General features: G+C 41.9%; 1 long non-coding RNA gene across 2 annotated transcripts; it reads right to left on the reverse strand.

Moving 5' to 3' along the window:
- Positions 1-10,590: 10,590 nt before the first annotated feature.
- Positions 10,591-40,436, reverse strand: LOC103169458. Of its 2 annotated transcripts, XR_003758796.2 has the most exons (4): positions 40,296-40,436; positions 40,047-40,153; positions 14,073-14,177; positions 10,591-10,742 (listed from the first exon to the last, which is right to left on the reverse strand). It is a non-coding gene; the product is annotated as an uncharacterized LOC103169458 (long non-coding RNA). The 2 variants fall into 2 exon arrangements; XR_003758797.2 differs by lacking the exons at positions 10,591-10,742; positions 14,073-14,177 and adding an exon at positions 19,378-19,745 and having other exon boundaries at positions 40,296-40,431.
- Between the last annotated feature and the right edge of the window lie 31,653 nt (positions 40,437-72,089).

A 72,089-nucleotide genomic window follows, 5' to 3' on the forward strand; every position in this document is an offset into this window, starting at 1 on the left:
CTGTAAGAACTCCTCAACATCTCAGAGGTTTGTGTATGTCATTATATCAGTCAGGAAAGGATAATCCCACCTTAATATTTCTAAGCTCTATCTCTTTAAGGAAGACATTACTTGCCTATTGGACAATGAATTCCATCACTATATTGGGATTTTTTATGCTCTTGACTTATCAACTTCACTTTCTGCCGTACCATTTTCCTTTGATGCTTTTCCAACTAAGGAAGGAATGAATAAGATGCACTTTGTTTAGCTTGATGAGCCAAGGTCAATGAACTACACTGTCAATTGAAAAGGAGAGGTGATGGCAGGAAGAGAAGGAGGTGTGGAGGAAAGAGAAGATCAGACAGGTGGCATAGGAGAGCTTGAGGGAGGCGAAGCAGGCAGTTCATTGGTGACTGTCAGCTGGGAAAAGCCTGACTGTCAATGCCTCACTGATTTTCCAAGACCAGCATTCTTACTCCTCATCTTATCCTTCATGATGCTTTTCTAGAGTGACTCTTCATGACCCTGAGAGGCAGAAGGCTAAACTGGATAGGAAGCCCTGCAGAGGTACAATAATTTCTGAGAGTCTACCAACGTCCTTTCTGCACTGAGATGTAATGAATAAATTAGAGTATAGTTTTGTGCCATCATTTTTCAAATGACATTTGTTAAGTGCTTACTATGCTTATGAGAGCAGCGTGGCTCAGTGGAAAGAGCGCGGGCTTTGGAGTCAGGGTTCATGAGTTCGAATCCCAGCTCTGCCACTTGTCAGCTGTGTGACTGTGGGCAAGTCACTTAACTTCTCTGTGCCTCAGTTCCCTCATCTGTAAAATGGGGATTAAGACTGTGAGCCCCACGTGGGACAACCTGATTCCCCTATGTCTACCCCAGCGGCTTAGAACAGTGCTCGGCACATAGTAAGCGCTTAACAAATACCAACATTAACATTATGTGCCAAGCACTTTACTAAGTGCTGAGGTAGCTACAAGTTAATCAGTTTGGATACTGTGCATGTTCCACATGGGGCTCACAGTCTGAATCTCCATTTGACAGATGAGGTATCTGAGGCACAGAGAAGTGAAGTGACTTGCCATCTAGATCTTATTATTGAAATGTAGAATGTTATTAAACTGTATAAAGAGAAGAGACATAAGAAGGATGGGACACAATCTAGATGATTATAATCATCTTTTCTTTCTGGCCATTCATTCTCAGTCTCCTTCACAGGCTCCTTCTCCCCCTCCCATCACCTAACTGTAGAGGTTCGACAAGGGTCAGTTCTTGGTCCCCTTCTGTTCCCCATCTATACTCACTCCCTCAGTGAACTTATTCACTCCCACGGCTTCAACTATCATCTTTACGCAGATGATATCCAAATCTACATCTCCTCCCTTGTTCTCTCTCCCTCCCTCCAGGCTCGTATCTCCTCCTGCCTTCAGGACATCGCCACCTGGATGTTCGCCCGCCACCTAAAACTCAACATGTCTAAGACTGAGCTCATTATCTTCCTTCCCAAACCCTGTCCTGTCCCTGACTTTTCCATCACTGTTGATGGCACTACCATCCTTCCTGTCTTACAAGCCCACAACCTTGGTGTCATCCTTGACTCTGCTCACTCATTCACCCCACAATCCAATCCATCACCAAAACCTGCCTGTCTTACCTTGGCAACATCTCCAAGATCCACCCTTTCCTCTCCATCCAAACCGCTACTTTTTAGTACAATCACTCATCATATCCCAAATGGATTACTGCATCAGAATTTTTTCTGATCTCCCAACCTCCTGTCTCACCCCACTTCAGTCTATACTTCACTCTGCTGCGCAGATTATCTTTCTACAGAAATGCTCTAGGCATGCCATCCCCCTCCTCAAAAATCTCCAGTGGTTGCCTCTCAACCTTGGTATGAAGCAAAAACTCCTCCCTATTGGCTTCAAAGCTCTCCATCACCTTGCCCCCTTCTATCTCACATCCCTTCTCTCTTTCTACAACCCACCCCATACACTTCGCTCCTCTGCTACTAATCTTATTGTGCCTTGTTCTCACCTGTCCTGCCGTCGACTCCTGGCCCATGGCCTACCTATGGCCTGGAATGCCCCCCTCCTCACATCTGTCAAACTAGATCACTTCCCCTCTTCAATGCCCTACTGAAAGCTCACCTCCTCCAGGAGGCCTTCCCAGACTGAGCCCCCCTTTTCTTCTGCTCCTCCTCTCCTCCATTGCCCCTACACCTTCCGCCTACTCTACCCCTTTTTTCCTGCCCCACAACACTTGTGTGCATATAAGTTTATATTTATTATTCTATTTATTTTATTAATGATCTGTATATATCTATAATTCTATTTATTTTGATGCTATTGATGCCTGTCTACTTGTTTTGTTGTCTGTCTTTCCCCTTCTAGGCTGTGAGCCTGTTGTTGGTTAGGGATTGTCTCTATATGTTGCCGAATTGTAGTTTCCAAGCACTTGGTACAGTGCTCTGCACATAGTAAGCGCTCAGTAAATACGATTCAATGAATGAATAAGGAATCTAGATTCCTGGGAGGAATGATAATATAGGGGTGTGCTTTATCTGTAGAATAGTGAAAGAGATGGTTGAATAGCTAGCCTTAATATGTGTGTATTAGGCCTTAAACTGGAAGCCAAGAAATTATTTTTATATTTGTACAACTATGCAAATTAACAGAGTTCTATGAGCTCAGGTTTCCAAAGAAATCAGACCTAGTTTTGCCCTGTTGTAGTAAGGGTTCAACCATCATCTCTATGCAAATGACACACAGATCTACATCTCTGCCCTTCTCCTCTCCACCTCCCTTCAGGCTTGTATCTCCTCCTGCCTCCAACACATCTCTACCTGGATGTCTGCCCACCACCTAAAACTCAACATGACCAAAACTGAGCTCCTCATTTTACCTCCCAAGCCCTGTCCTCTCCCTGACTTCCCTATCAGCGTGGATGGTACCACCATCCTTCCAGACTCTCAGACCTGCAACCTCGGTGTCATCTTTGACTCAGCTCTCTCGTTCACCCCACACATCCAATCCGTCACCAAAACCTGCCGGTCTCACCTTTATAATATAGCCAAGATCCGCCCTTTCCTCTCCACCCAAACGGCTACTTTACTGCTACGGGCTCTCGTTATATCCCGGCTAGACTACTGTGTCAGCCTTTTCTCTGATCTCTCTTCCTCCTCTCTCTCCCCGCTCCAGTCTATTCTTCACTCCGCTGCTCGGCTCATCGTCCTGCAGAAACGCTCTGAGCATGTCACTCCCCTTCTTAAACAACTCCAGTGGTTGCCTATCAGCCTCCGAGCAAAACAAAATCTTCTCACTCTAGACTTCAAGGCTCTCCATCACCTTGCCCCCTCCTACCTCTCCTCCCTTCTCTCTTTCCACTGCCCACCCTGCATGCTCCGCTCCTCTGCTGCCCACCTCATCACCGTTCCCCGTTCTTGCCTATCCCGCTGTTGACCCCTGGGCCATGCCCTCCCACGGTCCTGGAATGCCCTCCCTCCTCACCTCTGCCAAGAGGCCTTCCCAGACTGAGCTCCCCTTCTCCCTCTACTTCCTCTACTGCCCTCCTTCACCTCTCCACAGCTAAACCCTCTTTTCCCCGGATTTCCCTCTGCTCCTCCCCCTCTCCCTTCCCATCCCCTCAGCACTGTTCTCGTCTGCTCAACTGCATATATTTTCATTACCCTATTAATTTTGTTAATGAAATGTACATCGCCTTGATTCTATTTATTTGCAATTCTTTTAATGAGATGTTCATCCCCTTGATTCTATTTATTGCTATTGTTCTTGTCTGTTCATCTACCACGATTAGACTGTAAGCCTGTCAAAGGGCAGGGACTGTCTCTATCTGTTACTGATTTGTACATTCCAAGCACTTAGTACAGTGCTCTGCACATAGTAAGTGCTCAATAAATACTATTGAATGAATGAATGAATGAATGAATAAAGGACAATTTTTTTAAAAGCAAACCCCCCCCCCCCCAAAATCCTTGAAATTTGTCCAAAGCACCAATACTTCTTCAAGTTATGGATGTTTTTCTGTGGACTGTAAACTACATAACCATTAATGACATTAGTATGAATGGAAAGGGATGGAGAAAATTTTTCAGGTGGATAAACATTTTTGTGAGTCTAGTGTAAATGTTTTCTAACTGCCAAATGTGGTTCATATTTTGTTCTGTTGGCAAAGGGAATACCATAAGTTTATGTTATTATACATAAATTATTATACATAAGTTGTGTTTCTGAAGAAACTAGTGCAAGAAAAACTAGCACTATGGTGCCCACACTTGGACCCATTCCATGCTCATATACAAAATATTCCTTCAGGTACGATATCATATTAGCTCCACACAGACTTGTGTTATGGGAAGAACTTTCTATAATTCTTCTATCCAGTATGTATGATAGAAACACACATCATGGAAGAAACTGATTGCATAAGACTTTATGCTTTTTGAAAAGTTCACAATAAAAAGATTTATTGAAAACTTACAGGATACACAACTTAGGTATCCGGTATAGCTTGTCTGAATGCTAAATAGCAACTCACAGCTAAGGCATTTAAATTTGACCAACAGTCATATCTGAGCTAAGCAGGAGTGTCACAATTGTCCACTAATCTTGTTTTTTGCTGTCGAGTTGTCTCTGATCCATAGCGACTCCATGGACACATCTCTCCCAGATTGCCGGATGTCCATAATAATAATTATTATATTTGTTAAGCACTTACGATGTGCCAGGCCAGTACTATGCTCTGGAATGGATATAAGCAAGTCTCTGCACCACAAGGACCTCACAATCTCAATTCCCATTTTACAGATGAGGTAACTGAGGCCCATGGAAGTGAAGTGACTTGCCCAAGATCACACAGATAGGTGGTGGCATCAGGATTAGAACCCATGAACTTCTGACTCCCAGGCCCTTGCTCTAACCACTAGTCCATGCTCCTTCCTGCTTCAATCGGCAATCATTCTGGTAGCATAACCATAGAGTTTTCTTGGTAAAAACACGGACATTGTTTACCACTGTGTTCTTTCTCATAGTACGCTTGAGTCTCCACCCCTGATTCTTCCCTATGCTGCTGCTGCCCAGCACAGGTGTGTTTTTACTTGTAGCAGATTGCCTTCTACTCGCTAGCCAATGACCAAGCTAGTAATGGGATGGGTATGCCTCAGCTTGACTCTCCCTCTAGTAGCTGAGACTGGTAGAGTACTAGAAACTCTCCAAGTGTAATCCTGAAAGGGGTGTCCACCAAAAAAAGGAAAATTTAATAGCAGGAAAATGCATTCAGGGAGTAACCTAGTTGTGGAGAATCCTACGTGCATTTAGGGATTTATAGGCTGTTAACTAATAATGTTTAGTCATTTATTTATTGATTCATTTGTATTTATTAGATGCTTTACTGTGTGCAGAACATTATACTAAGCGCTTGGTCTACAGTGCAGAACACAGAAGCAAGCAATTTGGAGACTCTTATAGAATTTAATCAATCAACCAATCAGCCAGTGGATTCTAATGTGTGTTTTCTGTGTGTAGAGAACTGTACTAAGCACTTGATCTATCAGTACAATAGAGTTGGTAGACACAATCCCTGCCCACAAAGATCTTATAGTTTAGAAAGGAATTGAAATATGTTACAGATAGGGGAAATGGCTGGGTAAAAGATATGTAAATAAGAAGTCCCTGGTGTCAAGGGATTTACAATCTTTGGGGGATTATAGCAAGATGGTTTACTAAACTAGGTCTCATATGTTCTGGCCTTATTCCCTGACAGAGAGCTAATTGCACTGAAGGAAGCACTGAATGGTCTTTCAGACCATTACATCAATTCAGAATGTAATGAGTTCTTAAAGAGTTAATGTGCCTCTGAAAATTTCAAATTATTATCAGGTACTAAAACATGGGCCAAGTGAAACTGACTGTTCCCTATTAACAAAGAAAATATTTCACATTCTTCCATCATATAATGATCAGTTCAGTTCCATTTTTCAAATATATCTGCCGACAGAGAGACAGAAATCTTCAATTTGAGCCGTGTTTGATTAGGACTTTAAGCATGCTCACTGCTGTTTGTCAGGAAACCTTATTCATTCTCTCGGTATAGCCTCCCAAATGTAGAATTTTAAGATTTGATGGAAAATTGCTTTAAGGAGATATAGGAGTTATCTTGAGCATATTTAAATCAGGCCACAAGATACAGAACAAATTAAGTTTTAAAAAAAAACCAACACAATTTACCTCAAATTGGATGTGAGATGGCAAAGCACCAGTAAATTCATTCTGGATAATTTAGGAGAAAGATGTTCCTAAACAAGTGCATGCCTAAAGATATTCCATATACGGGAAACTGTCAGAGGATTCCTTCAAAGTACGGAGCTCTAGAACATTTTGCAGGAAATGATCCAAAAAGAGGACACTAGATTATTATTCTGATCTTGCCCTGGCTGAACATGATCAAATTAAACTGACCATTTAAACAAAAATAGCTAAAGATGGATATAGACAGAAAGTAAAGAATACAAGCTTCTTAAATGTAAATAAGGTATTTCATAATTGATAGTCGACTCCTAATCTAAGGATAATTCAGAGCACTGCCCTACTTAAAATCTCTTCAACTTTTGTTTTCCATTTACAGCACAGTTTTTAGCCCATGACAACTTTCTCATCTATAAACATGGAGTGAAATAGTTCAACTGGAATTTTTCAATTATTTTCCTCTAGATAAAACATGATCCTTTGCATTTTTATGTCCTCTTGAATTTTCCAAAAAGTATAGATAGAAAGCTTAGCACAGATCAGACTTGATTCTTAGATATCTTGGCCTATCATTAATTCAAATGCATTAATAGAGCATCTTATATGTGCAGATAGCCTTCAGCTGCTGAACTACAAAAGACAAAATAAGATAAATAAAGTGTATGTTCTAATGGGGATGGGGGTAAACAGGATTTGCACAAATTGAAAGATAAATACAAACTGCAGATGCTGAATATAAAAGATATGCAAGTGCAAGGACAGATGTATAATACATTCAGTCCTCCCTAAAGTATACTTTTACTAAGTATTTTGGATAGAAAGCTGTTAAGAATTAGGGAACATTTGCTCTACTGATACATCTGTCTGGATAGAGTGTGATGTCAGAAATGTTTGAGACCATAGATTGTATGGCATTGCTGGGCATTTGCTTAACAGGAGTTTTCCTGAGAGTGAGGTTCATCGTGACCCTGCATGGCCTACTGGAAAGAGCACGAGCTTGGGAGTCAGAAGGAACTGGGTTCTAATCCCATCTCTGCCAGTTGTCTGCTGTGTGACTTTGGACAAGTCATTCAACTTCTAGGTACCTCAGTTACCCCATATGTAAGACTGTAAACCCCATATAAGATATTAACTGTATACAACCTGATTAGCGTGTATTCATTCATTCATTCAATTTGAGTGCTTACTGTGTTCAGAGCACTATACTAAAAGCTAGGGAGAGTACATTACAACAATAAACAGTCACATTCCCTGCCCACAACAAGCTTACAGTCTAGAGACGGGGAGACAGACATTGATACAAATAAAATAAAATTATAAACATGTACATAAGTGTGGGCCTGGGAGAGGGGAAGAGCAAAGAGAGCTAGTCAGGGTGATGCAGAAGGAAGTGGGAGATGAGATGTGGAGCTTAGTCTGGGATAGCCCTGTGCTTACTACAGTGCCAGGCACAAAGTAAGACCTTAACGAATACTATAAAAAATGCCAAGCACAAATGGTAACAAGAACAGGGGAAATTCAATGCAGTTGATAGACATGATCCCTGCACTTAAGAATCTTGCAGGCTCAAGATGCCTTGGTTAAGGACCTGGGGAGGTGGGGAAGGATGGCGATGTTTCACAGACTCCTTGGGGACTTCAATTACAACAGAGGGAGATCCTAGAATTCTGGACCAAACTAGACCTTCCTCCAGTGCTAAACATTAGCTCTAATTTGGTGTTCCTGAAACCCTGAAATTTTAGGGCCAGGCTATTCTATGATAAATTTCTCAGGATTGGGGAGGAAGCCAGAGCTCTGAGAGAGATACCAATGATATTACCACCACAGGAAAGTGGTAGGAGGGTTCGTGCTGCCGAGATCCATCTCCCCACTCAAAAGACTGGAGTGGGAAGGCAACAAAACACCTGGAAGAAGCCTCGGGTTTGTTTCCTTTTCATTTAAAAGTAAATAAAAAGTTAAATCCCTGGGATAACAGCAGTCCAAGCAGAGATCAGAAGTAGCATGAGATTAGCATGAGGAAAAGTATCTTAGCCTAGTGGAAAGAGAACAAGTTTGGAAGTTAGAGGACATGGGTCCTAATGCCAGCTCCACCACTTGTCTGCTGTGTGACCTTGGGCAAGCCACTTTACTTCTCTGGGTCTTAGTTATTTGTAAAATGGAGAGTAAGACTATGAGCTCCACATGGGACAACCTGATCAACTTGTATCTATCCCAATGCTTAGAATAGTGCTTGGCACAATCAAGCGGTTAACAAATACCATCATTATTATTAGATGATAGTCAAATCGGGAGTGCTGAGGCTATTGGACAGACTGGCCAGTCACCATGTTGGACTATGGTTCCACCCCTTCGATTTGAGATTGGTAGAACCTATAGGATGCTCAGACAAATTCTAAAGTGAACCAAGCCCCTCTTATGCAAATCGCACCCCTGTCACAGATCAAGACCAGATCAGTCTCAAGAGGTCTGGCCTTTGAGTGCCCAAAGCAGCGTGGCTTAGCGAAGCAGCGTGGCTCAGTGGAAAGAGCGTGGGCTTTGGAGTCAGGGCTCATGAGTTCGAATCCCAGCTCTGCCACTTGTCAGCTGTGTGATTGTGGGCAAGTCACTTAACTTCTCTGTGCCTCAGTTCTCTCATCTGAAAATGGGGATTAAGACTGTGAGCCCCACGTGGGACAACCTGATTCCCCTATGTCTACCCCAGCGCTTAGAACAGTGCTCGGCACAGAGTAAGCGCTTAACAAATACCAACGTTATCAAACATTGGGGAGGCATGCCAACCAGTCAATGGGGTTCATAGATATTCATCAGGATGAATGAGGCACAAGCAACATTTGGTCTAGTAGAAAGAGCTCAGGCCTGGGAGTCAGAAGACCCTGGATTCTAATCCTAGCTCTGTTACTTGTCTGTGTATGGCCTTGGACAAGTCACTTAACTTTTCTTTGTCTCAGTTTCCTCATTTGTAAAATGGGGATTAGGACTGGCCACCCCAGGTGGGACACGGACTGTGTCCAACCTGATTAGCTTGTATTTACCCTAGCACTTAGTAGAGTGCTTGGCACAAAAATAAGCACTTAACCAATAGCATAAAAAGGAGCAGTTAAAAAGATTAATGTTCTGAATGTATCTAAAGATTTTTTTGTCAGTTGGAAATAGTAAACACCCAAAGATGAAAAAGAAGCTGATCAATATCTGATCGTTTCCTAAATCCCAACATAGTCATATTCTCACTCCCTCTCATTATCTTATATTATACCATGTATCACTGTCTCTTTTGTTTTTTTGGGGGGAGGGGACATTTTTCTTCAGGACTAATGACATTGATATTTAAATTTTACTCCACTCATCACTGTATATATCATCAGGGAAGAGTAAGACCGAGGCAACATATGATGCTGTAAAACTATATAATCCAATTTTTTTATTTAAATAAATTAAATGAAGTAGTGTGCATAAAAAAAAATCCTTGGTAAGTTATATATCTTTGCAGTGAGAGAGACCTGGTTTATCAAGACCTTCAAAGTCTGTTTTTCTATACTAACTTTGTCAGCCTAAATCAGTGGTCATGACACTTCATTAAAAAAAAAAAAGGTGAAGCTCGGAAAAATCTCTACAATTCTCTATTTATAATCAGGAAAGCTGATTAACACAAGTTCAGTTTTCCATTTCAGAGTAATACAGTGATAAGATAAAGCTTCAATTTCAAGGTTGAAATAATACTGCTTAATTCTATCATGTCTTTTCACCTTGAATATTTTGTTTTTTAACCGACTAGTTATGTTACAAGTAATTAAGATGCCGCAGCTGTCTTTGAAGAACAGAGAATCTAATCATTTACACAAAAAGGTGTTATTCCCATACATTAAGTACTGGCAATTGCAGATGCTTTTGTTCAATCTTACATAGCTCTGCTACCCCTCCCAGTTAAAGAATGAAATGGACTTTACCTCTTTACTGTCTTTTATGATTCTAACAAAAAGGAACATTATCCCCTCCAGAAATTATTTATTTTCCATCCCGTTGCAATAGAGATACTTGAAAACACAGCTTTAGTATTTTAAATTCTACCTTTGTTTTCTTAAGAATCAAGATCTTAGCGGAAATATAATGTGCCTGAAACTTAAAAAATGTCATACTGTGAATCCACATAGCCTCCATTCCCAGCTGATGCTAACCTGGGCTCCTTCTATTTCTACAAGGGGCTCTTGGCCCTTGGAAGAGCACAAATCAGGGATATGTTTTTCCCCCCAATTTGTGCATCAATATCCAACTGGTTAAAGTAATTCAAACACAGCAGGATATTTCCTTTGATCATTTTCAACAAATTAGCCCAGACTTCTTCAATTTGAGTTCTTTAAACACAGTGCTGATATTCTACTGAAAAGGTAGCTTCTCACCCAAGGCAATCATGGGACCTGTTGGGCTGCTCCCTGTGTATGACAAAGATGCCATCATAGAACAAGGAAGGAAGATAGCAGACAAGATGCTTTCCTAAAAAAAGAACAAGCCAATTTTAGAGACTGTTTCAACTATATTTACCTTTGTAGCATCTCTTCCCAGAAATAATTCTAGAGTCTAACTCCAATAGGTTAAAAAAAAATCCCATATTTTAAGTAGTGTAGCCTAGTGAATAGAGAGTCAGCCTGGGAGTCAGAGGATCTGGGTTCTAATCACAATTCTGCCACTTATCTGCTATGTAACTTGGAGCAAGTCACTTAACTTCTCTGTTCCTCAATTCCCTCATCGACCAAATGGGGATTCAACACCTTTTCTCCCTCTTACTTTGACTGTGGCCGCATGTGTGATTCTAACCCAGTGCTTACTACAGTTTTTGACACCTAGTAAATGCTTAACAAAAACCTTGATTACTACTATTATTATCATTATTGTTATTGCCATGAAATCATAAGAGGTGTAAGACAAATGGGCAAGAAAGGAGGAGAGGTAAGTGACAACACTGCAAATCTGTGAGGGCTCTTAAGAAAGTCAGACGGGGGCAAACTTAGAGTTCTGAATAGGAGTTTCAGCAAGAAGTCATTTTTTTGCTGCACCTCCCATTCTGGTGATGCTCGATTTGTCATCCTTCGTACCCCTTTTGACTCCAGTGCTGAAAGGGAGTTGGGAAATGTAGAGACCTTGATGATGATGATGACGATGATGATGGTATTTGTTAAGCGCTTACTATGTGCAGAGCACTGTTCTAAGCACTGGGGTAGATACAGGGTAATCAGGTTGTCGCATGTGAGGCTCACAGTCTTAATTCCCATTTTACAGATGAAGTAACTGAGGCACAGAGAAGTTAAGTAACTTGCCCAAAGTCACACAGTTGACAAGTGGCAGATTTGGGATTCGAACCCATGACCTCTGACTCCCAAGCCCGGGCTCTTTCCACTGAGCCAAGATGCTTCTCTGCAAGCTCATGGAGGGCCTAGCACTTCAAGCATTAAGACAGACTAGAAATGGCACCATCTGTCCTGAAGCTATGGCCAGCCAAAGACAACACCATTGAAACTTGAGTTAGGTAGTTTTTGTTCCAAGTTTGCAGTTAGGAGGAAATATGCTGGCCCCAAGAATTGATGCACCTCACTCATGCTGTCATTTGATGGAGAAGAATTGGAAGAGAGATGACCCATTCAGAAATTGCTCTATCTTCCCTGAGAAAGTAATGGCTCAAGCTGTGAAACCAAAATTCTTCTATCTTGAGTAATCTTGGTCTATAGGGAATGTACCCTTGGCAAATGACAAGATATTGTCAGATGACATTTGGCACTGGAAAATCAATGATAACATCAGTGGCAAGATTTGAAAATCAGTGATCACCTCTCCTAGGAAAAAGACCTTTGAGTAGCCAGATGGTAGAAGATTAGGAGGTAGTGGCTAACTGCTGAAAGACACTAATATCTTAGGGAAAAGGTTTTTGACAGAACCACTTTTACAGAAGCAGAAGGATATCAATGCACTATAAAATGGTGCTATTTTCATGGGAATACAAGATCTTGTGATATAGTTTGGAGCTACCATCCTAAAGTTCCATTATTAGAACTGAACCAACTACAGCCTATACAAGTTTGAAGTACCTGTGTATTTTGTATAAAAAATACCTCAAAATTCTAAATTATCAATAATAAGGGTAATCATTTCCAGATAATGGCTATTACCTTGAAAATGAGCTGTCAATTAATTTTGGATTTGGTCTGGGTAAAAGTGGGCATTTTGTCTACCAGATACTGGGAAAGCAGCATGGCTTAGTGGAAAGAGTACGGGTTTGGGAGTAAGAGGTCATGAGTTCAAATCCCACCTCTGCCACTTGTCTGCTGTGTGACCTTAAGCAAGCCACTTAACTTCTCTGGGCCTCCATTACCAGCCCCATGTGGGACAGGGACTGTGTCTAACCTAATATGCTGTATCTACCCCAGCATTTAGTACAGTGTTTGGCACATAATAAGGGCTTAACAAATACTGTAATTATTATTAATTATTAAATGGATGGGTAGAATCATAAGCAAGTCCAGGATGGGCTCAAGCACTAGATAAAACAGATTTAGGCTTGCAACGATACTTTGCTTGATTAAGTGAATGATATATTAGCAACATGGAGACTAAAATAACAGTCTTTGGCTTACTCAGTAAACTGATAAAGAAAGGATCCAAAGAGGTCCAAGTCCCAGACTGGTCCTCCTTAGCTGGGTTCCTATAATTCACCTTCACCCTGAAATTGTGAAAGAGCCATTATCTTTTTATGAAATACTTGTAGTGCTCAGTTCATACTGGGAGAGGTACTGAGGGACAAAATGGTAAAAGTGTAAAGTTGGCACCACTCCAAGTCACAGATCAATCTCCAATCTCCTTCCCAAGGCTCAAGAGAGGAAGGGTGGAGGTTTGACAAATGGAAGCGCCAATACGTCTGGCTGTCTCTGCTCCTCGTCTGGGCTTTCTTATTCTAGCTCCCCAACTTCTGGGTCACAGAGGACCCATTGCGGGATTGACCCAGTCTGCAGCCTTCCTGAGAGTAAAAGATGCTGGAGCCAAAGGGACCAGAGGTCTGGGATGTGTCTTAGGCCTCTCTGTTGCCAGGTCTTTGGGCTACCCAGGTAAAGCACTCCCAATTAAAAAGGAACCATCTTTATGTGTAACTGCATATACCCAAATTCATTCAGCTAGCCATGGAATATGAAAGATAGATTCAGGTGATTAATTTAGGACACCAAATGGTCTCCATGGCTACTTCTTTCTGAATTCGCCTCTTCAGACTGCAGTAATATCAGATTGGTAGGGACTCATTATTTCACTTCTGTTGCAATGAACCCTGAATTGAAAGACCAATATAATTGATCAATAAGTAACAGTAGTCTATAGATAACTTAGTATGTAATATTGAATTTTCCATTTCTTGGCAATGACACTGATATTGTCAGATGACATTTGACACTGAAAAATCAATGATAACTTCCAGTGGTAATATTTAAAAATCAGTGGTCAACTCTTCCAGAGAAAATGACTTTTGACTGGCCAGGTGGCAGAAGATTAGGAGGTATTGACCAACTTCCAGCAGTTGGAAGACAACATCTTTAGAAAGAAGATTTCTGACAGAATCATTTTACAGAAGCACCATGATATCAGTGCACTTTGAAACAGTGCCATTATTCTCAAAACCTGAACACTAGTAACACAAAAACTGCAAAAACTACAACACGTAGGTCAAAAAGTCATCAAGGTTAGGAGAATTCCTGACAAAAGGATTCTACATAAGTAGCATTGGCCTATGCAAGTGCTAGAGGTTACTACCAATAGGAAACTTTGGAATAATTTAATATTACTCACCACACTGATGATCGTAACTGGCCATCCGGATTTTGTGATCGTCTGCGAGGAGCTTAAGCTAACATCTTTGCTGGGCTACAGTCCACTGGTGATAATGTCGGGAATCTACAAATGGAGCAAACTTTATCAATAAGACACAGCCTTACCAAGCAAACTGCACATTACCCTTAATATCTTCTTAGTTCTCACAGAGTGAAAAGTCTGAGAACAACCTGGCAAGGGTGGACAACTCATACTTAGGACTGTTGTTTGGATACAGTCAGGATCATTGTCAAACTGTGGAACGTCATAGGCATTGGTGCAGCAGACGACAGCGGATTGGCTGACTATGGCCCCACATTGGCACACAGGGAGTCATGTCCTAATAGAAGAGCAAAATGGGAACGGGAAGGTTTTAATGTTTTTGCAGCACCTTTCTTCCAAGGAGCTCAAAGTGCTTTACAGACGTTATGTCATTAATCCTCAAAACACCCCTGATCTGGCTCCAATGAGGTGCAGACAGGGAAGAGCCTCTCTCCCTCATTTATTATGTTTAAATTCTAATATCTCTGTCAGAGAGCCTAAATAACTATGGTCATAGGCGCCATAGAAATAATTAGATGGTTAGACGGAAAGATAGATTGATTCATGGGTTCACCAAGTTTCAAGTCTGTTATTGTTGAGGATCCATTAACCACTAGTTTTCTACTTAAGCTTTTTCATTGTGTTAAAAGCTTCCATATTTTTTAGTACATGGCATATCATCTTCCAGGCGCAAGACATCACTATTTCAACTGGAAGATAGTAAACCATTTCTGAACACTAGAAATAGTGGAGACTCCGATGTAATGGATCCCTATTTATTTTTAACGTAATCAATAGTTGTTTGCAAGTAATTGCACACTATAATCTGTAAGTAAAGTAAGCTTGAAAGCACAGAATTATGTGAGGAGAAAGACGAACCTGTTCTGCTTTTTGGACAGATTTCACGAGATCTTTGCATTCTTGAAGATTTTGTGGGTCATAATGGTGACCATTTCATATCTCCCTTTATTCTGCATATTATCTATGAATTTCTGCAGAACAGTGAACTTCCCTTGCTGAACCTCTTTACTGATTGAAGTTAAGTACTGCATTTTCTACAGAAATCAATGAAGCTAATCACACAAGCACAGTTCAATGTTTCCCATTCAGCAGTCTTGAAAATACTTGAATATCATAATTGGTCTGCAGCTGAGCACATTTCTGCCTTCAGATCTAAGGAGGATGAAGTATCTTATCCCACTCACCCGACAAGTGAATAATAAAATATCTAAGCCACAGGATTGTTGTTGTTGTTACTGTTATAGTTAAAGAGATCACTTACAAAATAGGGTCTTAGGCTTCAGGGTCTCTTATTCCCATTCCTCTTAAAGTAATCAGCATTAGGTGCAGTACAATCTGGTAATTATTTCTGAACAAACATGAAAGGTAAAACTCTTGCCTCATTTTTCTTAAAAAATATAATCTGCCTAAAGGTGAATCCATCCACAGTGGAGTTTTGTGATAATGGTTCAAGGGGGAGAAGAATCGAAGTACTACTCTACTATTCCACTAGATTGCAAACTACTAAAGGGAATAATCATAATAATTATTATTATGGTATTTGTTAATCACTTACTATGTGCCAAGCACTGTTCTAATCACTGGGGTAAATACAAGGTAATCAGGGTGTCCCACGTGTTGCTCAAAGTCTTAATTCCCATTTTACAAATGAGGTAACTGAGGCAAAGAGAAGTTAAGTGGTTTGCAAAAGGTCACACAGCAAACAAGTGGCAGAGCTGAGATTAGAACCCACAGCCTCTGACTCCTAAACCTGTGCTCTTTCCACTAAGCCATGCGGCTTCAGGAATCAGGTTCAGAGTTATATTATGGTTCCCTAAGGACTTAGTACAGTGCCCTGCACATAGCAAACACTCATCAAATACCACTAATTGATTTCTGCACCTCAATAGAAAATGCAAGATGTGCCATGCCGTGGGAAAAAGACTAAGAATGATTAGTACTTAATGTTAGATGTTAAATTTGGTTATTAGTTGCTCATAAAGATCTCACTTACTTGTACCCTATATGTAAGGTGGCCACGTATGTCTAGGAGATGCACATAGCATCAAATGTTTTAAGCTGGAGATTCAGTGTACCATAATGGTGTCATCATGTTGGAGGTATGTGGATTTTGCGGGGTTCTAGAGCTCTTCTCTAAAGTAAAATTTAGATGGCATTAGGTGGTACTCATTGTTTAATCTCTGCTATAGCTTGTTCAGGTTTAGGATGAGAACTTGCAGTCAGAGTGCTGTACCTGTGCTTGATCGCATAACCTTGGTATGATCCTTGACTCCTCTCTCTCATTCAACCCACATATTCAATCCATCACCAAATCCTGCCTATCCCACCTTCAGAACATCGCTAAAATCCACCCTGTTCTCTCCATCCAAACTGCTATCATGCTAATTAAATCACTCATCCTATCCTGCCTAGATTACTGCATCAGCCTCCTTTCTGACCTCTCAACCTCCTATGTCTCCCCATTTCAATCCATACTTCATTCTGCTGCCTAGATCACTGTTTTACAGAAACATTCAGAACATATCACCCGCCCTCCTCAAAAATCTGCAGTGGTTGCCTATCCACCTCTGTATCAAACAAAAACTCCTTATCATTGGCTTTAAAACTCTCCATCACCTTCCACCCTCCTATCTCACCTCACTTCTCTCCTTCTACAACCCAGCCTGCATACTTCGCTCTTCTAATGCTAATCTTCTCTGTGCCTCGATCTCACGTCTCACTGCCAATCCCAGCAAATGTCCCAACTCTGGCCTGGAATGCTTTCCCGCCTCAAATCGACAATTACTCTCTCCACCTTCAAAGCCTTATTGAAGGTCCATCTCCTCCAAGAGGCCTTCCCAGACTAAGACCCACTTTGCCTCATCTCCCACTCTCTTCTATGTTGCCCTGACTTGCTCCCTTTACTCTCTCCACACAACCAGCCTCACAGCACTTATGTATATATCTGTAATTTTATTTATTTGTGTCAATGCCAGTCTCACTAACTCTGGACTGTGAGCTCACTGTGGACTGGGAATATCACTGTTTATTGTTGTACTGTACTTTCCCAAGTGCTTAGTACAGTGCTCTGTGCACAATAAGTGCTTAATAAATATGATTGAATGAATAAATGAGTGATCCAGCACCTATGGAGAAGCATAGACACATCCAAGTCTGCACTTCTACTTTCTCACCCTTTCTCTCTCTTGTCCTCTCTCTCAACTCTCAGTCTCTCTCCAGTGTTCTCTCTATCTCTCTCCCTCTCTCAATTCTGTTCTCTCTCTTCTGTCCCCTCCGCTCGCCCATCAAAGGAGCTTATCTCAACCACTTCCCAGCTCTTCAGACATTCAGGGTTGAGGCTAGGAGAGTTGCAGATATTCAGAACCCTGGCATGTCTCCCAGTACAAATTAAGCATTAGTGACCTGAAAAAAGTTCATTTTATCGTCTAATTTTACTTAATATAAAACAGGGAGTAGCTTAGGCACTGGGAGACTCTACCTTTAAAGAAGTTTTACTATGCACTTTATACCGGGTACTGTATAAACAAGAGCATAACTATACATTGCATAAAAGTATTTGTAGTTATTAGGGCCAAGAAAATATTTTGTTCAGGGAAACATGTCTTCTTCAGCTGCCAAGGTCTGCAGTCTTTGGCCAGGAAGATGAAACATAATTTAGTAAAGTGAGAGAAGAGAGAAAAAATGACAAATGGTGTTTTATTTATGAGCCTCTCATGTAATCGCAAATAAATTAACTGAAAAGAGGCTGAAATTCATGGAACACAAGATCAAAGTGGAAGCTGCCAAAATCAATTAATGTTATTTACTGAGCATTTACTATGTGGAGAACACTGCACTAAGTGCTTGGGAGAGTACAGTATGACAGAATTAGCAGACAAATTCCCTGCCCATAATGAACTTAAAGTCTAGAGAATGAGCTTACATTTGTGTCCCTTGTTAGAGTTCCATCAAGAAATTCTACAATAGGTGTTGATAAGAAATTATTTTCCCCACTCCCAAGTGCAACTGCAAGGACTCAAAAAACCTGACTATAATGTGTGGCTATGTTTTATGGTGTTATGATATTATAAAATGAAAATGAAAATCACTTATGTCACTTATAATAACTGTTTACAGAGAAGATGATTCTCTGAATGCAATTCAACCTGAAAAGTGTATTCTTCTTAATGTTTTATTTTGTCTCAAAACCCAATTTATTACTCATGCGATCAAATTAGCTTTAGAATGCATTATGTGGACTCACAAAACAACAGTACTCTGAATAGAAAAAAAACCCCAAACCCTAGAAAAAGTATGCATTATGGTAAATAAGATGATAGGGTGAACATCCAATCAGATGTTTGAACAAATTACGGACTGGGAAGCTTCCAAGAGAATGCTCATTCTCCTGTTCTGACTTGTAAAAACAATAATTGTAGTATTTAGTAAGTGCTTACAACATGCCAGGCACAGAACGAGAAAATCAAGTTGGACCGAGTCCTTGTCGCACATGGGCTTTACAGTCTAAATATGAGGAAGAGCAGACATTTTTGATACTTAGTCCCCATTTTATAGATGAAACTGAAGCACAGATAAGTTAAATGACTTGCCCAAAACAATCACTCATTCAATTGATGACCTGTACTGATTAAATGCTTACTGTGTTTAAAGCACTGTACTAAGATCTTGGGCGAGTACATTATAACAGAGTTGATAGACACCTTCCCTACCCATAGTGAGCTTAAAATCACACAACAGGCAAGTGACAGAGCTGAGATTAGAACCCTGATACTTTTACTCTCAGGCCCATGCTCTTTCTACTAAGCCACAGTCCTTATATCATCTCCAAAAGGATAAAGGAGTTATCTGAAGCTCAGAAGCAAAAACAACATAGTGAGAACAGACATATTTGGGAGGGAGTGCATATATTGGTCTACCAACTTTATTGTTTTCTCCAAAGTGTTCAGTAAAGTGTACTCCATGCAGTAAATGGTCAGTAAATGCAATTGATTGACTGATGTATTTGCAAGCAAATGAGTATGGGCAGGTCACCAGAAAATAGTATTGGGCGCATCATGTAAAAAAAAAAAAAAAGGCATCTATAAGGGAGGTGCAAAAATTGGTGGATGGGCAAATATGGGAGTGGAGGGTAGATTAAGAAGGAGCAGGGAATGTGTACAAAGGTGGGTGAAAGACACTCTCTTTCAGATTAGTGTTTTTGATATTATGTATAGCTTTTCTCTACCCTTAACTTATCTCTGTTTATTGAGTAGTAATGAGTTCTTACGACATATTTTTTCCTATCTCAATGGTAGTTGACATAAATAATTTGAGCGTCTGATGTGCCTTTATATCAAAAACACTTTCAGATTTGGTGGCCACCTAGGAGATGCATGTGATAGGCAGGCATGCAGAGTTTTGAGTGATGACATCACGGGTATCATTTTGAGGAAGCATGCTAAACTGTTCAAACGTTTCTCCAGGAGGACTTCTGAGTATCCCACTTGTTCCAAACTTCTGTATTTTTCTCCCAGGTCTCTCTGAACACAGATGTCATATCTAAGTCTTGCAACTTGGTAGGGGAAGTCTCTGGGGAAGTCTCTTTGAGCTCTGAAAATAAAAAATAAAAAAAAAAACTGGTATAAAGTTGTCTGGTGACCTAACGTGACTGGTCAAGGGCCAGATCTGCTGAAAATTGTACTGACCAGAATAAAAGCAGATAACAGGTTACCACACTCTTGGAGCAAAAGTACCAATGGAAAAAGTGACACATTACCACTGTTTTGTGAAATTTTTCAGAAACAAGGCAATAAGAATATTCGGAAAGAGATAAAATGACTGGTGTTTGAATAGGAAAAAGGATTATGGGACATTAATTTTTTTGCCATTTCAGCTAATTTACATGCTTCTGCCAGATATATCAGCAGAAAACAAATGTCAAAGATACTAATCTAGCCAATGCCTAAATTATCCTCAAAAAGTAAATCAAAAATGAAATAAATCAGGACCTTTCACACACCACCTAAATTCTGCTATTCCACAGCACTTTGTTTACCCTATAGTTTTCAGAAAGTAAAAATTGCCTTCAACCTGGTAAAATGAATCTGAAAGAAGATACCCCCCAAGGAGTAGAAACAAATATACAAAATGGGAGAATAAAAGTTTGGATTTGCCAGTTTTTTTTCTCTTTATAATCACTGTATGTCTCAAAGACCAGCTATTTCTAGGTGTCACAGGTGGGAACAGCCAGGAGACATGATTTAGTGATACTTTGCATGTACACTCTGCTGTGCTCCTGATGGTAACGGTTTTGGGTCTGAAATGTGGCACATGCTGTTTTGGAAAGAAATGAGAAAACATCAAATGTGCACGCCATGCAATGTGCATCTGAGGATATGGCTCATGGTTTTTTCTGCTTAGCAGCTGCAGTTGGCACTTTAAAAAGTCTGATATGCCCCAGGATCCACTCTTCTGGCTGCTACATCACCTCCTGCGAAGCACCATAGCAGCTGGCTGTGAGATTCCCAGGGTGCATCTGAAGAGGAAAATGCAAAGTTTCTTGATGAAATGGAGTCTGGGGGAGGTCTAGTGGGAGGCATAGCATAAGGTCAGGAGAGAACAAGCAGCACAAAGCATGTGACCAGGGTAACCCTTGCTTCATGCCTACTGCAGTTAAAATGCTATTAATATGGTCAAATGATGGATGCAATATTTATGTCAAACTCTTTACTGGTGATTGTGTTTAGGCAAAAAAACAGTTTAGGGAGATATTGTTTATGAAGTTTTCCCGAAAAACAGCAACAACAACAACAACAAGCACCAGACTCATGAAAAATATCTGCTAATTAGTTTGAGATGCAAAAATGTCTTTTTGAATGCCTGTAGCCTTATCATGTCAGGCAGTAATCTCATTAGCTCTCACCAGCTATGCAGGCTCTGACCTTGCCAGCTCCTCCAAGGAAAAGCTGTGGGCTGCAGCAAGAAGTTCTGGTGATTATGTGGATTCTTCCTTCTGGTTAGCATTAAATCCTTTATTATGAAGAAAATGCTGTGCTACTAGAGGTATTAATTCAGATTTTCTCACAGTGAGATTTGCCCAAAGTTGGTGCTGACCATACATTTTTCTGCATTTTCCATCATTTCTGAAAACTTTCCGAATACCCAATTATGCAATAGGTGGGAATCTTTGAAATCTATTTGGTTTAATTGTGGAAATTGGCCAGGGTTCATCCAAAAGTGCATCATATTCATTCTATTCCTGGTTGTTTCCTGTGGGAATGGGCATATATGACTATATCATATACAGAGCAAACAGAGCTTCACGACTTATGAAGTCACTGGTTGTGTCTGCATAGGAATCAGCAAACTCCTTTATGCTGAAACAATTTCAGTCACACATCTCTTAATGGTGGCAATGTTTTCAGCCTTGTCTTCCATGCCCTAAATGGTTTCTGATGGTCTCCATGTAGTTTATTCAGAGAAGAACAGATTGAGAATAAAATTTTTAAAAAAGACTATATCAACATGAAAGCTACCTCTGCAGCTTATGTGTTAGAGAAGCAGCGTGGCTCAGTGGAAAGAGCCCGGGCTTTGGAGTCAGGGGTCATGAGTTTGAATCCCAGCTCTGCCACTTGTCAGCTGTGTGACTGTGGGCAAGTCACTTAACTTCTCTGTGCCTCAGTTACCTCATCTGTAAAATGGGGATTAAGCCTGTGAGCCCCACGTGGGACAACCTGATTCCCCTGTGTCTACCCCAGCGCTTAGAACAGTGCTCTGCACATAGTAAGCGCTTAACAAATACCAATATTATTATACTTATCCATGCTCAGCATTCATATGTGTGGACATTTCTATGTATTTGATTGATCTGTTAATGTACACAGATTTCCCTGCTCATAAATTTTTTTCATCTGTCTCCCCCATTAGTATGCAAGCCCCTTGTAGGCAAAGAATGTGTCATATGCTACTGTTGTATTTTCCCAAGTTCTTACCACAGTGCATCATTCTTAGTTGGTGCCCAATAAATACCTATTACTAATACTATCTCCTTCTTGTCAAATCTAAAGGCCTTTACTCCATCCTAATCCTTCTTGACCCCTCAGCTGTCTTTGACACCTCCTTCTCCTGGAAACATTATCAAACCACGACTTCACTGACTGCTCTCTTGTGATTCTCCTCTATCTCTCTGGTTGCTCATTTTCATTCTCCTTCACGGGCTCTAACTTGACCTCCCACCCTAACGGGGGACTTCCTCAAGGCTCATTTTGGGATCTCCTTTTATTCTCCATCTACACTGGCTTATGGCTATGCAGATGATGGATGATTCCGAATGAACATATCCAGTCCTTATCTGTTTCCTTCCCTGAAGTTTTTTGTTTCATCCTCTCTTTAAGACAACACTACTTGGATGTCCTGCCAACACCTCGAAGTTAACATGTCCAACACAGAACTCCCTATCTTTCCACCCAACACCTGTCTTCCCCTTGACTTTCCCATTACAGTAGATAGCAACACTATCGATCCTATTTCACAAGCCTGTAATCCCGGCATATCCTTGAGTCATGTCTCTCATTAAATCCACATATTCAACCTGTCACCAAATCCAGTCGGTTCTACCTTCACAACATCACTACAGTCCACCCTTTCCTCTCCATCCAAACTTCTTCCAGGTTGATATTTATCCTATTTATCCTATTCCACCATGACACCTGCATTAACCTCCTTGCTACCTCCCTGTTCTCCTGTATCTTCTTATTCTAGTCCAAACTTGGCTCTACTGCCTGGATCATTTATCTAAAAAAAGTTTAGTCCATATTTTTCCACTCTTTGATAGCCTCTAGAGGTTACCCCTCCAGCTATACAGCAAACAGAAAGTCCTTCCCACTGGCTTTAAAAAACTCAATCACCTTGCCTCCTTCTATGTTATCTCATTGACTCTTTACTGTAACCTAACCTGCACACTTTGCTCCTCTAACACTAATATATTCAATCTCAATACTGTCTATCTCGCTGCCGACACCTTGCCTGTGTCCTGCCTCTGGCCAGGAACTTCTTCCGCCTTCATATCCGATAGACCATCACCCTCTCCACCTTCAAAGTCTTATTAAAATCACATCTCTTCCCAAAGACTTTCCCTTAACTAAGCCCTTTTTTGCCCTATTACCTCTGGATTGCCCTTGTGCTTGGATTTGTACCCTTTCCGTATTTGATATTCATGCCACCCTCAACCCCGCAGCACTTATGTCCACATCCATAATTTATTTTAATATTTGTGTCCCCCTCTAGACTTTAACCTCCTTGTGGACAGGGAATATGTCAAAAAACTCAGTTATATTGTACATTACCAAGTCCTTACTGCACTGTTCTGCACACGGTAAGCATTTAATAAATATGATGGAGGCACAGGTAAGGGTTGGACATGGGATGGGTGCTGCTGTCACCGGGCTCCACTATGCAGGCCTGCCATCAGCGGGGCCGGCTCTGGCCAGACGCAGGGGAGGACAAGGCCAGCTGGGATGGAGGAACAGGCCACCATCCCACTGGGTGGGGCAGTGGGTGCAGCAGGCCCTGGACTGCTGATGGGCCTGGGGGATTCATTTATTTAGTTAGCTATGCAAAAAATAAAAAGAAAATGAACACAAAGCTTCTCATTTTCATCCCTTTTGAAGGTGGAGTCAAAGTCCACTTCAAGGATGCAGGCAAATCTGATGCCACGTCTCTTTTTGCCGTCCTGGAAATGGGGCCGGAGGCTCCGGGTTTCGGCAAGGAGCTGCAGGCACTTCCCTGCTTAGAGGGGAGGAACCCCATTTTGGTCCCCACTCAGAAGCACAGGTTGATAATAATAATAATAATAATAATGATGATGATGGTGTTTGTTAAGCACTTACTATGTACCAGGCACTGTACTATGTGCTGGGGTAGATACAAGTGGATGAGGTTGGACACGACATAGTACCTGTCCCACATGGGGCTCACTGTCTTAAACCCCATTTTACAAATGAAGTAACTGAGGCACAGATAAATGAAGCGACTTGCCTAAGACCACATAGCAGACAAAGGGCAGAGCCAGGATTACAACCCAGGTCCTTCTGACTCCCAGGTCCATAATCTATCCACTAGGCCATCCAGAGTGTGAAGATGACCTTCATCTCTCCTGGACCCACCGGAGCAGCCTCTCTGTTCCCTAGTGGAGTGGCATGATCCCTACCAAGGAACCGGGACGGAGCTGCTTTGGTTTGCACTTTGCACCCACCCTTCAGTCAATCAATCGATGGTATTTATTGAGACTTACTATGTACAGATCACTGTTCTAAGCACTTGGGAGAGTACACTACAACAGAATTAGCAGACATGCTCCATGCCAATACTGAGCAGTCCAGTAGAATAACACATGCAAGCACCTCCCACTTTGTCCATACAGTTTCTCTGCTGCCTTTCTGTCCCCTGGATGGGTGACCATCCTGGGGCTGGGGGATACAGTGGAAAATCCCCTGGCTAAGCACAATTCCTCCTGAAGATCCAGGAGAGAGCTGCTTCGGTTCATTCCTGCCCCTCATTCCAGCAGAGGAAAATTCCCACGCATTGCTCCAGTAGATAGTAGTCCACATCCTAAGATCCACATCCCAGTGTTCGGCTCTGCTCCCTTCTCTTCCTCCAGAGGTTCATGGATAGTCCTGCCTCCCTTTTTTCCCATGCTTCCCCTTGGTTAGAAGATCAGGCAATATCATAATTTAAAATATGAAGACAAGAGATGAGGAACCATAATAAGCTATTTACTTATAGGTTCATCTTGCAGGATTTCACATGATTTCTCTATTATTATCATTTCTTAATGTCATTTGTTAACACTTACTATGTGCCAGGCAATGAACACCGGGGTAAATACAAGATAATTAGATTGGACATAGTCCCTGTCCCACATGAGGCTCACAGCCTTAAACCTCATTTTACTGATGAGGTAACTGATTTGCCCAATGTCTCACAGCAGACAAGTGGTGGAGCCAGGATTAGAACCCAAGTCCCTCTGACTCAGAGGCCCAGGCTTTATCCATTAGGCTATGCTGCTTCTCTGATTAATGGGTCATAGTGAAAAAATGCCTTAATCAGTTATAGAATCATTAGAAGATATTGTTTGATGTGGAGACAGCTATTTGAGATTTCTGAGGGGTGGTGGACAGGTATATAATGACATTTTAGTAAAATGATTCAGATGGCAGGTTATGGATTGAAGAAGCGAGAGGCTGGAAACAGGAGTCAGTGAAAAGATGGATGCAATAGTCAAGCCAGAATTTGACAAGTGCCTGGATCGGTTTGTTGGCTGCTAGAGAAAATATAATGGACAAAAGCAGAGCAAAGGGACCTTCTTTCTTCCTTTCAGGTAACATCTAATAGCCACTATTCTATTCTCTTCTGCCTTCAACTTCTGGATGCTTACAATGTGGTTGACCATCTACCTGGCTTTGAAACCCTGCCTGGCTTTGATTGAACATATCAGTATTCTCCTGGTTCTCATCTTTCCTCTCTAACCATTCTTTTTTCAGTTTCCCTTGCTAACATGGGTTCTTCTCCTCACCCATTATTTGTGAGTGTCCTGAGAGGCTTGGGTCTTTGTGTCCTCCTTTAGTAATCTTACGTTCATTCACAAGGGAAGCGTGGCTTCACACATTTCAACTACCTTTTCTGTTCCTATAACTCCCAAATCTACATCTCCAAGTCCGGGCCCCTCACTTGCTTTGCAAAGTTGTATTTCCTGCTGCCTTTGGGACATCACCATGTAGTCTAGATATCTCCATGAGGGAAAAAAAAAAGTATTGAGGAATTTTTATTCCATTGTGTCATTCATATGTCCTTTCTTGAACACCTGTAAATTTCAGAGTGAATGCAGCATGTGTCTGGAATGATATGCAGCCAAAAAGGTTGCAAATCCTGCTAAACATTAGGGAATTTTCACGAGGAGTTTTAATATTGGAAGGAAGTTAGTTAGCCACTCCTTTAGGTTAAGAGAATTTAAAAAAAGAGAGAAAGGACTACAAGTTCATCAGGAGTAAATAGTAAAACTACAAACACAAAAAAGTATTTATTCTCATTCAGTGACACTAATAAACCAGTAAAAACCACCTAAATCCATGACAACCCAAAGCAGTCAAATTTTCCCAGCTCTTGCAGCCTCTGTTCTGTCCCAATAATGATTTGAGTAATCTCTTTCTTTTGACAAAATTACCCCTGAAGTTTCCATTAGCTATTATCCTCTTTGTAACTTTAAAGTCCAACCAGCTGCATAGTATGGCTTTATGTAAGTGCTTAGCTTAGTCACAGCAGTTGTGACTTCATTTCCAAGCTATAATAATAGGCCAGCCTGTAAATTTTTCAGTTCCCCCGACTATGCCCAAGTAAAGTCTTTGAAACCCAGCTAGTTCCATTTAAGCATATGATCTTGCTCCTTAAACAATTTGCCTTTTGTCTTGTTTGTTTTATTGTTCTCAAACTTAGTCACCGAAGCATGTATGTATAGTCAGGACGCAAGAAGCTTACTTGATTCAAGTAACCTTTCTATTGCAAACATGTTTACATGCTTCCAAAAATTGACCAGGACAACCTGTAGATAACACTTCTGGCTCAAAATTCAATGTACTGAAAATAAATCTTAATAAACAAAAAAGTTTCTGCCTTGTAAGATCTTGGACTTTACTACAATTTGTGAGGTTGCCAGCCACAGTTAGGGCCATGAAGTTAGGGCTGTATCTTCTTGCCTTCAGAACATCTTTACTTGGGTGCCCCACCAAAACCTCAAGCTTACATCCAAAGCAGAATTCCTTACGTTCCCAACAAACCATGCCCTCCTCCTGACTTTCCCATCATTGTAGACAGCATCACCAACTTTCCTGTCTCACAGGCCAAAAGTCTAGGCGTTATCCTCTACTTCTCTCTCCCATTCAACCTACATATTCAATCTGTCACTAAATCCTGTCAGTTCAACCTTCACGACATTCTTAAAATGTCCCTTTCCTCTTCAACCTAATTGCTAACACATTAATCAAGACACTTATCCTATCCCATCTTGGTTACAGTATTAGTCTCCTTGCTGACCTCTCTGTCTCCTGTCTCTCTCCACTGCAGACAATACTTCACTCTGTTGCCCAGGTCATTTTTCTACAGAAACATTCAGTCCACGTTTCCCCACTCCTCAAGAACCTCCAGTTGTTGTCCATTCACTTCTATATCAAAAAGAAACATCTAACCATTGGCTTTCAAGCAGGCATTTATTTAAAAGAATTTGGTATTTGTGAAGAACTTACTATGTTCCAGACACGATTATAAACCCTGTATCTTCTATGATCTTTTTTTTGACCTGGGAACGTCTTCCAACTCAATTGTACCGAACTCTCCCAAGCACACTGTAAGCACTCAATAAATATTAATTGATTTATCGATCCACTGGGTTCAATGTATTATGTTAAGTGCCTGGAAAATGCAAAGCAATGGCATTCTTTTCTCCCAAGGAAACATAGCATGGGAGACATAAAAATACATACAGAGTAATCAAAATCAATAATTGAATGTACAATTGAATGAACATCTATTTAAGAGCTGAGGATGGGTATAAATAAATAAATAGCAAATGAAAAATACTTTAATCAGATGCTTCAAGAGTAATTCTGCTCTCGATAGGTGTTTGGCTTGCTAATCTATGACTATGATGACAAATGGAAGCCTTTTGAGACCCTTTTTTTGACTTCTTCCAATTTAAACATTGTCTTAGAATGTACCCCTCAAACCCTTGACTCTGATGGGTTTCTCCAGGAGGGATACCGTTGGTGGGCAAAGCTTCCTGTTGAGGTTTTGCCATGATCTGTTTGGTAGAGCACCTGTTGAGTTCCCTTACCACTCTGATTTTGAACATGGGAGGAAGGGTACAGTAGAAACTCCGAACCCACTGAACTTTGCTTTCTTAGCATTAGACACTGTTCCCCACATCACCTTACTACAAGTTTGGCGCTCTTACCATAGCAAAATCCGAAACTGCAAGGGGTGGGAGATGGGGTTGGTGGTGGTGGTTGGGGTTCAAGTGATTGAGATATGACCTGGAGGATGTCTGAGCTGAGTCATACATGCTGCCAATTGGACTTAATGTCCAAGTCACTCCACTCTGAATCCCCAACCACCTGCCCCTGACCTGGTTGTAGAAGGGTTCCCATACTGCTTCCTCCAAGCATCCTATGCACTTTTCTCTAGCAACTCCCGACTGGATTATTGTGTCAGCCTCTTCTCTGATCTCCCTTCCTCCTGTCTTTCCCCACTCGTCTATTCTTCATTCTGCTGCCTGGATTATCTTCCTACAGAAACGCTCTGGGCATGTCAGTCCCCTCCTCAAAAACCTCCAGTGGTTGCCTATCAACCTTCGCATGAAACAAAAACTCCTCATTCTTGACTTCAAAGCTCTCCATCACCTTGCCCCCTCCTACCTCACCTCCCTTCTCTCCTTCTACAGGCCACCCCGTACACTCTACTGCTAACCTCCTCATGGTCTCTTATTCTCAGCCTTCCCGGCGTCGACCCCTGACCCACCTCCTACCACTGATCTGGACTGCCCTCCCTCCTCACATCTGCCAAACTAACTCTCTTCCCCTCTTCAAAGCCCTACTGAGAGCTCACCTCCTCTAGGAGGCCTTCCCAGACTGGGCCCTCCCTTTCCCTCTGCTCCTCCTCCCCTCCCCATTCCCCCTTCTCCCACACTTTGCTCTTCCCCCACAGCACTGTGCATATTTGTATATATTATTTATTACTCTATTTTGTTAATGATGTGTATATATCTATGATTCTATTTATCTTAATGATATTTACACCAGACTACTTGCTTCTTTTTGTTTTGTTCTGTTTTGTTCTGTTGTCTGTATCCCCTGTTTAGACTGTGAGCCCACTGTTGGGCAGGGATTGGCTCTATCTGTTGCTGAATTGTACATTCCAAGTGCTTAGTACAGTGCTCTGCACATAGTAAGTGCTCAATAAATATGATTGAATGAATAAATGAATGAACTCCAGAAGTGAGACTTAATAGATTTGACAAAGGTAATAGTCACTATGTGAAGCCACCTCAAAAACCATTAATCTTGGGGAGGTTGCCGAAAATGAGGATCTCTGTCCATCAGTTGAATTCAGTTCATGTAATTGTGCATCTTAGGTAGCAATCTTTGGTGATATGATTTGTATTCTATGTCAGTAACAGAAGTTGTAGAGAAGCAATGTGCAGCATGACCTAGTGGATAGAGTACGGACCTGGGAGTCAGAAGGACTTGGGTTTTAATCCCAGCTCTGCCACTTGTTTGCTGTGTGATGTTGGGCAAGTCACGTAACTGCTCTGTGCTTCAGTTACCTCATCTGTAAAGTGGGGATTAATAATAATAATAATAATGATAATATTTGTTCATTCAATCGTATTTATTGAGTTCTTACTGTGTGTAGAGCACTGTACTAAGTGCTTGGAATGTACAGTTCGGCAACAGATAGATAGAATCCCTGCGCAACAACAGGCTCACAGTCTAAAAGGGAGAGACAGCAAAACAAAACGAGTATTTGCTAAATGCTTACAACGTGCCAAACCCTGATCTAAATGCTCGGGTAGATACAGGTAATCAGGTTGTCCCAAATGGGGTGCACAGTCTTAATCTCCATTTTACAGACGATGTAACTTGACTTGCCCAAGGACACACAGCAGCAAGAGGAGGGTCCGGGATTAGAACCCATGTCCTCTGACTCCAAAGACCTTGCTCTTGCTAACAGGCCATACAGCTTCTCTAAGATTAAGAGTGTGAGCCCCATGTGGGTCAGGGACCTTTGTCTGACCTGATTAACATGTATCTATCCCAGGATTTAGAGCAATGCTTGGCACACAGCACTTAAGTGCCATAATAATAATTACTATTATTATTATTACCTAGTTTTTTTTTTTCATCTGGTTTATTTTTCCCTGCTTGAGATTGAAGCTAGCAATCTTGAAATTATTGAACACGGTTTATTGATTGTCATAAACCCCCAACTTGCACCAACCAGGAATTTCCTAGACCAGCCACTCTGTGACAAATTCAGAGTAAAGAGCCGAACCACCAAGGTTACTATGGAAAGCTTTTCTTAATTCTTAACCCACGTTCAGGGGAGTAACACACACACACACACACACACACACACTCACTCACATCCACTCCAACAAATATCCGGTACCGGTCTGCTGCACAAGGAAGCCCAAGCCACTGATCCTGCGTTGGAAGGTTTGGAGAAGTTCCCGGTGGCTCTGCTATGCTCGAGTCCATGCCAGCAGTGTGGATGGATAATGCAGCCTCTGCAAGCTGCTTCCCCCATGTGATTCAAAGTGACCACCTTTATCTGCCTTGGACATCACAGTGGCTGCACTTGGCAGTTGTCTATTGGTCCAGACCTGTTACCGAGTAGAGCAGAGAGAGAGAACTCCCCCCATGCTTTGACCCATGGGGTAGCTCGCAGTGATTTATCCTAGAACAGAGCAGCCTAGTTCCTTTGCAAATTTGTTCTTTGCAGTTATTGTGCGTGGGATCGAAAAACAGTCACTCAGAATCGCTTCCTGTGGACTCATTACACTGATGAGGAGAAATTGTAAGTAGGAGTGGAAAAGAAACAGTTTGAATATGTAAGGAAGAACAGCTCCAAATGAGTAGCAAAGCTGCGGACAGACAGGAATCATCAGTAGAAATCAATCAAAGGTATTTATTGAGGACTTACTGTGTGCAAAGCACTGTACTGTTTGGGAAATGAGAACTTCTTTGGGGAAGGCAGCTTGAAGGAGATGGGATTTGAAGAAGGGTTTGAAAATGGAGAAAATGGTGATATATATGAAGGGAGAGGGAGTTCCAGGTCAGAAAGAGGACATGGGCAAAGGGTCAGTGGTGAGTTACACGAGATTAAGGTGCAGTGAGTTGGTTGGAGTTAGAGGGGTGAATCTTGCAGGCTTGGTTGTAGTGATTTCCTGAGGACAGAGGCCTTAGGAGGAAAATGCTACCAAGTCAATCAATTAATCGGTAGTATTTATTGAGTGCTTAACCAGTGAGGAATACTGTATTAAGTGCTTAGGAGAGTAAAGTATAGTTCAAAACAATGTTGTGTATAGTACCCTTGCAAATGAAAACTTTATGAGTGCATAAGGTGAAAGGGATTATTGATTGATCGACAGTGGATAAATTCTCACTGTCAATAGGATATATGGATGTTTATTTATGTGATTAAGTTCTCCTGAAACCACAAATCCTCCAGGAGGCCTTCCCTGATTAATTTCTAACCTTCCTGCCTTGTCTTTCCCAACTATCACTTCCATACTTTTATGCCACCCAAATACTTGGGTCTTCAAATACTTTGCAGTATGTATGTGTATATCTTCTTATACACTCTATTACTTCTTTCTAGGAGTATTATACTTTAGTGTCTATTTACCCTACTAGGTGCCGAAGAGCAGGAACTTATTGTATCGTACTCTCCCAAGCACTTAATAGAAATTCAACATATATGATGAGGGTGAGTGTTAGGTTAATTTTCTTTCATTTTCTCTTTTCTTGCTAAATAACGCTTTCTGAAATAATCCAACCTCATTCGATCAATCAATCAACGGTATTCATTGAACACCTACTGTGTGCAAAGCACTGTACTAAGTGCTTGGAAGAGTACAATATAAGGGAGTTGGTAGACACCTCCCCTTATTCAAGACTATATTCCTAATCTTGAAAAGTTCCCTTACTTATAAAAATCTCATTACGCTTTATTCTTAGTGAGTTGCATCCATCTTTCACCAGACTACTCAGAGTTTAGTTCATGGAGCTCTCATTCCTGCTTGATCCTAAGCTTCCCAGGGTCAACATAGCAGTAAGAACCACCAGGTTCAGGTTGACCTTACATGATCAGTTTGATCTAGGGGAAGTAGAAGTTCAGCCAACTAAAGCCTATAGACTCTGTTCACCAAAAACACAATGGGAGAACATAAGGGCGAAGTGGCCTCACTGCATTTAGAGTGTCAAAGTATCTCAAACAGTTGGAGAATTAGACTGGGCACAGAGTTAGCATTGAACATAAGGTCAGTGCTCAGTGTGTTATTCACTCGAAAATCATCTTTAATGAATGACACTGAAAACTAACGGTTGTGCCTTTGATGGATATGCTGGCCTTTCTTTTTTAAACTGTTCAACGTTCCACAGCAGTCACTAGGGTAAAAATGACCAGTTCATATATCAGCTTTTGCTTGCGGTTCCTCAATGAAAGCTGCAGGTATCACAGAGAACCTTTTAATGATATTTAAGTTGCATGATATGGGGTCCCTTAACTCAGATATTGTCACACATTTTTATAAGCAGTCTTTTTGAAAATTGAAGGCATACATCTGTGCTAACTTTTCATACTGCCAACATACATATATAATTTTAAAACTAAATCGAGCCTTTCATAATGAAATGGAATGAAATTTTGTTGCTAGGCAAATTGTGTATGGAAGGCCCTGAAAATAGCTCTAATATTAAAACCAAATGAGATGTTTGATTTCTATTACACACACATTCTATTCTGAGATTTAGAATTCCAGAGTTGAATATATATTATTGTAAATCAAAATATTCTGATCAAGTGAGGAACCAGTAAACTGAGTTGGTGGTGAGACGGAGACCAAGCTATGTTAATATGAATCATTATAATCCAAACTGAGCATTTACCTCCAGGAATTTGAAACTGTGCTTAAGATGGAAAAGTATCATTGCTAAATCGGAGATCATAGGTCCTTAGAGACCCTTAAGAGGGGAATAATAACCAATGTATATTTTAGTTATATCACATATGTAATATGGTTCAAATATGTTTAGGGGTGGTCTGAAAAAGAACTGAAATAATGTAGGTGTTTTTGTTTTAATTCCATATCTATTCTCATTTTATTTTATTATTTTACTTTATTCTGGCTCTTGGATAAAAGCAAAAGAAACTGTGCTTAAAACATTTCATTTTCTCAGTTAGGTTTTGATTGACCAATGATTTTAAAAATCTTCCATTTACACTTCAGTATTCAAGTAAATATAATAAATGTCCATCTATAAAACACAGGCCATTCAGGATATGAGTCAATATTGATCTTGGGCCTAGAAATATCATGAACTCTTAGTTTAATTTGGCATTCAAATACAAGAAGTTCATCTTAAAGTCTTGTCTACCTTTTAATAATTATCAATCAATCGATCAGTCATATTTATTGAGTCCTTATTGTTTAGAGAGCACTGTACTAACACTTGGAAGAGTGCAACACAGCAATATAACGGACACACTGTGGAATATGTTAAGTGCTTACTTTGTTCTCAAGCACTATGCTAAACACTGAGGTAGCAACAAAGAATCAAATTAGACACGGTCCCTGTCTCTGGTGGTCAGTTCAATTATCTCCCACATGTAATATGGAGAAGAGAGAGCAAGAAGAGTCCCTCTCTAGTAGCCCTCCTGGGGGAAAGTTTAATTAGTGCCTTTAATCAGATGGAAGGCTTGTGAAGAAAGGAGGGGCAGCCAGACTGCTGGGAAATAAGACCTAGTCCATCTTGAGGTGAGATGCCCAAGATCAGTTTTGACTCATATTCTGAATTGCCTGTGTTTTATGGATTGGCATGTATTATCTTTTTGCCTGTGTTTTATGGATCAGCATGTATTATCTTGAATATTGAAGTGTGAAGGGAGAGATTTTTCAAATTTATGGGTCAATCAAAAGCTAACTGAGAAAATGAAATGTTCTGCTGAAGGGAAGGTTGTTGCTGTGACGCTGGATGGACATAGGGACATGTGGATTTGAAACGATCCCAGCTTGAGTGTTAGGATCACGTCGAAAGATCGGTGTCCAGTGGCTAAACTCCAGGAGAGAGTTTGCCTGAATGGGGCAAATGACACAGCATCCAAAGGACTCAGAGTGGGAGAGACAGGAACCTGGGATGACCCAAGAGTAGAGGGAAAAGGATGAAGATGGTGCAGGCCATGGGACCCCCTACAGGAAAAACAGAGGATCTTGGGAGGAAAAGTGCAAGAACTAGCAGGGACTAAGGAAAAGTTCTGGGTGCTGGGATGACACATGGATCCGGGAGGGCGGGGGGAGGGAGACGGTTTTCTCCATGAGCTTCCTGTAGCTAGCCCTAGAAGGGCTAAGCCCCGACAGTCTCCTCACCTTCACGGAGAGGCCTGTGTTTCAGATTAGGGGTGGTGAGAGCAACTGGGGTGCAAGGACTTGCGGTGTGCTAGGTGAGTGTCCTTGAGTGAGTTATCTACACGGACTATCTCAAATTCCTCTCCTCAAATTCTCTCCTTGACCCCCACCACTTTGGATTCCAGCCCCTTCACTCCACAGAAACTGCCCTCTCAAAGGTCACCAATGCGTTCCTTCTCCTAAATCCAATGGCCTCCTAATCCTTCTTGACCTCTTGGCTGCTTTCAACACTGCTGACCACCCCCTTCTCCTGGAAACATTACCCAACCTTGGTTTCACTGATGACCACCCCCTTCTCCTGGAAACATTACCCAACCTTGGTTTCACTGACACTGTCCTGGTTCTCCTCTTACCTCTTTGGCCGCTCATTCTCAGAATCCTTCATAGGCTTCTCCTCTGCCTCCCACTCCCTAACTGGGGGGATTCCACAAGGTTTAGTTGTATTCTCCATCCCTACATGCACAGTTCTACTCCCACTCCATTAGAGAACTCAATAGATTCCATGGCTTCAACTATCCCCTCTATGCGGAAGATACCCAAATGGACAACTCCAGACCTGATTTCTCTCCCTCTCTGCAGTCTCGCATTTCCTGCTGCCTTCAAGACATCTCTACTTGGATGTCCTCCTGTCACCTCAAACTTAACATGTCCAAAACAGAGCTCCTAATCTTCCTACCAAAATCCTGACCTGCACCTGACTTTCCCATCACTGTAGACAGCACCACCATCCTTCCTGTCTCACAAGCCTGTAACCTTCAAGTTATCTTTGACTCTTGTATTCAACCTACATATTCATTCCATCACTAAATTCTACTGGTTCCACTGTCATAACATCGCTAAAATCTTCCCTTTCCTTTCCATCCAAACTGTTACCATGTTAATGCAATCACTTAGCCTCTCCTGCCTTTAATACTGTGTCAGCCTCCTTGCTATCCTCCCAGCCTCCTGTCTGTCCCCAATCCATTGTTCATACTTCACTCTGCTGGCCGGATCATTTTTCTACAGAAATGTTCAGGACTTGTTTCCCCACTCCTCAAGAAACTACAGTACCCATCCACCTGGGCCTCAAACAAAAACTCCTCATCATTGGCTTTAAAACACTCATTCATCTTGGCCCCTCCTAACTCAGCTCGCTACTCTCCCTTCCTGCACGCTTTGCTCATCTAATGATAACCTTCTAATGTACCTCAATCTCATCTATCTCACTGCCGATGTTTCACCCATGTCCTCCTCTGGCCTGGAACACCATTCCAACAGACAATTACTCTCCCCAGCTTCAAAGAATTATTAAAGGCACATTTCCTCCAAGAGGCCTTCCCTGACTAAGTCTCCCTATCCCCTTCTCCCACTCTCTTCTGCATCACCCTGACTTGCTCCCTTTATTCATCTGCTCTCCCAGCCCCACAGCACTTACGTACATATCTGTAATTTACTTATATTGATGCCTGTCCCCACCTTCAGACTGTGAGCTCATTGTGAGCAGGGAATCTTCGGTTCATTGTTGTGTTGCACTCTCCCAAGCATTTAGTACAGTGCTCCACACACAGTAAGTGCTCAATAAATACGATTGATTGAATGAATGAATAGGCAGAGATCCCCAACCAGCCATTTCAGAAAGGGATGGTCAGAGAGGTTTTGTTTTTACTCTTTTTATGGCATTGGTTAAGCATTTACAATGTGACAAGCACTGTTCTAAGCACTGGAATAGATACAAATTAATTAGGTTGGACATAGTCCCTGCTCCACATGTGGCTCCCGGTCTAAGCAGAAGGAGATCAGGTATTTAATCTCCATTTTACAGATGAGGGAATTGAGGCAAAGAGAAGTTAAGAGAGGTTAAGTGACTTACACAAGGTCTTACAGCAAGCAATTTGCAGAACTGGAGTTAGAATCCTGGTTCTTTGATTCCCAGGCCCGTGCTCCTTCCACTAGGCCATGCTGCTTTTTTGGACTTAGCCAAAGCTACCGGGGTGTGGACACTCTGAAAATGACTCCCTGGGCTATTTTGCCTGGGATTTAGGGCTGAGAATATCCTAGTAAAGTCTCACTCATTCACATAGTGCTCTGACTATGGGGTAGGGAGTAATGTATCTTATCCCCTCTTTTACAGATGAGAAAACCGAGGCCCAGAAATGTCGTGTGACTTTCCCTAAGTCACACCATAGGCCAGTGGCAGAGCCAAGACTAGATTCCAGACTGCTGATTCACATTTGTTTTTGGCTAGGATACGCTGCCTCAATTTTCAAGCACAGTTTTCATAAAACGAGTTTCATTATTTTGTTTCTCCCTAATCTAAGCAATATAATACTAATGGCCAGGTACTTGATCATAGGTAGTAAGAAATTTCAAACCAAGTGAGAGATACGTAATAAGAAGATTCTTGAGATAGAAGTCCAATAAGGAGTGGGAAATTTGGGCCTTTAATTTACAGTCACTGTTTAGATTAAAAAAAAACCAAACACAGTCATGTATTCTACAAATTGCTCCTGAGGTGCCCCCTAAAGTCTTAGCTTCTGCAGTTCAATAAAACTAAACTGTTTGCATCCTCCAACTACCTGTGTGCCCTATGCTAGAAGAATTTGGAGGGTGGAAACTGTGATTTAAAAAAAAATGGCATTCACCTCATATTATTACCTTTTGAATTTGAATTTTTTTCCCTGAGTATTATTGCTCCCTAAATTGAAAAACTTTAGAGGACTTAATGTGACATTTTTCACTGTTGATAAGGCAGCCTTAGGGATAATTGAGTGAAAGAAGCAGCATGGCCTAGTGGAAAGAGCATGGGCCAGGGAATCAGAAGGACTTGGGTTCTAGACCCGGCGCTACTACTTGTCTGCTGTCTGATCTTGGGCAAGACACTTAACTTCTCTGTGCCTCTGTTAACTCATCTGTAAAATGGGGATTGTAGGACAGGGACTGTGTCCAATCTCATCACCTTGTATCTAACCTAGTGTTTAGTACAGTGTTTGGCATACGGTAAACACTTAACAAATGCCATTAAAATATAAAGGAAGACCACAGAAGGGTGGAAACCACTTCAGGCACTCTTCCATCAGTCTTGACATCATTAAAGAACCAACGGGTAGTGAGACTAGAAGCTCATCACTATCGTTTTATGAATATAACTACTGAGCCTGTCAAAGCCCAATCAAGCCTGGGATATTTTCTCTTGCTCATTTGTATAGAGTAGTTATGAGTTGTTTTCATGTGGGTTGAGCTTAAAATGAAAGAGAACATATCTCTAATTAGGAACAAACAAGAATATTTCACTGAGGAGAGTAATTTTCTCTGACTTCCAGGAATAAAATTCCTCCTCCTTAAACAGAAGGTATGCACAGGACAAAAGTCACCTTCTCTCTGTCCTACTGCCACACACCTTTCACCTGATCTCCTGGAAGACACATCTTCCTTGGCAATGAGAAACTAAATGGGTTGCTTATCTCTCTTATTTGAGACCTGTGCCAGAAGAGCTACAAGTATGCCCTGAACTCTGCCTTTAATTACTTCAGCTCAGTCTCGTGCCAGTCACTCCTTCTAGTTCCAGGCTTTTGTTACTGATTGCCCTACTCAAGCTCCCTCACTTCATCTCCTGGAATCTTCTTCCATTGTTCCATCAAATACCAGGAGTCTCTGAATCATGCCATCTTTTTTGCTTGTTAATCAATTTCTCTGTACTCCTCAACTAATTTCTTTAACGGACATTGATTTAACAATTTTTTAACATCTTATAACATTTATTTTAAACATTTAACACTCCCTGGTTAGACAACAATTTGAACATTGCTGTGGATTTTACTCTTTTTACTTGATTGCATACTCAGCAATTTGTGTCCTATTCTGATCAATTAGTAAATCCCTTATTCATCCATTCAATCAAGAAATGTACGGAATTATAGTTTATTATGTAGACTTTAAATGATCACTTTTTATCTGGAGATTTTCTATTTTAGTTTCATTATCTGCTTTCCAATGCTCATTAGAGTAACAAGGGAAAAAAAGCACAATTCCATTAGTAATATACTCTAATTATTTGCTAAACTACAGTTTGGAAGAATAATAATATCCTGAGGGATCCCACAGTGCACGCACACAGATCACATGAATGATGTCTTACTCGGTTTAAGACAGACTCTTAGCAAAATTTAGACTGTAATGGCTTTTAAACCTTGTTTAGGGAGATCAAACAAGATTTTTAGGACAATACTTCCAATGCAATGATTCCATCACCAAATTTCCTCACTAAGCAATTGGCATTTTCTAAATATGCAAAGATTAATATGCATATTTTGATTTGTAGGCAGAATTGTAAATGACAAACAAATTGATCTATTTTAAAAAGAGCAAATCCAATCAAGAAGGCAACCATATGTTTCCTGAAAATGATGGAAACATGGCATCAGACTATGGACTAAACTGAATTTTCTATAGAGATGAAGAGCTGCAAAGCCTATAACTTGTGTGAGAGCCAAGGAACAACCACAGACATGGGAATCATAGGATTCTCCAAGCATTTCCACTAGTGATATGTCTGTATCATACTCAATATCAAGTGACAAAACAGAATCACAAACAACATTCTGAAGGAGGTTTGACTATACTGAATTTACTCACCTCAGCATGGCTATGCTGAGTGATTCATGAAAGAAACCCTTAGTGGCTAACTAAAATGGGACCTCTGAAAGATGGGGAGGACAGAAAAAAAAGACTTTAAATATGTAGTAAAGCACAGCTTCAGATAAAGCAGCATCATGGCAAAAGCTGGGAGATAACTGCAACAGACAGAATAGCAAATTCCAACTGAGAAAAAAGTGACTCTTTCAAACAGAAGCTTCAATACTCCCCTAGACTGTAAATTCCTAATGAACAGGGAATGTGTGTACCAAAGCTGTTGCATTGTACTCTCCCAGACACTTAGTACAGTGATCTGCACATGCTAAGTGCACAATAAATACCACTGATTGATTAACTGACATAACTGTGAGACGAAGAAATAAAAATTAAAGCAGTATCAGCTGCTGCTGCAAAAAAGTAAGGTCTATATCTTTGTGTGGATAGTCAGTCCTATCAATTCTGCATGCCTGTTTTCAACCACATATACAGCTATAGGTAAATTTCACAGTCAGCCATGCTATTTTCACATACAAAGAACTGCTATGAATATATACGGGCATGCATGTATATAGTCAGTCACCTGTATTTCCTGAGTGTTCATTGTATGCAACATCTTATACTAAAAAACTGTGGAGCTACCCAGAAAGGGAAATATATCATCTTTGCTCTCAAAATATTTAACCAGCAAATGAGAAAGGGACTAAAATCTAATGTCAGAAATGAAAAAGTTACTAAATTTTCTAGCTCTTTGAAGTCAGGGATCATTCACTCATTCATCCGGTCCGTATTTATTGAGCACTAATTGTGTGCAGATCATTGTACCAAGCATTTGGAAGAGTATTCAACTCTACCTTCTCCACTGAACATTACCAAATGCTCGGTATAGTGCTCTGCATCTGGAGGCAAAAAATACCATTGGTTGCCTGATCGACAAAAACACAAAAACAGATATATATGCACAGTTGAATAGCAAAAAGACAAAAATGCCGTGATTTGCCTTAGTGATGAGATCTGGGAAAGAATGAGTTATGGATTGAATCCTTCACTCTCACCAGCCTGTTCCTCACCAGGAATCTGCTTCTTCCATGCTGCATTTCCCACATGAAGATTTCCTTCACTCCTCATGCTGTTCTGTGGCTTCCTCTGGTCCACTGGATCTTCTCCACCCAGCGTCCTATGCCGGATAAATTTCCAAACAAGATGAAAGCAAGAGAAAATCAAACCTAAACCAACTTATTTCCCAAGCATAGCTGGAATTTTTTTAAAAGCATTCTCTTTCAGAAATAATGTAGACGGGGAGATGAAGATTGAATTACTTCTAAATAAGAATTCTTTCAGTGTTCAGAATCTAGAATTGTTCTAGATAGTCTTGCCCTTGTTATTCACGTCAATTGCTCAGAATGATTTCCCACTGACAGAAATCTCCTAAAACCACATATGTGAGTCTGTGGGATACCATGTCTTTATGATGTCATAAATCATTGGCATTTCAGTGGTAATTAGGATAAACGTGTTAGTTTCTAATGCATGTTCTCATAGTTGGTATGCAATTTATTCATGTGTTTAAACTGCTTTAGGAGAAGCCACAAACCCAGAAGAGATTAAAAAAAAATGGAGCCGATGAAGTGGAGACTCACGATAAGTAGAGCCTATGGAATTTGGGGGCAAATCATATTGTATTAAGTTGTTGATAAATGAAGGTAAATTTTCAATGGAAGAACCCCAACTATACCAGGGAGAAATTAACTCAGATCTACTGAAATTCTCTTTGCCTCTTCTAAAAGGACAATTCATTCAATGGGTGGGAGTCTACAGGAAGAGGAGCACACATGAAATTTTTCAGTATGATTTCAAATGGCAAAAAATAACTTAGATCTAAATATTGATAAGGGGCTTAAATGATATTTCATTTTGATCACAGTTCCCTCTGATCAGCAGGTTTGAAATCCTGAGGCTGAGCTTAGTGCAAGTCTCTTTAGAACTATTCGCTACATAGCAATGTTCTACACAATGGATTAACTATCTTCCTTACAGTATCCTTCAATTTACTGCCAGATTTTTCACTTTTAAATAAAATGGTTAATAATTCCTCTGGTGTATTTCAGATTTTTAAAAGAATTTTTAAATCTAGTTTAATATGTGCTTAATTTAATATATTAAATCTTAATTTAATATTTTATAATTTGAGCTAATATATTTAAAATGCATTACATCTTAATTTTATATATTCAGTCACCATTTAATAAAGTTTCCTTTTAACATCTTGATTAAAAGGACTGTTGGCACGGTAGTTATTCCTTTCAATTAAACTCTGAGCACTATCATCTCAGGAAGTCTCAACATTTCATCAAGGGCTTGCAGCCTGAAGTCCGAACAAAGAAGCTGGTGGATTAGTTAGGGGTCTCTACTTTTGTGTTCTTTAAATTTCACCCTAATAGATTCCGTCAGGGTAAAATCTTCAATCTGTAGATAAGGCCCTATATACATATATGTCTACTTTATTTATGTTCTCTCCAGGTGTAAATATTTTTATTTCTAACTCCCAGTTTAGACTGTAAACTTCCTGTGGTCAGGGAACCTGTCTTTTTGCAATTCTATACTTTCCAAGCACCTCATTCAGTACAATGTTCAAGTGGGCACTTGATCAACACAGCTGCTGCTTCTACTATTTCCACTAAAAATGAAATGGACTGTTGTTTAAGTTTCATTTTGGCATTATAGTTTCTCTCCTTCCAAACTGGAACTATGTCTCTTAAAGGAAATGAAAATTCTTTCCACCAGAACCCATTTTGAGAAATTGGTAATCTAAGGTAGGGAAAATTAGGTGGTGGCTGATGAGAATATAAATTTATAGGCCTAGATACTCTTTTAACTCAATTGACTGCCAACACCACTAAATCTCTTGCAGAAGTGAAATCTAGGACTTCTTATCTGCTGATGATTGTGCTCTTGAAGCACACATGTATGAACAATTGCAAGTCAATTTTCAAGATAAAAAGATAATTGCATTTAATAAAGGCTGAGGTAATGATCAGGAAGAAGCCTATACACACAATGATTTTCATCAGTAAGAAAGAACTAAAAACTCTCAATTGTATCAGTCATTCAGTAGTATTTATAAGGAACATCTGAAGTACGTATGCAGAAGATGATTGGAGAGTTCTATCAAGTAAGAGTATTTATTGAGAACTTACAATATGCAAATCTATTTAGTAAAAGTTTGGGATATAGGAGGGAGTGATTGAGTAAATAAGATATGTACAATAATGCCTATCCACCTCCACATTAAACAGAAACTCTTTACCTTTGGTTTTAAAGCACTCAATCAACTCTCCCACTCCTACCTTACCGTGTTGCATTCCTACAACAATCCAGCCCACATACTCCACTCCTCTAATGCCAACCTATTCACTATTCTTCAATTTCATCTATTTTTCTGCTGACTCCTTCACCAAATCCTTCCTTTAGCCATGTCCTTCCCCTTCATCAATCAATCATTTATATTTATGGAGTGTTTACCGCATGCAAAGCGCTGTACTAATTGCTTTGGAGAGTACAATACAGCAGAGTTGGTAGACACATTCCCTGCCCACAGTGAGTTTATATGTCATGTCACCAGCCTCTCCACATTCAAAGCATAATTACAATCACATCTCTTCCAAGAAGCCTTCCCTGACTAAGCCCTCATTTCCCCTTCTCCCTTTCCCTTCCGTGTCACCTCTGTACCTAGATCTATATCATTTAAGCAGTTGATATTCACCCCCTCATCAACCCTGGCACATTTATGTATATCAGTAATTTATTTTCATGACTGACTCGGCCTCTAGACTGTAAATTGCTCATGGGCAAGGAACATATCTATCATCTCTGTTGTACTGTACTCTCCCAAGTACTTAGTACAGTTCTCTGCAAACAGAAAGCACTCAAATACCATTGATTGATCGATTAATTGATTGCAGCATCCTAAAGTATCTTATGGGGAGATATAAACAAGGCGTTAAAATCACCCCCCTCTCCCGGGAAGCTGAGCCTTGTCATCGCCCGGACCCTTGGAGCCATTACCTCGTGGGCTCGGGATCTCTGCTCCCCTGAGACGCAGCCTCGGCCCACCCGGCCCCGATTCCCGACAAGCTCCCCCCTCGCCTGCCGCTCGCCGACTCATCTGCGCTTCCTCCGCCTCCACCGGGGAGCTGAGCCTCGGACCGTCCGGACCCGCGCCCGCCTCAGCCTTTCACAACCTGGATCTCCGCACCCCCGCTCGGGAACTCCCACACTACGGATCTTCGCCCCCACAGACCCCCAGCCACCAGCTTCCAGTCCACCCGCCCCCCCCGCTCGGGCCCGGGGACATTGCGCTCCCCTTCTCGATCCTGGGGACATTGTGCTCCCCTTCTCGGCCCCAAGGACATTGTGTCCTCGGGGGACATTGTGTCCCCCTGCTCGGGCCCGGGGACATTGTGCTCCCCAACCGCTCCCCCACTCCACCCGAGGCGGCCATTTTAGGAAGCCCCCACTCTGCCTGAGGCGGCCATTTTGGGAAGGCCTCACTCCCTCTTCCCTCTTGAGGTGATTCCTCCCTCCCGCCCCCGCCCCGGGCGACGACGTCCTTGTTCTCACCATGTTACCTTACCTTAGCCGCCGCCTACGGCCGCCACCCACCCCGGACAACCTCAGGGCCCCCCCGCCGCCACAGGGTTATTTGGTCATGAGCTCTGGGACTCTCTCGGCCGCTGGCCGCTTGACTTGGAGTCTGATCGGGTAGGGTCGGCTCGTCCCCCGACCCTGGTTATCGCCTGCTTATTAACACTATTGTAGTGTGCCTTACTGTAGCATGTTGCTATATTTGCGATCTCGCTTTTTATTGTTTATTGTCGTCAGATTTTGAATTTGATCAGGTCGCCCCTTAATCGAGTCTACCCCCGACCCTGGTCATCACCCCTTTTATTAACACGACGATATTGTATCATACTGTATCATGTTGCTATATTAGCACCACTGTATTGTATCATATTGTATCATGTTGCTAGATTACCGATTTCGTTTATTACTGTTTATTGTTGTCAGTGCTGCCACCCACCTCTCTGGCCTCGCCATGTCCCTCCTCCCCCCCCCCCCCTCCCGCCCCTTCCTATCCTCCCCTTCCCCTTCCCCTTCCCCTCTCTCGCTCAGCTCTTTCCCGCTCTCTCCTCTGTCTCCTCCCCCCCTCCTCTCTCCCACCCTAGAACCCCACTTTACCAGCGCTACCCCTCTTCCCCCTCCCCCTACTCTTCCCCCCACCAAACCCCCTCTTCACCCCCTCCCCCCTTCTCTCTTCCCCACCCATGCCCCATCCCAGTCCTCTTGTCCCACCGCCACCCCTCATCCCCCTCTCCTCGTCCAGGGCCCCGCCACCTCCTTCCCATCCAACCCTCCCCTCCCCCCGCCCTTCCCCCCCCTCCCCCCCTTGCACCCACAGCTACTTTCAAGTGTGGCCTCTGGAACCCCCGCTCTGTTACAGGCAAGCTACCTTTCATCCATGACCTTTTCCTCTCCCGCTCTCTCCTCCTCCTCGCCCTTTCGGAAACGTGGCTCTCTCCCGAAGACACGGTCTCCGCCGCCGCTCTCTCCAGCGGAGGCCTCTCCTTCTCCCACTCCCCCAGACTCACCGGTAAGGGAGGAGGCGTCGGCTTCCTCCTCTCGCCCCGATGCCGCTTCCGCACTATCCCTCCTCCCCCCTCCCTCTCCTTCCCCTCCTTCGAAGACCATATCATTCGCCTCTACCACCCACTCCAGTTACTTGTCGCCGTCATCTACCGCCCTCCCGGTCCCACCTCCGACTTCTTCAACCACCTTGACCCCTTTCTCACCTTCCTTCTCTCCTTCTCTCTGCCCACTCTGATCTGCCCCTTCAACATCCATACGGATGTACCCGACGACTCCTCTGCCGCCCGCCTGCTATCCCTCCTCGACTCTGCCGACCTCCTCCTCCACCATACCGCGCCCACTCACCGACTCGGTCACACCCTCGATCTCGTCATCTCCTACCGCTGCACTATCTCCTCACTCACCAACTCTGAAATCCCTCTCTCTGACCATAACCTTCTCACCTGCCTCATCTCTCACACTCCCTCCCCCTGCAAATCCTCGCTACTGCCCCACAGAGACCTCCGCTCTCTCGATCCCATCCGTCTTTCCAATAGCATCTCGCCTCACCTTGCCGCCCTGTCCTCTCTTCCCACTCTCGACGAGCGGGTCTCCGCTCTCAACTCCACCCTCTCTACTCATCTCGACTCTCTCGCCCCCCTTTCCCTCCGCCGCTCTCGCTCCACTAACCCACAGCCCTGGATCACCTCCTCCGTCCGCCTCCTACGCTCCTATGCTCGAGCTGCCGAGCGTTGCTGGCGAAAGTCCAAGCACCAAGCCGACCTCACACACTTCAAATTTATCCTTTCCTGCCTTAACTCTGCCCTCTCCTCCGCCAGGCAAAGCTTCTTCTCCTCCCTCATCGACACCCATGCCCGTCACCCCCGCCGATTGTTCCGGACCTTTAACTCTCTCCTTAGGCCCCCTGTTCCTCCCCCTCCCCCATCTCTCACCCCTAATGATCTGGCCACCTATTTCCTCACGAAAATCAACACGATCAGGTCTGAGCTCCCCAAAGTCACCCCTCTGCCTCTCCCCTCCCCCCCACCAACCCCCTCCCCTACTTTCCCATCCTTCCCTGCAGTATCCTCAGATGAGATCTCCTCCCTCCTCGCAAGTGCCACCCCCTCCACCTGCGCCTCGGACCCCATTCCCTCTCACCTTCTTAAAACCATCGCCCCTGCCCTCCTCCCTTCCTTAACTTCTATTTTTAACCACTCAATCTCCAAGGGCTCCTTCCCCTCTGCCTTCAAACACGCCCACGTCTCCCCCATCCTAAAAAAACCCGCTCTTGACCCCACTTCCCCCTCCAGTTATCGTCCTATCTCCCTACTACCCTTCCTTTCCAAAATCTTAGAATGAGTCGTCTACAATCGATGCCTAGAATTCCTTAACTCTCATTCTCTCCTAGACCCCCTCCAATCTGGCTTCCGTCCCCTCCACTCTACCGAGACTGCTCTCTCTAAGGTCACCCATGACCTCCTTCTTGCCAAATCCAATGGCTCCTACTCCATTCTGATCCTCCTTGACCTCTCTGCTGCCTTTGACACTGTCGACCATCCCCTCCTCCTCCATACCTTATCTCACCTTGGCTTCACGGACTCTGTCCTCTCCCGGTTCTCCTCTTACCTCTCTGGCCGATCATTCTCGGTCTCCTACGCTGGAGCCTCCTCCCCCTCCCATCCTTTAACTGTTGGAGTTCCTCAAGGGTCAGTTCTTGGCCCTCTTCTGTTCTCCATTTACACTCACTCCCTCGGTGAACTCATCCGCTCTCACGGCTTTGACTACCATCTCTACGCAGATGACACGCAGATCTACATCTCCGCTCCTGTCCTCTCCCCCTCCCTTCAGGCTCGCATCTCCTCCTGCCTCCGGGACGTCTCCACCTGGATGTCGGCCCGCCACCTAAAACTCAACATGAGCAAGACTGAGCTCCTCATCTTCCCTCCCAAGCCCAGTCCGCTCCCAGACTTCTCCATCACCGTGGATGGCACGACCATCCTTCCCGTCCCGCAGGCCCGCAATCTCGGTGTCATCCTTGACTCGTCCCTCTCGTTCACCCCACACATCCTATCCGTTACCGAGACCTGCCGGTTTCACCTCTACAATATCGCCAAGATCCGCCCTTTCCTCTCCACCCAAACGGCTACCTTACTATTACGGGCTCTCGTTATATCCCGGCTAGACTACTGTGTCAGCCTTCTCTCTGACCTCCCTTCCTCCTCTCTCGCCCCGCTCCGGTCTATTCTTCACTCCGCTGCCCGGCTCATCTTCCTGCAGAAACGATCTGGGCATGTCACTCCCCTTCTTAAACAACTCCAGTGGTTGCCTATCGACCTCCGCTCCAAACAAAAACTCCTCACTCTAGGCTTCAAGGCTCTCCATCACCTTGCCCCTTCCTACCTCTCCTCCCTTCTCTCTTTCTACCGCCCACCCCGCACGCTCCGCTCCTCTGCCGCCCACCTCCTCGCCGTCCCTCGGTCTCGCCTATCCCGCCGTCGACCCCTGGGTCACGTCCTCCCGCGGTCCTGGAACGCCCTCCCTCCTCACCTCCGCCAAACTGATTCTCTTTCCCTCTTCAAAACCTTACTTAAAAATCACCTCCTCCAAGAGGCCTTCCCAGACTGAGCTCCTCTTCCCCCTCTACTCCCTCTGCCATCCCCCCTTTACCTCTCCGCAGCTAAAGCCTCATTTTCCCCTTTTCCCTCTGCTCCTCCACCTCTCCCTTCCCATCCCCACAGCACTGTACCCGTCCGCTCAACTGTATATATTTTCGTTACCCTATTTATTTTGTTAATGAATTGTACATCGCCTTGATTCTATTTAGTTGCCATTGTTTTTACGAGATGTTCTTCCCCTTGACGCTGTTTAGTGCCATTGTTCTTGTCTGTTCGTCTCCCCCGATTAGACTGTAAGCCCGTCAAACGGCAGGGACTGTCTCTATCTGTTGCCGACTTGTTCATCCCAAGCGCTTAGTACAGTGCTCTGCACATAGTAAGCGCTCAATAAATACTATTGAATGAATATATGGATTCTGAAAATTTAAAGAATACTTACTGAGAAGTTATCCAGTCTTTATCTCCCAATTTACACTATCTCTTAAAGAGAATGCATTGAAAAAAGTTAGTTAGGCATTTATGTTCCTATTCTTGTAGTCTTCATTTCTCATAGCTGGAATGTATTTCGATGTCTGTCTTGCCTTTTAGGCTGCAAGTACCTGATTGTGTAGACAGGGATAGTGTCCACCAACTCCAGTATATTGTTGTCCTTGTGAACGATAGGGAACATGTTGAATTCCTATTGGTTTATTCCCTCCCAGTGTTTAATTTAATATAGTATTCTGAACACAATAAGTGCTCAGTAAATACCAATGATTGATATTGAGTGAGATCAGAGATTTATCTGGGAAGGCACATCCTAGAGATAATGTGGTTTCAGAAGGGTTTTGAAGATGGGGAAAACAGTGATCTGCTGAATTTAAAGACAAAGGAAGTTCCAGGCAGGGGAGAGGGTTTGAACCAGGAGTTAGGAGAGATAAGAATGAGGCACAGTGAATTGGTTAACTTGAGAAGTCAAAGCCCACATTACTTGCCCACTGCCCCAGCCCCAACCAGAGTTTACAATCTAATGGAGAAGACAGGTATATTTTTGCAAAGAGTCTGAGCAAGAGGAAAAAAAGCTTATAGCAGGAAGTACTCCAAACAGACCAGGGTGATATAATTATGAATAATTATGTATATAAATATATATAAGAATAGATGAACAGTGAAATAAAAATATGCACATGTCCATTTGAGCTGAGAGCAGGGACAATATATAGAGGTTCTACAAGATATAGATTGATGGTACTGGGGTGATGTGTATTAATCAAGGAAGACTCCTGGAGATGGAACAATTTTCAAAGAACTTTGAATATGGGAGGAAAGTGGTCTGGAGGATTCATGGGGAATATATGAACCATTAGATCCTTCTTTGGATTTGGGCTTGGGTGACAAGTGTTTCTCAGACCAAGGCTTGAGTTTCCTTTAATAGAAGAGAACTGAGGGTCCTGACTGATTGATGGCTACATATGCCAAAATCTGTCTACCCACTGGTATAGCAGGACCTGTAAACTTGTCTTTTGTTCTTCTCCAGGGGTCTTAGTTGGACCTGATTTATAGGAAGTAATAAACTCAGCTCAGGTTGAACTTAAATCACATATCTTTGGTGATTAACAGTAAGCAGTTAATAAATGCCATTGACTGATTGTAAGAAGTAAATATGCTATCCAGTGATACATAGAGGGGCATAGAAGTAGAAATCCCTAATGTACAGTAGCAGAAAAAGGCGACTATGAGACCTGTGGCAAAAAGTCTACTTGGTTTCAGTAAAATGTGAAAGGTACACATAAATGAATGTCTCATCATGCAAGAGCAAAGAGAGAAAAAGTCCTGGAAAGAATTGAAAAGGGGACATAGAGAGGGGACTTAATGACTAAGAACTTCTAAAATTATAAATCCAGAACACTGTTTGCTGGGAGTTAACTAATCTAACACATTGAAGTGACAATTAAACTTGGTTTTGCTATGCTTGCCATTTCATCGAAAGTGAGAATAGATGGTATGAATCAATCTAAGTACATATCGAGCACCTACTGTGTATGGAGTATTGTATGGAGTGTTTGGGAATGATTATAAGAATGTGCCAATACAATATGGAAAGAAACTGGTTATATATTACTTTCCTCAGGCACATCTGCACATGTTTAGTAAATAATAGTGATATTGATTGAGCACCATCTATGTATAGAACACTGTACTAAGTACTTGGGAGAGTACAATAGACTAAATAGAAATGGTCCCTACCCTCAAAGGGTTTACAATCCAGTGGGCAAAAAGAGAACCTAAAATAAATTAAAGGTAGCAGGAAGCAACAGAATTAACAATATGCATTTAAAGTTTGTGAAAGGGGAGAATTTTGCTTAGGTAAAGCAAAACTGCTGAAGTGGCAGTAGATAGGGAAATGGGATGGGGAGATGAAATTATCCTCAACATTTAGCATGGTGTTTAGCATTAGTAAGCACTTAAGAGGTGCTGTTAATCAATCAGTCAATTAATCTTATTTATTGAGTGCTTGGGAGAATACAACAGTGTGGTAGTCATGCTCCCTGTGCACAACAGGTTGAACTGGTGAATATGACAAAATGAATTTTCCATAAGGTGAAGATTTGTATTATAGGGTAAATAGTTGTACATGCATACATATTAATTTGCATATAATTACAGTTGTATATTTTCATACCTTTCTAAGAATAGACTTAAATAGTTCTCTGGAACCCCCTCCCAACACAAACACACAAAGCCAGTGAAAACATGAAGCCAGAGCTTTAAATTTTAAAGGATAAAGCTTGGCTTGATTTGATTATTTTAATTCTTTGTCATTTAATAATGAGAAAAACTATAGTTTTGGAGGAAATCATGAAAAAAAGATGATTGGGAATTATAGAACTCTTTTGTTCTTTCAAGATCTTTATTATTCTCATGAAATTTTGAAATAGTTTTATTATTTCACAAATGTGGCCCAGAGTATATTTTGAGGTGGAAATCCAGCCCAACTATGGCACCAAGATCAAGGTGTTGTTTTTTTTAAGTAGTAAATTGGGACTCAATATCACAAGTTAGAATTCTAACTAGATTTACACATGAAATATTGTCATCTTCCCTTTGCTTTCCTAATGTTGCTAACTCTAAATTGGGTCAAGGAGGAAAGTTATTTGTGGCATCTAAAAGATGGCCTGTGAGGTGCTGTCAGAAGCAATTAAGATTTGCTAGGATGCATCTGAAACAAACTATAATGACTCCCTTAACTCTTGCTTAGACAGGTGGTTACCATACTCCTTAGGCTAAATACATGATTTAAAAAGTTGATGATAGAGATGATAATGAAAAATGCCACCATGAAGTGAATGTTTTAATCGGTTGGCCCATGAATAATGATAGCAAAAGGGATACATTTTTAATACATTCTTTGAGGCAATGTTCTATATTAAGAGAGCTGGGTTACACCCTAGCTCTATCACTGATAAAAAGGCTATATCTTTATCTTTTGTTCCAAATACTTTCAAAGTAAATGATTTGATAAGGAATTAAAAAGCTTCATTATGTTTTGAAACGTTCCAGTTCCAGCTTTGACAAAATAACCTAGGAGAGGAGGTCTCTATTTTCCAAAAGTGAAAATGTTGTGTACCCATAAGTATGCAGATTCTAAAGGGGGAAATTTCCAAGGCTGGGCATGAAGTGAGTGTGATATTAATTTAAACTAAAAAAAATCAAATGATAATAGCCTGGAAATATAAACCCTCTAATTCTAAACCTTTAAAATTAAGAATAAGCTTAGAGAAAAAATCACAGAACAAAATAATTCTCAACACTGAAAGTCTATGAAGATTATTTAGAACGAAGTTTGAACTCATGAGTGTTATGAGCAATGGTGATTTTTCACTGTCACATTGAATTACGTACAAATTGCTAAGTATTTTCTTGAGTGTGAGGATCTTTCTGGACAAGGAGCACTGTACTATTGATTTAGTATGGATTTAAAACCATTTTACTAAATACTAAATTAGTGATTTGTTAGGCAGGTGGAAAGAGCACAAAACAGGGGTCAGAAAACCTAGGTCTTAGTCTCAGCTCCATCACTTGACTGTTCAGTCACCTAACTACTCTATGCTTCAGTAAAGAGATAAAATGCCTCTTCTCCCTTCCTTGTTAACTTTGAGTATCATGCCGGACACAGCTCTGATTACCACATATCTACCTCAGTGCTCAGCACAGGGCTGGGCCTAGAGAAAATGCTTAATAAATACCATCGGTATTATTATCGTCTCACTGGATGGAGGTCTAAAGGATTACAGGAAGTCGGGACAGTTCCCATAGAGCATAGGGGCTGTTTCTTAGGCAGAAGAAGAGAAAGCAAGGCCTACCAGAATTCCTAAATGAAGTTGATCCACTCTCTTCTATGCCTCTCCTGAATGCTTCTGTTATGTGGTGTCCACCCTGACTTTCAAAATAGGCCTGAAAAGGTCCATCCATGTGCTAAGCTTACCTCTAATAGTTCCACGAAGTCAGTCTTAGTGGAAAGCAATTTTTTGAATTTCCCAATGATATCTATCAATTCTGTTATACTGTACTCTCCAAAGCTGTATATGTATAGTATTCTGCATAGAGTAGGCACTCAATAAATACAATTGATTAATTGATTGATACACAGACAATTTTTGAAGTATTTCATCAAAGCATCTATTTCCTTTCTAAAGTGTACTTACTAAGCATAATAGTGATATTTATTGAGCACCATCTATGTATAGAACACTGTACTAAGTACTTGGGAGAGTACAATAGTCTAAATAGAAATGGTCCCTACCCTCAAGGGGTTTACAATCCAGTGGACAAAAAGAGAACCTAAAATAAATTAAAGGTAGCAGGAAGCAACAGAATTAACAATATTCATTTAAGCTTTGTGAAAGGGAGAATTTTGCTTAGGTAAAGCAGAACTTTAAGCAAAACAAGCATGGTTTTGGCATTTGCTAGCCAAGAGGGGATGGAGCAGGTGGGGAAAGTAGGGTGGATCAAGGTCCTGACCCAGTGTTTTGTAGAGAATCCCTGGGATATTGATGAAAATCATATTATATAACAAACTTCAAAAGGTATTTACACTTCACCAGGCTTGTAAGGGGAGAAAAGTGTTTCCCTCCCTTCCACCTCAAAGCCCAGTGATCTCATCCTAGTAGAGCATACCAGAATGCCCACTGTACTCACCCTCCTGGGTTCAGAAAGGTCCTGAGAGGTCTCTCTTGGTTCAAGAACCTTTCTGATTGCATCCAAACAAGCTCCCCAATCCTACCCACCCCACCACTTCCAACACTTTCTGCTTTTGCTACAGAGTGTGAGACCCAGAAAGATACAGTTAATGTCAAGTGCCCATCATACCTAAACTTGTTCATTCAAAACCAGAGGAACTGCTTCACTGGCATGAGACTCCACAGGCAGATTTCCCTACCTATCAGACAGCAACAAACAGTCAAAAGGAAGGTTTGTCTACTAATTTGATCCTGCTGGGGGGGAACCAATTAAAGACGGTTAGGAGGGCAGATAATAAGCCAATGTTTAAATAGAAAGAATCCAACCAACAGAGTTTTCCCAGAAAATTTTCTTTGTCATGAGAGTCATAAATTAGAAAGCCACACACCTATCATATGCCAACTCTAAGCACCTTCTTAATATGTAGGGGAAAGTTTAAATCAGATGAATATAGTGTGGACTTTGTAAATCTCCACATTTTCTTTGTGCCTTCCACTTTTCCTTGAGTAAATTACTGCTTGTGAGTTTTGTGCTGGTAGATATAATCTCTTAAAAATATTTACTGTAAGTTTCACAGTTGTCCAAAAACCTCTTTCAGGGTCACTTATTAAGGCCCCAGGCAGATTTTATCCATCTAATTTCCCTGGCTATTTCTTGGTGGAGTTGGACTGATACTTATCTGAGATATTTTGACAAGATTAATGGAGCCAAAAGATATTAGAAGGATAAAGCCAAGAATGAAGAGAATGAACTCCTCAGGCAGTGTTGTTGATTATAATGGTTCTGCCTGAGGGCATGACACCCACTGCCTGCTCAAACAACCTTAGAATAGTGCATTTCCTAGCCAGTTATAGTATTTTTAATCTCTTACTATTTGCCAAACACTAAGCAAAATGCTATGGTAGATGTTAGAGAGTAGGAATTGAGGTGAAGGGGCCATATGGAAGATGTTGGGGTATTCAAACTGCATGTAGGGAAAAAATTGGAAGGAGTAGGAAAATGGAGCAAGGCAGGCAGTTATTGATGGTATCACAAAATGAATGAGTATGGGAACAGGGCAGATGCCAGAAAATATTCAATAGTAAATCAGCTACAAAAGGACGATGGGATCAGGATAGTTTCAAACACAGTGGAGAAGGGACAATAAGGCTACCCATCACCATCAGTACAACTACTGTGAGCTTATCTCTCGACTGTGAGCTCACTGTGGGCAGGGAATGTGTCCGTTTGTTGTTATGCTGTACTCTCACAGTGCTTAGTGCAATGCTTTGCACACAGTAAGTGCTCAATAAATACGACTGAATGGATGTTGTTATTGGCAATATTGAAGGGGGAGGAAAACTTGCCCTGATTTCTTCTCCAGACAGTCATTTATTCATTCATTCAATCATATTTATTGAGCTCTTACTGTGTGCAGAGCACTGTACTAAGCGTTTGGAAAGTACAATTCAGCAATAAAGAGAGATAATCCCTGCCCACACCGGGATTACAGTCTAGAAGGGGAATAATTATGGTACTTGTTTAACGTTCGCCATGTGCCAGGCACTGTACTAAGCGCTGGGGTGGGTGCATGCAAATCAGGATAGACACAGTCCCTATCCCACATGGATTCACAGTCTCAATTCCCATTTTATAGATGAGTTAAGTGAGACACAGAGAAGTGAAGTGATCTGCCCACATGGCAAACAGCTGGTAGAGCCGAGATTAAAACCTATCACTTATGAATCTCAGGCCCATACTCTATTCACTACGCCATGCTGCTTCTCAGCCCAGGAGGTTACGCTAGCTCAGTCAATCAATTAATCAATCAATCAATCAATCCTACTTAATGAATGGTTATTGTGTACAAAGCACTATACTAAGTGCTTGGGTTAGTACAGTATAACAGTGTTGGTAGACATGTTTGCTGTCCACAACAATCTTAGAGTCTAGAGGTGGAGACAGTCATTAATATAAATAAATTATAGATATGTACATAAAGATTGCGGGGATGAGGGATGGGTGAATAAATGGTTCACATCAAAGTGCAGGGGTGACACAAGGGAGTGGGAGAAGATGAAATGAGGGTCTAGTCGGAGGAGATGTGCCTTCAGTTAGTCTATGAAGATTCGGAGAGTGATTGCCTGTCGGAGATGAAGGGGAGGATATTCCAGGCCAGAGGCAGGATGTGGGCAAGAAGTCATCAGCCAAGACTCTTTTGCAAGCTCTGCACAGACTCCCTGTCTGGATACACACCAAAATATGCAGACACACCTCAGGAATGCCTCAGACCATGCAGACTGATTTCAGAGACAAGGAAGTCCATCTTCAGGAAGGAACCCAGAAGGGGCAAGGAGTGTTAAAGGATGGAAAAAGAAATCCAGGGGACAATTGTCTTGGATATGTAGGCTGGAATCCACTAGTTCCTACACCAGTGTAAAGGTGAGCCAGTAAATCAATCAATCTTTGTATTTATTGAGTGCTGACTGTGTGCAGAGCACTGTACTAAGTGCTTGGGAGAGTACAATATAGCAGAGTTGGTAAACATGTTCTCTACCTACAGCGAATTTACAGTCTAGAGCATTTACAACTGTACTGTTAAGGACCTTCTGATGCTCTGTTTTATTCTTGGATTAATAATGATAGTGGCATTTGTTAAGTGCTTACTATGTTCAAAGGATTCTTCTAAGAGCTGGGGTGGATACGAGGTCATCAGGTTGTCCCTCTTGGGGCTCACAGTTTTAATCCCCATTTTACAGCTGAGTTAATTGAGCCAGAGAGAAGTTAAGTGACTTGCCCAAAGTCAAACAGCTGGCAAGTGGCGGAGCTGGGATTAGAACCCATGACCTCTGACTCCCAAGGCCATGCTCTTTTCACTGAGCCACGCTGGATTGGTAATTATAAAGGGGCATTGGGTGAGTACTTTCTCTTTTTTATTTGGGTGGGAGGGTCTCTTACAGCACCCCCGGTTCATTGTTGAAAGAACACAGTTGTCAGCAGCAGTAGATACAAACATGACTGATAAGGTCCAGTTCCTAACGCCCATGGAACTCTTAATCTAGCTCGGGAGGGTAGATAGGTAGAGGAAATGGTAACCAAAAATTGCAGCAACAAGGAATCGACTTGTCAAACAATGACAGAAAGTCCAGGTCATCCTTCCCTTCCTCTCTATTCAACCTGTTACCAAACTGATCCAAGCACTTAATAATAATAATAATAATAATAATAGTAATAATAATTATGGTAGTTGTTAAGTGCTTACTATGTGCCAAGCACGTTCTAAGTGCTGGAGTAAATACAAGGTAATCAGGTTGTCCCACACGGGGCTCAGAGTCTTAATCCCCATTTTACAGATGAGGTAACTGAGGCACAGAGAAGTTAAGAGACTTGCCCAAAGTCACACAGCTGATAAGTGGCAGAGGCGGGATTAGAACCCACAACCTCTGACTCCCAAGCCCAGGCTCTTTCCACGAAGCCACGCTGCTTCATTAACCTGACTTCCTGACTTCCGATTCCTCCCCACGCCGATCCACAGTCCACTCTACTGCCCATATCCTTCTTCTAAAAATATTGTTCTGCATACATCTCCTCTCTCCACACTAACCTCCAAACATCACCGCACCCAGCAAAAACTTCTCACTCTTGGCTTTAACGTACTTGATCAACTCCCTCCCCGCTATCCATTTTACTCTTCTCTCCCACTGTAATCCAGTGTGTACACCTCACTCTTCTAATACCTACCTCCTCACTGGGCTGCTCTTTCATCTACCTCAACTTTGACCCCTTGTTCACACCATGTCCCACCACAACCATGCCTGGAACTTCTGCCTTTTACATATCCAAGAGTCCACTACTCTTCCTGTTTTCTAAAATCCCCTCTCCAGTAAGCCTTCCCTCTTACTCCTCATCTCTCCGTCCCCTTTTTGTCTCTCTAATGGATCATCTTTGCACATATACTCCTAAGCACCTAGGTACTCATCACACGACTAACCACAGCACTTATTTACATATCCTTATACTCCATGCCTGTCTCCTCCACTAGACTGTAGCTCCTTGAGGGTGAGGATATGTCTACTTTATTGTACTCTCTCAAACACTTAATCCATTGCTCCACCCATAGTAAGTCTTTAATTAATACCTATGATTGATTGAGCAAGACAAGTAAAATAATGGATCTTGGGAGCTAAAATCTTCAGACTTCCCAGGCGCCAGATAAACCATCTTCAATTCTTGTCCGTCTGTCTCCCCCGACTAGACTGTAAACCCGTCAAAGGGCAGGGACTGTCTCTATCTGTTACCGATTTGTACATTCCAAGCGCTTAGTACAGTGCTCTGCACATAGTAAGCGCTCAATAAATACTATTGAATGAATGAATAAATGGTGTTCAGCAGTTTTTTAAAGGACTGAGAGAAGCTGGTCAAGGGGGAAAGATGGAGCCCTTAGTCTCTGGTCACTGCAAACCATCCAAGGAATAGGACTTCTGGAGGAGAGTGTCAAGTTGCCATAACAATTCATTAATTCATTCAATAGTATTTATTGAGCGCTTACTATGTGCAGAGCACTGTACTAAGCACTTGGAATGTACAAATTGGTAACAGATAGGGACAGTCCCTGCTCTTTGACGGGCTTACAGTCTAATCGGGGGAGACAGACAGACAAGAACAATAGCAATAAATAGAATCAAGGTGATGTACAACTCATTAGCAAAATAAATAGGGTAAAGAAAATATATACAATTGAGTGGACGAGTACAGTGCTGAGATGATGGGAAGGGAGGGGGGGAGGAGCAGAGGGAAAGGGGGGAAAAGAGGGCTTAGCTTAGGAGAGGTGAAGGGGGGGTAGAGGGGGAGCAGAGGGAGCAGAGGGAAAAGGGGAGCTCAGTCTGGGAAGGCCTCTTGGAGGAGGTGAGCTTTAAGTAGGGTTTTGAAGAGGGGAAGAGAATTAGTTTGGCAGAGGTGAGGAGGGAGGGCATTCGAGGACTGCGGGAGGACGTGGCCCAGGGGTCGACGGCAGGATAGGCAAGAACGGGGGACGGTGAGGAGGTGGGCGGCAGAGGAGCGGAGCGTGTGGGGTGGGCAGTAGAAAGAGAGAAGGGAGGAGAGGTAGGAGGGGGCAAGGTGATGGAGAGCCTTGAAGCCTAGAGTGAAAAGTTTTTGTTTCATGCGGAGGTTGATAGGCAACCAATGGAGGTTTTTAAGAAGGGGAGTGACATGCCCAGAGCGTTTCTGCAGCAAGATGAGCCGGGTAGCAGAGTGAAGAATAGACTGGAATGGGGAGAGAGAGGAGGAAGGGAGATCGGAGAGAAGGCTGACACAGTAATCTAGCCGGGATATTACGAGAGCCTGTAACAGTAGGATAGCCATTTGCGTGGAGAGGAAAGGGCAGATCTTGGTGATATTATAAAAGTGAGACCGGCAGGTTTTGGTGATGGATAGGATGTGTGGGGTGAATGAGAGAGCCGAGTCAAAGATGACACTGAGGTTGTGGGCCTGAGAGACGGGAAGGATGGTCGCACTATCCACAGTGATAGGGAAGTCAGGAAGAGGACAGGACTTGGGAGGGAAGATGAGGAGCTCAGTTTTTGTCATGTTGAATTGTAGGTGGCGGGCAGACATCCAGGTAGAGACGTCTTGGAGGCAGGAGGAGATATGAGCCTGAAGGAGATATGAGCCTGAAGAACAATGCGGCCTTAGGTTTCCCAGCAATCTAAAGTGCTGGAGAGCAGGCTGTTGGCAGCCAGGGAGGTTTGGGGTCTTCTGGATGCATGGGGTCGTGGGGGAGGGAGTCTCCCTCTGGGTCAGTGGAGTGTATGTTCATAGGTGAGTGGTGTCCTCCCTCTGTTTTCCTAGTGAGATTGAGGCAACCAGTGTATGCATGTGAAGGGGAAACTGCAAGAGATTATGCTTGGTGTGAGTACAAAATTCATTAAGATAATAAGCATCCAGATTCTCCGAGTCTTTGAGTTACTCCCCGTCATAAATTAAGCACTTAGGCAAGCTGAATGAACACTTTCAGGCCCCTAGAGGACTTTTCTGTAAGTGACTGCTTCAGTGCACTAACTGATCCTCCAGTGGCCACAAAGGGTTCATGGCACTTCCAAAGATGTGCCTAACATGCACCCCGGGAGTAGTTTATTGCACTGGGGAAATCTGAGGCACTAAATTACCAAATAAGACTGAAAATGATGTAAGGAAACTAGATGTAGGATGTCGACACACACAGAGTAATTGTTGCCATTAATAACTAATCCATATGAAATATTTCTGATCTAATACTTAGCAAGGATAGATATAATAAGCTATAAAGGATGTGCAGGACAAAGGAAATTATCTACCTCTTAAGAGAGGAAAACTATACATTTGCTTTTCACATAATAATGGTGTTTATCAAGTGCTCACGGTATGCCAAGCACTGTGGCAGTTACATTGGAAACAGTTCCTGCCCCATATGGGGCTCAAGGTCTGAGGAGGATGAAGAACAGGTATTTAATCCTCATTTTACAGAAGAGGAAACCGAGGCATGGAGAAATTAAATGGTTTATCCCAGGTCACATTAAAACCCAGGTCCTCTGACACTCAGTCCCATGCTCTTTCCACTAGGCCCTGCTGCAGAACATAAAAAAGCAGAGTAGATTTCAAGAAGACATAAGGCTGTTGGAAAGGCATGGAAAAACAGGCATTTGAAGTCATGGCAAGAAAGCCCCAACATCGATGACATAAAATATAAAATGAAAGAAATAAAAGGTGGAAGAAAGTTGAATACTTAGCTGGAAAGGTCACTCTCGCCCGCATCCTGTCTCTGACCTGGAACAGCCTCCCTTTCATATTCAACAGTCACTCTCCCCACCTTCAAAGTTTTATTCATTCATTCATTCAATCATATTTATTGAGCGCTTACTGTGTGCAGAGCACTGTACTAGGCACTTAGTAAGTATAATTCAGCAGCAAATAGAGACAATCCTTTGCCAACAACAGGCTCACAGTCTAGAAGCGGGGAGACAGACAACAAAACAAAACAAGTAGGCAGGCATCAAGAGCATCATTATAAATAAATAGAATTATAGATATATACACATCATTTGTAAAATAAATAGAATAATAAATATGTATATATATATGCACACGTGCTGTGGGGCAGGGAAGGGGTAGAGAAGAGGGAGGGAGTTGGGGCCATGGGGAGGGGAGGACAAGCAGAGGAAAAGGGGGGCTCACTCTGGCTGAAGGCATATTTCTCCTAAAGGCTTTCCCTGATTGAACCTTCTTTTCTCTTCTCCTACTTCCGTCTGCTCCCTTTATTCATCTCCCTTCCCAGCCCCACAGCAGTTATGTACATATCTGTAAGTTTATTTCTTTATATTAATGTCTGTCAACCCCTCTAGACTATAAACTCAGTGTGAGCAGTGAATGTATCTGTTATTCTGTACCTCCCAAGTGCTTAGTACACTACTCTCTACACAGCAAACACTCAACAAATACGATTGACTGACTGAAAAAAAAGTTTATAATCAAATTGTTTCTTAAGGAGTGCATCAACCCTGTTAATGGTAGAAAGATTTAATACTAGCATTTTTGGTATAATCCCATCTGTAATCCCATCTGTAGAGGTCAACAGCATGGCTTAGTGGAAAGAGCTCAATCTTGGGAGTCAGAAATTGTGGGTTCTGCTTCTGCCACTTGTCAGCTGTGTGACTTTGGGCAAGTCACTTCACTTCTCTAAGGCCTCAGTTCCCTCATATGTAAAATGGGGATGAAGCCTGTGAGCCTTAGGTGGGACACCCTGATTACTTTGCATCTTACCCAGCCCTTAGAATAGTGCTTTGTACAATGTAAGCGCTTAACAAATGCCATCATTATTATTATTAGCCTGAGCTAGGGCAGGCAAAGTTCTGTTTTTCCCCTGATACAGTGTCCTTGTGCCTGCCTCCTGATTGGCCTGAGAGTCCACCCGATTGATATGCACAATTAATAATGCTGGTATTTGTTAAGTGCTTACTATGTGCAGAGCACTGTTCTAAGCTGGGGTAGATACAGAGTAATCAGGTTGTCCTACATGGGGCTCACAGTCTTAATCCCCATTTTCCAGATGAGGTAACTGAGGCCCAGAGAAGTGAAGTGACTTGCCCACAGTCACACAGCTGACAAGTGGCAGAGCAGGGATTCAAACCCATGACCTCTGACTCCCAAGCTCGTGCTCTTTCCACTGGCCACGCTGCTTCTCTAATTGCACAATTAGTAAATTGCCGCTTCTGGCCTGAGAGGAGGAGAGATCCAGCATGTTGGTGGCTTGGAGATGCTTCTCTCACCTGCTGCCTGGTTGCCTGGGCTCTGAGACTTGTCCCAAGGGTGCTTCTATTTCCTCTCTTCCTCCCTTGTTCTTCCTCCGCTCACACACCCTCCAGGAGAACTGCAGTGTTGGGACATAGTAGCAAATGCTATATTCATTCAATCGTATTTATTGAGTGCTTACTGTGTGCAGAGCAGCATACTGAGCACTTGGGACAGTGCAATTCAACAACAGACACATTCCCAGCCTACAACGAGCTTATCAGAGTTTAAGAGGTGAGATGAGAGCTAGACAACTGAGGCAGTCTTGTAGACTGTAAACTGACTGTGGGCAGGGAATGTATCTATTTATTATTACATTGTCATAATAATAATTATAATTCTGGTATTGGTTAAGCACTACTGTGTGCTAGGTACTACACTAACACTGGATATTCTCTGCAATACGTAGTAATGCTCTGCACATAGTAAGTGCTCAAAAAATTCTTGCATTCATCCAATCATAGTTATTGAGTGCTTACTCTATGCAGAGCACTATACAAGAGCTGAGTATAATGGTATAACATTAAACAGACACTTTCTCTACCCACAGCAAGCATGAATGAATGAATGAATGAATGAATGAATGAATGAATGAATGAATGAATGAATGAGGCATTAATGTCTGTCTACCCCTCTAAACTGTAAACTCATTGTATCTATTTTGTACTCTCCCAAGTGCTTAGTACACTACTCTCTACACAGCAAACACTCAATAAATATGATTGACTGACTGAAAAAAAAGTTTATATAATCAAATTGTTTTTTAAGGAGTGCATTAACCCTGTTAATGGTAGCAAGATTCAATACTAGCATTTTTGGTTTAATCCCATCTGTAATCCCATCTGTGGAGCTCAACAGCATGGCTTAGTGGAAAGAACTCAAGCTTGGGAGTCAGAGGTTGTGGGTTCTGCTTCTGCCAGCTATGTGACTTTGAGCAAGTCACTTCTCTACTCTAAGGCCTCAGTTCCCTCATCTGTAAAATGGGGATGAAGCCTGTGAGCCTTGTACAGGGTGATCTCTTTGTACAGGGTAATCTCTATTGAGTTTATCCTGAGGCTGAACACTGGTATGCTCCACTTAGCTAGAGACCCATAGTGGAATTTCCTAGCGGATATTCCTTTTCGAATATTCGTGAATCACAGGCAGAACCAGCTACACAGTCTCTCTGTGCTGGGGACAAAATGCACAATCTTTGTTAAAATAAAGATGGAGCAAATTGTAAATACAGTGTGGGGGAATAGGTTCTTCCGTGATAGTGAAAAGTTCCCAGATCTACTTCTCTCAAACATTGCTTAAGAAACTGAACCTTCCAAAACTGATTTCACTGTTTTATGATATTTCTGAGCTATTTTTTCTTGCTCCTATGCAACTCATGCACTATTTATTCAAAAATAATTGATATAATTGACCACCTACTCTTGTTAAATGATTAATTATTTGGGTCATCAGTGTCAGGCTGAGATAATCCCATTTTCCTACTATTTTTGATGGAGTGAGGTTTGGTAGAAAGAGGGAGCTTTGATTTTTCAATATTTGTCTTTTGATAATACATTAATGTCCTCTATTTGGCCTGCAGAAAAATATAATTATAATAGATCACATTTCTTTAGATATATACAAATTAGGCATATTGTAAAATGACTTAAGAATTACTTTCCTAACATTTCACAACAGCCAGAATTAATTGAAATCCTTTAGGGTATAGAAGGCCGGAAGTGTGTGGTCGTATGGTATAGTAGGAAATAATTAGATCTGTAGTGAAGAGATATTCCCAATTAAGTCTTTATGTGAAAATTATTTTAAAATTGTCTTTGAGGAAATTGAATGGCCACAGATTTTAGGCATAATGTAATATTAAGAGCCTAATACTCAGCAATACATCTTACATCTTTGTGAGGGGTATATGTTCCTCCTTTAAAATTTAGTCAAGAGAAATTTCACATAATTGAATACCTGACATCTTTTGTGTTTTTTCTGTATGTGGGAGGGGGGTGGTAGTCTAGGGAAAATGGGATGAAGAAGAATCCTAAACCCTCGGAGAAGGGGAATACTTAACTATTATGATGACATTTATTAAGTGCTTACTATAAGCTAAGCATTATGGTGGTAGATGCAAGATCTCCAGACCAAATACAGCTCCTGTCCCACCAGGGGCTCACAGTCTAAAAGGGAGGGAAAGCATGCATTTAATCCCCATTTTACAGATGAGGATTCCAAAGCATGGAGAACTAAGTGACGTGACCAAGGTCACCCAGCAGGCTGCAGTTGTCAGCTTAATATTACATAGGATATTCATTTCAGTTAAAAAAATGTATTAATGGAGGATATCATGAAACGACCTTAGGTTTCTCTTCTAGCCCTGTTGATAGAAATTTGTCATATTGGACTACTTTTAATGAACACTTCTTTCAGTGAATTCCTTCCTAGCAGTACTAACTGCTTTTATTGAGATAAAAGCAAGCTGAAAAGTTTTATTACAACTAAATGCATTTAAGTAGCCTCAAACTTTATGTTCTGTCTCATTGTGGAAAACTTAATAATAGGTTTCTTCCTTGTCTTTCATAATAATGTAATAAACAAATGCATAGAACATGTTTTACCTTTGGTTATCTTTATATGAAAGTAGAATTAGAAATGAGAAATCAAATAAAATAGTATTGGAAAAGATTAAGTTTGTCCATTCTTGGGGCACTGTGACTGAATCTCATAAATGCTCCAAATCCTTTGTGAAAAATTTTAAATTTTACAACATTTGTTCTCAAGCTGAGGTGCAGCTTTAAATGTTTTCCTGGATCATTATTGACATTCAATTATCTTGTGGAAAGATTATGGCCTCCAGGTTTTTTGCCATCATATTCCAATTATAATTTACATAGTGCTCCGAGTGATTGGCAAGAATGAGGCTGCAGTGTTATTCACATGCAGGGATTCAGTCCTCCATGAGTAAGCTATTATGTATAAAAGGAAGCATTTTAAGCAAATTGATTTTCTGTGAAAAGCTTTAGCCCAAAAGGACTGTTTTGTACAAAAATGAGGATCAATAATTCTAAGCAAAATCAAATTGAATCATGTCACTGCTCCAATTTCATAATAGTTCTAGTATAAAATAAATAATAAACTGGCTTTGAAATCTTTCTTGCTGGATGTTCTAATTTCAATACCAATCAGTGTGTATTTCATTACACCATTTGCCATTGACACCAGAGCTATTTTCAACGGAGGAGGGGTATATTATAAATGTCAACCCAAGGCAGGGGATATGACACACCTTGTCATCTATTTAACCAAAACATTGGTAGGGCTGAAACTCTATTATGCTAATTGGACCCTGAACTTGTGGATGTCATGTGGATGAGGAGAAATGAAGAAAACAATTCCTGCTACTGTGGAGTAAATGGAGTAATTTGTGATGGTATTATGTGAGGGCAGTAGGCTGTAATTAGTGACAGCAGCATTTTTAATGGCAGCACTCAAAACAGGCCCACATTATGAGACTAAAGTAGAGAACTGAGGCAATTCTGTAGCTATTGAGGGCTTGTTTTTTTCCTTCCATTATATATACTCTTTTGACCAGGATTTTACAGCTAACAGCCTTTATTTTTTTCTACTTTCTCATCTATGGATGGAAGATCCTGTAACCTTGGGGAACCTTGGAGTAAAGGGCTTCCTCTGACTTCTAGTCTTCTCCCCCTGCTAAACTCCATCTTCCCCATGCAGGCAAGGGAAAATGTGCAGGATGCCTTTGGGGAAAGGGACTCTTGACGTGCACCCGTTTTATGTTTAAAACAGAAAAAGAGTGAGCATTGAAAAGCCAGCTATTAAGTGGAGCAGTCTCTCTTCACCTCTGCCCATCTTTAAAACTTCGTCTGTCTCTACTGGAAACACTCTATTTGAATCTTGAGGGTCGGGAGGAGGATGTAGGCTTAATAAACATGGCCAGAGGCACGTGCAAGTGTGCTCACAAATATTCAAGAGGACTTAGGGGTTTTTTTATGGTATTTGTTAGCCGCTTACTATGCGTCAAGCACTGTTCTAAGTGCTGGGGTAGATACAACATCAAACACAGTCCCTGTCCCACATGGGGCTCAGAGTCTAAGTAGGAGGGAGAACAGGTATTGAATCTCATTTTGCAGTTGAGGAAATTGAGGCAGAGAGAAGTTAAGTGAATTTTCCAGGGTCATACAGCAGGCAAATGGCACAGCTCGAATTAGAACCCAAGTTTCTGACTCCAGGGCCTATGCTTTATCCATTAGGCCACCCTGGATTTCTAGAAGCAGCATGGCCTAGTGGCAGGAACATGGGCTTGGGAGTCAGAGGACATGGGTTCTAATCCCGTTCCTTCACTTGTCTGCTGTGTTACCTTGGACAAGTCTCAACTTCTCTGTGCCTCAGTTACTCCATCTGTAAAATGGGGATTAAGACTGTGAACCCCACGTGGGACAGCCTGATTACCTTGTCTCTACCCCAGTGGCAGAACAGTGCTTGGCACATAGTAAGCACTTAACACGTACCATTATTAGAAGTAGTAGTAGTAGTATTACTCATGATTTGTAGGAAGTGCTTCAATTTGCAATTGTAGAGGATGGATTTTCTTGTCTTATGTTATAGTCAATATACATAGACCATAAAAAATTAAAAATTAAGATTAAAAAAAAAATACATCATGGAATTTGCATATTTTTCTACATTTTGCATACTTTAGAAAATTAATTAAATAAAAGGTCCTTGTAAACAAAGATTGAGAATTCCAAAGTCCATCAGCCAAATGATGGGAAATGCAAGAAACTGTGGCTTTCTCTTGGATACAGTGGCTTACCTAGAACACAAACTGTTTTTTTTGGAAACAAAAAAAATTGTTTCTGAATTTATGCAGCCTGGTTTGTAAATATTAGATTCCCTATAATGGTAAAGCTAATCCCCTGAGTGCCTCTCAGGTTCTGACATTATGTGCTTGCTTTGAGTCACTGGGACACTGACCCCATGAAATGGACAGTTGGAAGACAGGGACATCTCCTTTAGCTCTGAAGCCAGTTCAGAAAACTTGAAAAACTAAGAATCTCTTGAAAAAGAGATGCCTCCTAGAACTCATGGAGAAAAGAGAGGTTAGAAGGGATCAAAGGTGATTGAAGTCAAAGAAGAAACAGATGGTTCAGTGAATGAAGTAAGAAGAGAAAAAAAGGGGTAAGAATAATGTACAAATGTACTATGGCCCCTAATAATAATAATTAAAAAAAGACATTCGTTGTTCAAAAAATAGTCACATGTAAATAAAATACTTTTTTGGCTAAGACTAGGATGACATACATCAATAGACAAAGGTCTCACACATGGTCTCACCATTTTTTTCTGTTTCCCATTCTTTCCCTTCCTTGATTTGTTACTACATATTAACTTCTGAGGATGGTTCCATTATAATGTTTACTAAATGAATACAGTGTCAAAAGGTGGCAGGAGAAATTACACTTTTCCATTCATACTATCAGAAAGTTTTTTTGTTGTTTTGTTTTGCCAATTAAGAGAGGGGAATTAAGCTTGGGTAAATCCCACTATTCTGAGTTGCATGCAGTAATCCTTGACAAATTGGGAAGAAAAGACAAGAGTCTAGGCTGCCTACCTACCCCTTATACCTAGTTGTATTTTTTTCAGAGCAGGTGCATAAAAATTTTGTATATTCCTCTGTCTTTTTTTCTCTCAGGCTCTTCTTTTATGTGGCTCAAAAGAACCCCTTGTGGCCAATTGTGGGTTGAAGATAATTAGCCTTTAATTATCACCAGTTACATTTTCACCTGTTCCACTTGGAAATCCCTAGAACTTCTATTTTTCCAATTATCTTATTATATTCCAACCATACAGGTCGAGGAAGCAGTCTTTCCCTTAGGAACTAGCCCCTTACCCAATAACCTTTCAAGTTGTGTTTCTGCTAGTGGTGAATACCCTAGAGGAATTATTTTATATATGTATATAAAATGTATACCTTCAAATCCAGATCAAATGTCTGCAGTAATAAGTAGTTAAGGGAAAAGCAGACAAATATTAGTTGGGGACAGAGGTTTGACAGTTAAATTAGAATGTTTCATTTGAAATAAGCACAGTCACCCCAGTTTGTTGTCCAAAGAAAGCTCTCTTTTGTCTTTTCTATGGTACGAAGTAGGTAAAAGACACTTCGGGAAATAAGGTTTCTGGCATAAATGAAGAAGACTAATCCTCTGTCAAAAAACTTCACTGTGAGAGCAGAGATAGGATGATCTAGTACATATTTTCGAAAGGTAGGCATTAGGGAGGAAACCCTTAGAGACAGAAAGTGAGTAGGAGAACAATTCTGAATCATTCAAATACTAAAGTTATAACCATAAAAAAAATTGAAATGCCTTACTAGGTCAGACTAATGTACATCCAACCCAGTGTACTGCCTCCAAAAATGGTACTCAGGAATAGTGCGGGAAAAGAATGATGATCCGGAGAACATTTAATTTGATGTATTCTCTTTCCACGGCCTGAAAATATGTTTATACTTGTTTCGTCAGTTAGAATACAAAATTGAAGGTTCTTGTGCTTCTCTTATACTTCCCAAGTGCATTGGATTCAAAAGGTGCTCAATAAATACCACTGCTATTCTCTTCAAGAACCCATTATGGGCCAATTGCCAATAAATTTACACAAATCAATCAATCAATCAATCAATGATATTTATTGAGTGCCTACTGTATGCAGAAAGCTTGGGAAAGTTCAGTACAACAGAGTTGGTAGACAATCTCTGCCCACAAGGAACTTACAGTTTAGAGTAGGCAATAGATATTCAAATAGATAGAGAAAAGGAAAATAGTAGGGTACACGTTTATTTGACTAAGCTTATTTGTGGAGCTGGGTGAGTATCAAAGGGCTTCAATGGTACACACCCATCTACACAGTCAACATGGAAGGGAGGGTAGATAGGGTAAATAAAGGGCTATTCTGGGAAGGCCTTTTAGAGGAGATGTGATTTTAAGAAGTTTTAAAGGTGGGAAGAGTGTTGGAATATAGGATATGAAGGCAGAGGGAGTTCCAAGGTTGAAGGAGAACAGGATCAAGGGTTCAGTCGAAGGATAAACGAGATTGCGGAATAGAGAATAAGTTGGTACAAGGAGTTTGCGGGTTGTTTTGTAGTAACATACCAGTGAGATTAAGTATTCTGTCAATTGCATTTACTGAGTTCCTACTGTGTGCAAAGCACTGTACTAAGCACTTGGGAGAGTTCTATATAGCAATATACAGCCATATTTTCTCCCCACAATTAACTTACAGTTTAGAGAGATGAGGGAGAGAGCTGATGGAGTACTTTAATGCCAATGTTAAAGAGTTTCCTTTGATGTGGAGGTGAATGGGCAACCACTGGATGTTTCTGAAGAGTGAGGGGATATGGACTGAATTTTTTTTCAAAAAAAAGTTCTAGGCAGCAGAGTGAAGTGAGGACTGGAGAGAATAGAGATAGGATATAGGGAGATCAGTGAGGAGTCTGATGCAGTAGTCAAGGAGTTAAATGATGAGTGTTTGAATCAGAGTAGTAGAAATATGGAGAGGAAAGAGTCTTGATGAAGGAAACACTGACAGGATTTCAGATTGAATGTGTGGGTAGAGGATAATACCAAGGTAACAGACTTGTGAGGAGGAGAGGATGGTAGAGCTGTCTACAGTGATAAGGAAGTCGGGGGAGGTGTGGGTAAGAAAATGCTTTCTGTTTTGGGTCATGTTAGGTTTGAGGTGTCATACTGGGAGGGCATCCAAGAAGGGATGGCCTGGACGTAAGAGGAAATGTGAAACTGCAGAGAAGTAGAGAGGTCAACCCTGGAGAGGTAAATTTGGTAATCACCAGTATAGAGATTGTAGTTGAAACAGTTGAAATGGATATGTTCTCCAAGAGTGTAAATTGAAAATAGAAGAGAACCCAAAACTGAACCTTGAAGCACCACCTCTGTATGAGGGTGGGAGGCAGAGGAGGAGCCTGTAAAAGACTGAGAGGGAGTGGTCAGAGAAATATGAGGAGAACCAGAAGATGACAGTGTCCACAAAACCAAGATTCGATAATGTTTCAAGGAGAAGGGGGATGGTCCAGTGTTGGAGGTAGCTGATAGCTAGAATGGAATTGAGGCCTTCAAATTTGGCAAGAAGGAGGTCATTGGTGACCTTAAATTGGGTCATTTCCATGGACTGGGGTGGGAGGCAGGAGGAGGACTCAGAATAAAGGAGGTCAAGGAAGGAGTTGGAGGAAAGGAAGGAGAGGTGACGTATCGACAACTCACTCAAGGAGTTTGGATAGAAACAAGAAGGCAGCATGGCGGTAGAAAGAGCATGGGCCTGTGAATCAGAGGATCCGGGATCTAATCCCAGTTCTGCCAAATGTCTGCTTTGTGACCTTAGGGAAATCACTTAATTTCTCTGTGCCTCAGTTATTTTATCTGTAAAATGGAGATTAAGACTGTGAGCCCTATGTGTGACAGGAATTATATCCAACCTGATTGTCCTTTATCTACTCCAGCACTTTTTATAGGACTTGACACAAAGTAAGTGCTTAACAAACACCATTAAAATTAATAAAAAGAAAGAATGATAGGATGGAGATGTAGTGACAACTAAAAATTCCCTTGGGATCAAGGGGGAGATTTTTTAAAATAAGAGATGCAAGATTGTGCTTGAGAGCAGTGGGAAAGAAGACATTGAAAAATAAGCAGCTGAAGGTGGTGGTACAGGAGGGAAGAAGGGAAAGGACAATTGTTTTGATGAGGTGAGAAGGGATGGGATTAGAAACAAAGATGTGGAGGGGATGGAACTGAGAGAAGGCAGGAGATCTCCTCAAGATATTATTAGGAAAGATGGCAGAGTCAAAGAGGGGACCGGAGGATGAAAGGATGGAACAGGAGCAAGGAAAACTTAGGGATTCCTAAATGGTTTCAATTTTAGTGACAAAGAACATTTTCAGCTCACTCTGGCAAGAGATGGAGGGGGGTGGTGGTTAGGAGGCTGGGAGGCTGAGGAGTGAATTAAATCTGAAATACAAAAGAGTTGTCACAGACAGTGAGTAAGGGCCTCAGTAAGAATGGACAAGTATTGTTGCCAGGAAGATGAGAGGGCAGACTTAAAGCAAGTGAGATGGACTAGGTCGGCCTGGTGTCCAGATTTCTGCCAGAAGCGCTCCACAGATTATACACAAGAGCAGAGGAAGCATACTGTAGAGGTGATCCATGACTGTGGGTTGGAGGTATGAGACTGGTGGAGGGATAAGGGAGAGAAGTGATTGAGTTCAATTGAGAGGTTAGTGCTGATAGTATGGATTTGTATGTGGAGAGAGAAGCTAGGTTGGGTATGGAGGGCAGATGTGGCCTAGTGACTTTAGAAAATTGGAAGGGTCAATATATCAGAGGCCTCAGTGGGGAAACAGGGCAGGTTTCCCAGGAAGGGGATTTTGGGAGAGAAGACAGTGAGGAAGTTATGTATGGAGAGTGGGATTTCACAGTCCGTGAGATTTGAGACTGATCTTGTATCAATCCCGGTGCTTATGGCAGGGCCTGGCACATAGCGCTTAATACCACAGGTAGTATTATTAATGAGTGAGTAATGAGATCGAGCATGTGACCAAGTTGTTGAGTGGGTGAGGTGGGCTGGAGCAGGAGTTTGGTTGATGGAGCTGAAGAGTGAGAAGTGAGAAATGGAAAAGTCATGGGGAATATTCATGTGAATGTTAAAATCAATGAGTATCAGTGACATTAGCCATCTCCAGTAATTATGAACTTTATACCCCTTCTCAAAACTTATGCAAATACTTTTTTATGGTATTTAAGTGTTTACTATGTGCCAGGCACTGTTCATGCATTCATTCATTCAATCATATTTATTGAGCGCTTACTATGTGCAGAGCACTGTACTAAGTGCTTGGAAAGTGCAATTTGGCAACAGATAGAGACAATCCTACACAACAACAGGCTCTTCGTCTATAAGTGGGGAGACAGACAACAAAACGAAACAAGTAGACAGGCATCAATAAGCACTGGAGTAGATACAAAGATAATCAGGTAGGACATAGTCCTTGTCCCACATGGGGCTACGCTCTTAATTCCCATTTTACAGATGAAGTAACAAAGACACAGAGAAGTTAAGTGACTTGCCCAAGGTCATAAAGCAGCAAGTCGGAACTAGAACCCAGGTCCTTCTTGACTCCCAGGTCTGTGTGCTTTCCACTAGGCAACACTACTGCCGTCTCACCTTCACAATATCGCCAAGATCCTCCCTTTCCTCTCCATCCAAACTTCTACCAATGTGGTACAAGCTCTCATAATATCCTGACTGGATTATTGTGTCAGCCTCCTCTATGATCTCCCTTCCTACTGTTTCTCCCCACTCCAGTCAATTCTTCATTCTGCTGCCCAGATCATCTTCTTACAGAAGCTCTGGGCATTCACTTGCCTCTTCAAAACCTCCAGTGGTTGCTTTTCAACCTTCGCACGAAACAAAAACTCCTCACTCTGGGCTTCAAAGCTCTCCATCACCTTGCCCCTCCTACCTCATTTCCCTTCTCTCTTTCTACTGCCCACACCCTACACTTGGCTCCTCTGCCACTCTCTTCCTCACTGTCCCCCGTTCATGTCTTTCCTGCCGTCTACTCCTGGTCCACATCCTACCGCTGTCCTGGAATGTCCTCCTTCCTCACGTCCGCCAAACTAACTCTCTTCCCCTCTTCAAAGCCGTACTGAAGGCTCACCCCCTCCAAGAGGCCTTCGCAGACTGATCCCCCTTTCCCTCTACTTCCCCTCCCCTCCCTTCCCCCTACCCTCTGCTCCTCCCCCCCACACCCCTCAGCACTGTGTCATTTGTATATATTATTTATTACCCTATTTATTTTGTTAATGAGTGTCTATCTCCTTGATTCTGTTTATCTTGATGATGTTGTCTTGTTCTGTTTGGCTTTGCTGTCTGTCTCCCCCATTTAGAGTGTGAGCCTGTCACTGGTCAGGGAATGTCTCTAAGTGTTGCTGAATTGTACATTCCAAGCGCTTAGTACAGTGCTCTACACATAGTAAGCACTCAATAAATACTACTGAATGAATGAATGAGTAATTATATGTTTGCCTCTTCCTTTATATTATCCTCGTGGGCAGGGAAAGTGTCACTTAGTCTGAACTTCCCAAGTGCCCAGTTAAGTGCTCTGCATAGGTGAGCCCTAAATAAAAACCACTGATATTATTACTGGTAGTCCTGTGCTCTGCCCCTAACTGTGGGATCATCTCATGACACAGTCACCTGATCTTTCTACTACACCCACCTTCAAGGTTTTAAATTTCTAAGACTTGAAAATTAAAATATCAAATTTTTTCAATT

The sequence above is a fragment of the Ornithorhynchus anatinus genome, chromosome 4 (genome assembly GCF_004115215.2).
Source record: "Ornithorhynchus anatinus isolate Pmale09 chromosome 4, mOrnAna1.pri.v4, whole genome shotgun sequence".
Classification (NCBI taxonomy): domain Eukaryota; kingdom Metazoa; phylum Chordata; class Mammalia; order Monotremata; family Ornithorhynchidae; genus Ornithorhynchus; species Ornithorhynchus anatinus.